The sequence below is a fragment of the Ovis aries genome, chromosome 13 (genome assembly GCF_016772045.2).
Source record: "Ovis aries strain OAR_USU_Benz2616 breed Rambouillet chromosome 13, ARS-UI_Ramb_v3.0, whole genome shotgun sequence".
In the NCBI taxonomy this organism is placed as follows: Eukaryota; Metazoa; Chordata; class Mammalia; order Artiodactyla; family Bovidae; genus Ovis; species Ovis aries.
In genome coordinates this window covers 13,246,433-13,318,521 of record NC_056066.1, presented here as the reverse complement: position 1 = coordinate 13,318,521, position 72,089 = coordinate 13,246,433, and the positions used below count along the sequence as shown (strand labels likewise).

The window sequence follows — 72,089 nt, the reverse complement described above, 5'->3', positions numbered from 1 at the left end:
ATCGGTGTTGACCATCTGGTGGTGTCCATGTGTAGAGTCTTTTCTTGTGTTGTTGGAAGAGGGTGTTTGCTATGACCAGTGCATTTTCTCGGCAAAACTCTATTAGTCTTTGCCCTGCTTCATTCCACATTCCAAGGCCAAATTTGCCTGTTACCTCAGGTGTTTCTTGACTTCCTACTTTTGCATTCCAGTCCCCTAAAATGAAAAGGACATCTTTTTTGGGTGTTAGTTCTAAAGGGTCTTGTGGGTCTTCATAGAACCATTCAACTTCAGCTTCTTCAGCGATACTGGTTGGGGCATAGACTTGGATTACTATGATATTGAATGGTTTGCCTTAGAAACGAACAGAGATCATTCTGTCGTTTTTGAGATTGCATCCAAGTACTGCATTTCAGACTCTTTTGTCGACCATGATGGCTACTCCATTTCTTCTGAGGGATTCCTGCCCATAGTAGTAGATATAATGGTCATCTGAGTTAAATTCACCCATTCCAGTCCATTTTAGTTCGCTGATTCCTAGAATGTCGACGTTCACCCTTGCCATCTCTTGTTTGACCACTTCCAATTTGCCTTGATTCATGGACCTGACATTCCAGATTCCTATGCGATATTGCTCTTTACAGCATCGGACCTTGCTTCTATCACCAGTCACATCCACAGCTGGGTATTGTTTTTGCTTTGGCTCCATCCCTTCATTCTTTCTGGAGTTATTTCTCCACTGATCTCCAGTAGTGTGTTGGGCACTTACTGACCTGGGGAGTTCCTCTTCCTGTATCTTATCATTTTGGCTTTTCATAGTATTCATGGGGTTCTGAAGGCAAGAATAGTGAAGTGGTTTGCCATTCCCTTCTCCAGTGCACCACATTCTGTCAGCTTGATATCAAGTTGTCCCAAATCCATGGGAAAATTAATACATTTACAATTAATAATGATAATACCTTGTGACAAGTGCTAAATTAGCATCAAAATTAAAGGACAAGAAAAAAAAATTAAAGGACAGAAATACCAAGAAAGTAGAAATTAGGCTGACTGGTGAAAGTTTAGGGAAGATGTGATTTGAAGGTTCTAGAATTTTCTGGACAATGCATAAAATTTAGGATCAAGAAGAAATCTACAGCCATAGCATTATAATAGTCATTAAGTTGGTATATTTAAACAAACATTTAGAAATAAATCAACCAGTTTCTCCATAAGGTATAGAAATTGAATTTAACATCCTGCATCCAGAATTTTTAGCACAGTTATTGTAGAGTCAAAACATTTATTCATTGAAATGAATCTAAGTTCCCCTATTAGCCTCTAATATTCCTTTACTCAGTCAAAAGTTCTATTCCTTGCAAGATATGTATGTGTGTGTGTGTGTGTGTGTATAAATGCAATGAAAGAACCATAGTTTTTTCTAACCTAATCTATATTTTGTTCCAATACCTACCATTCTCCATTAGCAAATAAATTACTTTCATTTTTATAGTGAATAGTCAGCATATTTATAGGTTATGAAACTCAATTGAAAAATCTTTGTATTAAAGTACTTGGATCCATTTCCACAGAAGGAATGCTAAGTTTCAGCGGCTTGCCAGGGTAGGAGGGGGTCCCAGTGGGTACAGTGGGTGGTTGCTAATGCTTTCAAACACTCAGATGATGGGCTCTGTTCTTGTCCATGGCTCCAGACATCCAAAACACTGTATTTTCTCTGTCAATCCTCTGTGCTAAGTCAGTGCACCAAGCCATTATTTATTTTTAAAAGTTGATGATGACCGGAGTCATGGGGAATGCTTTTCAATGACAAATACTCTTGAAAAATGCCATTTCCCTGGTTGACATTTTTGTCTTTTCAGTATTACATAATAGTAAGCATATTCTAAGGAAAGAAAATGGCTAGGTGTTTGTAATATGTGTCACTCAATGTTTCCATTCCCATCGTGGTGTGGCATGTTTAATTTCTAAACTCTAAGTGCTCGATGACTACTGGTTATTTTCTCTTCTCTGCAAACATTACCTGCACAGTTGCAGTTCATGGAATTCTGCCCATATAATCAACAGTAATATATGAACCCTCCTCAGGGGATTCTCCTTTCCTTGGTTGCACAAATAATTTCTAAATTACTTTTCCACTTAAAGATAGCTTTTTTTTGGATGCCAAGACTGCTAAATTGGGGGTTATAAAGCTTTTAAATTGCAGGTAGCATTCTATAATAATTTATTTTAGCAAAGTGTATCCTTACCCCAATACTCATCCCCACCCCCACCATCAAAATACTCTCAGAGTAACTAAATGGACTACTGTTTGAAAGAATACTACATAAATGGTGAAACAGTTATTCTCAGGAAAGAGAACATCTGAATAAGACTGGGAGAAAATTAAAAATAGTGGAATCAGGGAGGAATTTATGTCTAGATTTTAATGCTGTCTTTGACTGCCTTAATCTTTACATCTAGTTTTTAATGCTGTCTTTGAATGCCTTAGTCTCAGTAAGCTAAGCACACATATCTCATTTCATAACAACTATATGCTAAAGCATTGTAAGTAGCCATTTCAATATCAATAACTTTGAATGGAAAAAAAAAAAAAACCTCTTGATTTTAGAAATCCCAAGTTTGCTCCTTCAGTAGAGAATGCCTTTATGTTGATGATTTCTGTCAACATTGCTGTTATTTCAAAAAAAATTTTTTTTTACCTTCATGATACTTTCTGTTAATGAAAAATACTGAGTTGGTCAAAAAGTTCATTTGGGTGTTTCCATACCATATCATTTTATGGAAATTCCCTGACAAACTTTGTGGCCAGCTCAATATTTGTTCTATATCAAGTTGTTAAAAAATGTATAGATATTTATTTTTGTTGTTAAGTATAATATTAAACTGTTAAAAGTGAACTCTTTCTTCTTTCTGGGTGTGACTGGTTTAGAAGATGATATTTAGGTCACATCCTATTTTACTATAGTAAAACAGAAAGATAGTTCAAAGTCTAATGTTGAGAAAGCACCATTTCCAGAAAAGCAAACTAATAACACATAAGTTGAAATGCATTTATTTTTCTAAAGTGGCTCACAAAAGTCCCCCTCCCCACCACCAGACATCTCTTTTATTACAGATGTGACAAATAAAATTGGTAAGTGAATCAGGATATGAAAATGACTGTATGTGAGATTTGAACTGAGATGCACAGAGAAATACATGTTATCTAGAATAATTATAATCAGTTGAAGTTTTATCCTAGAACTAGCTTGTGGTTTAATTAAGATGGAGTTTTGTTATAGGAAAGAAAACTCTCCTTTAGTTGGGATAAAAACACATCTACTCCTTCAAGGAAAATAACTTTCATAAAAGTAGCCCTTCTTTGGTTAGATCAGAGTTTCTGCCCTCAGTCAAAGGTGCATCCTTCTGTACTCTTCACCTAGAGACAGCCACTGGCAAAAGCTAAAGTCTAAACAGAGATAATACTTTAAAGTAGATTTAATAAAACTAAGAGTGTACTCTTATAAAGGAGCTATTTAATAAACAGAGCACAACAGATGCTCACCACAGGATGTAGCTGGAAGGGCTTTTTTAGCTCGTTATCTGATATTGAGTCTAGAAGGATTAATGCAGTCCTTTTTGGTATGTCATGTACATTTTTGATTGCAATGATTAGAACCATGATTAAATGACCCCACACAAAGCAAAAGAAAGAAAAATAGAGCTTGCCCTCTGACTTACATATCATCTGTTGAGATTTCTATGCTTTAAACATGGCATGGCTATCTTTTAAGTATGCTTCAGTTGTCTGATCCATTTACACCAAAGTTGCATTAATATATTGCTAGTATTTTGATGATTTTAATTTAATATACTCAACGGTGTAATTCTCTTGGCATATAAGATTTTACATTAAAAAATGGTGTGGCAAAATGCATAGGACTTGAGATTTTTGAAAGGAGACAGAGTGTTTGGCATTGTATTCGCTAAGGTTATTCTGAGATAAGATATGGAAAGGATACTTACTGAAATGAAAAAAGATTGGATATAATTTTTGTAGAAACATTCACTTTAGTATATTATAGTGTATTATATGAAGCTCTATGACAAATATCAATGATGTCCAATATTGTTTTTATTATGTAGTTTAATTTCCACCAACTAGATTTCTAAAGACATATGTACACATTAATTAATCTACCTTTTAATATGATGGGCTGCATTTCATGGCACCTTTTCTTTAGGATTTAGGGAGATAATGGAAACAGTGTCAGACTTTATTTTGGGGGGCTCCAAAATCACTTCAGATGGTGATTGCAGCCATGAAATTAAAAGAGGCTTACACCTTGGAAGGAAAGTTATGACCAACCTAGATAGCATATTAAAAAGCAGAGATATTACTTTGCCAACAAAGGTCCATCTAGTAAAGGCTATGGTTTTTGCAGTGGTCATGTATGGATGTGAGAGTTGGACTGTGAAGAAAGCTGAGCGCTGAAGAATTGATGCTTTTGAACTGTGGTGTTGGAGAAGACTCTTGAGAGTCCCTTGGACTGCAAGGAGATCCAACCATCTCCAATCATCCTAAAGGAGATCCAACCATCCTAAAGGAGATCCAACCATCCTAAGGGAGATCCAACCATCCTAAAGGAGACCAGTCCTGAGTGTTCATTGGATGGACTGATGCTGAGGCTGAAACACCAATACTTTGACCACCTCATGTTTAGAGTTGACTCATTGGTAAAGACCCTGATGCTGGGAGGGATTGGGGGCAGGAGGAAAAGGGGACGACAGAGGATGAGATGGCTAGATCACATCACTGACTCAATGGATGTGAGTTTGAGTGAATTCCGGGAGTTGCTGATGGACAGGGAGACCTGGCGTGCTGCGATTCATGGGGTCACAAAGAGTCACACACGACTGAGCCACTAACTGAACTGAACACAGAAATGCTGTTTTAATCAAGTTTCACAATATTTATTGCTATTCAGAGACAAATATTTAAGTTATGCATCAGCAGTATTTGGTGTAATTGGGATTAAGGTAGTTCAGTTCAGTTCAGTCGCTCAGTCCTGTCCGACTCTTTGCGACCCCATGAATCACAGCACGCCAGGCCTCCCTGTCCATCATCAACTCCCAGAGTTCACTCAGACTCACGTCCATCGAGTCAGTGATGCCATCCAGCCATCTCAGACTCTGTCGTCCCCTTCTCCTCCTGCCCCTAATCCCTCCCAGCATCAGAGTCTTTTCCATTGAGTCAGCTCTTCGCATGAGGTGTCCAAAGTACTGGAGCTTCAGCTTCAGCATCATTCCTTCCAAAGAAATCCCAAGGCTGATCTCCTTCAGAGTGGACCGGTTGGATCTCCTTGCAGTCCAAGGGACTCTCAAGAGTCTTCTCCAACACCACAGTTCAAAAGCATCAATTCTTCGGCACTCAGCCATCTTCACAGTCAGTTGACAAATTAGGACACTTCATAATTTTTCTAAATTCTAGAATAATTTTATTTATTACTTCAGACTTGTTAGTTTGTGTTACGTGTTAGTCGCTCAGTCATGCCTGACTCTTTGCAGCCCTGTAGTCTGCCAGGTTCCTCTGTCCATGGAATTCTCCAGGCAGTAATACTGGCATGAGTTGCCATGCCCATCTCCACGGGATCTTCCCAACCCAGCGATCAGACTGGGGTCTCCTGCATTGACAGGAGAATTCTTTACTAACTGAGCCACCAGGGAAGCCACCATAAAAAGTACCATGTGTGAATCAGGAAATGATAACGCTGCTCTTTGGACAGTGGAGTACAATGAGCAAGCGCCGAAGCATAAGTGTTAGAAACCCATTCAAACAAGCCCATAACCTCTCAGTGTCTCAGTCTTTGACTAGGAGAAGGTTTGGACAGACTTTGGTAATATCAATAGAACTTTCTAATAGATTGAAAACAGAGAAATCAAGGGCTTCTATTTCCACTTGGATACCCAAGTTGATGCCAGTGCCTTTTGTCTGAGAAAGGAAAAATTGTCAAAAGAGAAAGTTTTCAGTCAAAGGATAGAGAAAGGCAAGAATTTCATTTTGGAAATGGCAAGTTTGGCTCAGATGGTAAAAGCTTCTGTCTGCAATGCAGGGGATCTGGGTTCGATCCCTGGGTTTGTTCCCTGGGTTGGGAAGATCCCCTGGAGAAGGAAATGGCAGCCCACTCCAGTATTCTTGCCTGGAAAATCTCATGGACAGAGGAGCCTGGTAGGCTACAGTCCATGGGGTCACAAAGAGTTGGACATGACTGAGCGACTTCACTTTCACTTTCAACTTAGATTTAGTTCTCTGGAGGCAGAGGCTGAGAAGGAGAATCTTTTTAAAATGTCTTATTGTGGACACAACTGAAGCAACTTAGCAGCAGCAGCAGCAGCATTGAGAAGGAGATTTCTGGAGAAATATTGAAGGAAGTTAGAGGGGAAGGATAGGAAACAGGAAACAGGTGAGTAAGGATGTGGTTTTGCTGAAATTGAGTCTCAGTGGGATCCATGAGGAGTTTTGAGGCATGATTTATGCCCAGAGTAGGTCCTGTCTTGAGGACATTGCCTCCTCAGTGGGTCATTGAGGACATTGCCTCCTTAGTGGGGAATTGAGGTGCATTGCCTGTATTAGTGGATCATTGACCTCAAGTATCTTTTGGGAGAGGCTTCTCTGGTGGCTCAGGCTAAAGAATCTGTTTAATCTGCAGAACTTGATGGCTACCAATAGCTGAGATCACTTCCCTAGAGAAGAATGAAGTTTTTCTATTGACAGCCAACACTCACAGCCTCTAAGATACAGATAACCAGGCTTGGTAAAGGCTTGGTAGAGAACAGGACATCAATTGTAGCCTACTACAACATCCAAATAGAGTTCAAGAGATAAAACTAGAGATAAATGTTTGCTACCTGCACGTTAAAAGAATGGCAAAGTGGCCTCATAATTTCTAGTTTAAACTGACATCTGACTTTTCAAGACTATTAGATATAATCCTTCCATGATTTTTACAAAAAGCCTGTTCAGTCATTCATAGAATCCCCAAAACTTCCAGTTCCCTTGGCTCTTGGACTCTCATTCTTATGCTATATCATGGGTTGCAAGTGGGGGAAGTGTTCTCCTACAATATTTTTTTTCAATCTTTCCCCTAAGATGCTCTATCTTATGTCATCTGATTTTGTGTCTCAACCTTCATCACTGCTGCTTTACCAACCAGCCAGCCAGTTGTAAGCATTTACTGATATGTTGAATTTTAGAGGTCATGATCTTGTTTTTCATTTCAATCTCCATTACCATTCTGGTTATTTCAATCTATATGTAGATAACCCATCAAAACATAGGCCCCTCAATGTTAACAATCATTTTCTATCCAACTCCCATAATTCTGTACTTGGCTTTGTAAGCATGACTTTTAAAATCTTGATTAAAAATGTCCTCAAGTCTAACTGACACCTCCTATTCTTCCATCACTTATTCTATGTACCCTTGATATTTTTCCACTACTTTTACTTCGCTGAGACTCTAAATTAATGGACCCTAAATCTTTTCATCTAGACATAATTATCCTCTTCATAACATATACTTTACCTATTCTTAAAAATCCCTTCCTAGCCCAAATTTCTTTCTAGCTAAATTCCCATTTATCTCCTGTATTCATGGTAAAGCTTCTTGAATAAGTTTTCTATAGTAATTGTCCCTATCTATCCTTACCATTCTCTTTTTAGACATCTACAGACATATCCTCACCAACATGCTCAAATGTTCTATAAAATGTGCACATGTGTAGCATATTTAAAAATTATCACAAAGAGAGGTATTCCTTTAATTCTAGTGTGTTTGATTTCTTGCTTCTAAAATAGACTCAAATTAACTATACTCTTCTATATTGGCATATGTGTTCCCTGTGAAATTGGTGAATTTTTTTAATCTGTAAAAATATCTTTTCCTCAGTAAAAAAGGGGATAGAGAGCCCAACCAGAATCTTAAATATGAGAAGTTATTGTCTAAAATAAAATTGATGTGTTTTAACAAAATTAAGATGTGCTCAAAAGAACAAATAATACATATCAGATTTCTGTTTCCAGCTGGAGTTGAGAAAGAGGGGTTGAATTCTATCTTAATTTAACAAACACACACCAAGAAATGAAACAAATGTGTCAGATAAAGAGGAGAACAAACTTTCAAATTAGGAAATCAAATGCTATGAGCCCACTACCTACATTGAGAGCATTTCCAGGCTGGAAAATCTAAGGAAAAGAATTCTTCCCTACAGACTCTGCCAAGGGACTCAGCCCAGCTGACACCTTGATTGTGAGACCTCTGTGTTAGACTTCTGCCAGACAGACTGTGAGATAAAAGATTTATATTGTAGTGAGCCACTGAATTTGTGATCATTTGTCACAGCAGCAATAGGGAACGAAAACACTTTTGTTTTATTGGGATTTGAAGAGGAAGCAAATGTAGACCCACACGTTGAATCTACCATCTTACCTGGAAACATTTCTCTTTTTTAATTAAAATTTTAATTATTTAGACACAGGTAATAGATGTACACGATTTAAAATTCAGGATGTTCTAAAGTGTACATGTAAAAGGCTTTTCTTAATGCTCTTATCTCCTCTCCCTGGAGATCACAAAGGTTGGAAGTTTCTTGTGATTATTTCAGAAACAGTCTGCCAACACAAATAAAGATATCCTATCCAATATGTTCATTGTTTCACACATTTATATGTATTCTTTTGTTCTTTGCTATTTTAACTTCTCAGTATATCTTAGAATATGTTCCATGCCAGAATATAGTTTCCTTATTCTTTTTCCCAGCTTTAGACCTGAGTATAATTTATTCAACCAGTGTTCCACTAATGGGCATGAATTCAGTTGCCAATCCCTTATGATCTTAATGATGAAACTAATATCCTTATAATAAATCAAATGATCTGTTTCAAAATTCACATTAGTCAAATCCTAAGAAATGATGGCTGGATTAAAAGGTGAGCACACATGTAATTTTGATAGATATAATCTTTAAACAAGTAGATGTCAAACTTTAGATAACATAATAATAATACAGTATGAAATGATGAAAGCTGAAAGGAAATATACTGAAGTTAAACCTAGAAAGGACAGAGATATCTCCTCCAATCCTGTTACTCTCAGACCAAGATATAATCATTAAGACATCAAAGACAACTGTAGATATAGGGCAAATAAGGCACACTACTTAACTAGTAAATTTATAGAATTTATTGTAGACTGCAAATATAAGTAAAATCAATAGTGGCATAGCTGTGGGACACACATAACAGCAAATGCTTATTAAATTCTCCAACAACATACAATAGCAGGGAGGAAGGCCTGAGCTTTCTCAGTTATGCTTCACTGAAGGAAGTGCAGTGTGGCAGGAATAAGGGTAAGAAAAATGGTGATGACAGTGGAGAGGCTAGGGTAGAAAGATTAACCGTTTTAAGGAAGTTGAACTTTATCTTAATAGTAAAGGGGAAGCCTCAGCAAGTCTTGTTTGCTTTTGTTTCCTTTTTTTTTCTTTTCAATAGCGGAGTGGTTTATTTTTTTATTAAGAGAAAATGTGGATTTGCACCTATGAACTAAATTCAAAAATTCAAATGACACTGATTCCTGATATTATTTATTTTTTTAATTTTTATTTTTACTTTATTTTACTTTACAATACTGTATTGGTTTTGCCATACATTGACATGAATCTGCCACGGGTGTACATGAGTTCCCAATCATGAACCCCCCCCCCCACCTTCCACCCCATATCATCTCTCTGGATCATCCCTGTGCACCTGATATTAAAGTGAAATAAACTATATAATCAAAAAAGAACCCTTTTCACTTAAATAAACCAAGATGCATTGATATCTGTAAAAATTTCCATGAGGAGAATATAAGAGATTTGGGAAAAGTTGGATAAAAGAAAGGACTGGGGAAAATACATGGAATGAAGTTAGCAAGCACAATCACCGTCAATGTTGAAGGACTGGTATCTTACTGAGGAAATGAGTGTGACCATCCTGTGGACAAATAAGATGTGGGTCTGATCTAAGATTTCAGTTCTTTCTATAAATGGTAGATATCACTTTGAACCCATATTACCTTTAGCTAGTGTGCACTCATATTCATAATCAAAAATAATTTCAGCATTCACTAGATGGTCACAAACTTCTGGGAAAGCAAAGCAGTAGTAATTGTTTATCACTCTTACATATATAAATTTATATAAAAATTTTAAAAAATTAGTATACATAAAATTCACTAATTACACAGTTTTCCTCTAGAATTTGAACCTATCTGTCTAGATGCTTTTCTATGCCTCTCTTTAAATTTGCCAAAAAAAGACGCATATATTTCCCTGCACTGAAAGCAGCAAGCTCCCACACACAAAAACCCATTTCCACAGAACCCAAATAAAAACATAAAGAAGATGTCGGTAGACTAAATACATTTTAAACCTTCACCAGGCTTCTATTTAAACATACATTCTGATTTTCACTTAGTTGACTCTCCTCTATTAAGCCCTGGTCATGTGGACCAGGATGTACTTTTGTGGCTTTGCAATAGCAATGATGACATTTAAGGCTAAACAGGCTCCCATTAGATCTAGCAGTGCCAGGAAAAGCACATTAGACAGATATTTTATTGGAATACCAACAAATGGATACTAATAGAATCTTGCTCAGTACCAGCCCCTGGATGTAGGGTGCACTTAAAGTTGCTTGGTGCATTATGACCGAATGATCCCTGAATATTTATATATTCCATGGTTTAAACCTAAGGAGACACAGTAGACTAGATAACAAAAGCAAGACTGAATTTTGTTTTAGAGTTTAGTGCATCCTGGTTTTCAAGCCTTTATTTGTGTAGCTTCTGCCTGCTCTTGGTTTTGACTGACAAAAAAGGAAATTACTGAGCAAAAACGATGCTGCATTGACTCATGTATCAATTTTTAAATTATATTTTTAATAGTTCATTAAGACATCAAACTGCATTCGCTTTTGTATATTCTTCTCTTGGGGCTTCCTAGGTGATGCTAGTGGTAAATAATCTGCCTGCCAATGCAGGAGAAATTAGAGATGCCGGTTGAATCCCTGAGGAAGGGCATGGCAACCCACTCCAGCGTTCTTGCCTGTAGAATCTCATGGACAGAGGAGCTTGGTGGGCTACAGTCCATGGAGTCCCAAAGAGTCTGACACAACTGAAGATACTTAGTACGTATGCATCTATTCTTCTTTCTTGTCTTTTTTTTTTTTTTTTTGATAATGGACTTTGCCTGTGAGATAATTTAAGATCCGAGATGAAATATAACCTTTAAGGTGAAGAAGCATATGTATGAATGTTGAGTGCACATGGGATAATGTCACATCGAAAGAATTCCTGAAGTGAGATGTTTGAGAAAATGTTCATTTTTTCCTCAATTCTACAGCCATAAAATGTGGTTTAATTTAGAGGTTGTTAACTGGCTTTTGAAATGAGGGATGGTCTAATTATCTTGATGAAATAAAAATCACATGACAGTTGCCATCAAATAGTCTACAGTCATATGAGGAGCATTGACATTCAAGATGTGATTGGTAATGCTATTTATGTGATAAAATAGAGATGAATGAATTCCAGAAGTGGGAGAACTTTCTGAGGTCCTTATATTGTGTGTAGTTCATGGCAAAGTTATGGATGTTGTTGAAGAAGTCTCTAATGTTCAAAGAAGCAAATGATGCATAAATACTAGCAAAAAAAACTAGGAAATCTGCAGTTGTGATTACAAAGCCTGGTTCATTGCAAGGCCCAGAATAATACCTACACTTGCAGAAATCTTTGAGAGATCTGAATACAAGGCTATCCCTGGAACTTATCCAAGGAAACCTGGCATTCACCATCTTTTGATGCCACCCCCCCTCCAAAACTCCAATTTAGGTAAAACAACAACAACTATTAATATGTGTCAGTGGAAGGAGGTATCAAATTAAATTTCTAATTTAGAAATTATTAAATATAGTTTAACCTTGATTAATTTAGTGAAAACATATATTTTAAGTTTGACTTTCCATCTAAACTACCCGCATTCAAGACTTTTATTCAACCCAAAAATATAGTTGTAGCTTTAAGAATGTTTGACTCTATGCTAATGTGTCTTTGAACTCCCACCCATTTGTACCAAAATTCTAGCAGTCCATTGACAATGGTGTAAGTAGACCTTTGGCTCAGTATTTCTGCAAAATTTAACTGAAAATTCTCCAAATGTTACCCATATACAATCCTGAGCTTTAACCATGATTTTCATTCAGTCTTGAATATAAATTTAATGTTATGACCTTTCTACCAGGTACTGGCCTGGACACTGGGGGTAGGAATTTATGTTCTGGAGGATATAGATAGTGAATACAATGCAGAAGTATATTAAGCATTACATAAGGGCATACAAATGTAATGAAACCTGGGGTAGGGAGAAAAAGCAGGGAGAGGATAGGGAGTAGCAGTAATTTACTCAGTGTTAAATGGGATAAGTCAGAGATTACTGAAAAGAATATTTGACCAAAGACTTGAAATGGGTGAAAGACAGACATCCAGATACATGGGAGAAAACCACACTATGCTGAGGAATATCTAAAGATAAATGTTCCTTGTGTGTTTGTAGAGAAACAAGGTCCTATTCTATCCACCCCCATTACCTCTTAGCTTCATTTTCTACTAATCTCTGTGATCTTTGTACTTTAGGTAATGGGAACCAATAGAGCAGAGCCTCATTATGTCCGGTCAAGACTTCTGCCTTTATTTGCATGAAGTGGGGAGCAGTAGAGAGTTTTGAGTTGAGCAGCAATATGTCTTTAAGTAAACTTTTGTAAAAAGGATCATTTTTAGATACTTCATTAAGATGGGACTTTAAAGGGACAAAGGTAGAAGAAGGGAGATGGTTGCTTGGACCGAAAAAACAGCCCTGGAGGTTGTGACAAGAAGGAGGTTGTGCAGCTTTGTATGACAAGTATAATCCAGGGTCTCTGTGTGGACTTCATCTCCCAACACCACTGATTTCAGAAAGATTACCCTCTGTGTGACCATACAGCTTTTGAGTATCCCATTTCAGAAAATCTACCATGAGAAAAATGGAATTCCTATTTTCATTAAGAATGTCATGGAAAAAAGTAATTGGCAGAGAATGCCTCATATGGTCCTCTTCTAATAGGGCTCCTAAGTATAATAGAATGTAAATCCCTAAATTCCTGAATTCTCACCTGTCAGCAGACCTTATAAAGACATCACTGGTAAAACTCATTTATTTTGGTAGGCACCTTTCAAAAATCACTTGGACCACTTTTCACTCTGTCACCATGTAAGAGCCCATAAATTTTTCAGCTTACAGGCCTTGGAGGGACCAATTAAATAGATATTTCCAAATGTAATTTTATAAAGAAATTGGCCAAGGAGTAGCAGAGCTCTCTATTTCATCCTGCTCCTCTTCTGCTTATGAAAGAAAAGCTATTTCCTATGATAGAGGGAGAATATCAAAGACTAGACCAAAACTGTGACTGAAAATAAGTTGTATAGTTCATTCATATGCTAATCTGCACTCCAGTGGTTGAGATGTAAAAATCTAAACTCAGTTACTATTCCATAGTCTATCTATGTCTTGTTCACTAAGTTATTACCAACACCAAGCCCTGTTCCTGGCACATAAGAGCAAAGCAATAAATCCTTATTGAATGGATAAGTGAATCTTACCACACTGGAAAATGATGAATTTTCAATTTGCTCCTTTGTAAGCCATTCTCTGGCAAAGCATTCCAGGGAATAGAGATGAAGGGGGAAAAATGTATTGCCTACTTGTTTAAAGTATGCCTTAGCAGTGAAAAGATGATTTCAAATTACAATTCATTTTTTGTTGTTCAGTTGTCCAGTCATGTTTGATTCTTTGCGACACTATGGACTGGAGCATGCCAGACCTCCAAGTTCCACATCATCTCCTGAAGTGTGCCCAAGATCATGTCCATTGCATTGGTGTTGCTATCTAGCCATCCCATCCTCTGCTGACCAATTCTCTTTCTGCCCTCAATCTTTCTCAACATCAGGGACTTTTCCAATGAGTCAGCTGTTTGCATCAGGTGTCCAAAATCCTGGAGCTTCAGCTACAGCATCAGTCCTCCCAGTGAATATTCAGGACTTATTTCTTTTAGAATGGACTGGTTGGATCTCCTTACAGTCCGAGGGACTCTCAAGAGTCTTCTCCAACACCACAGTTCAAAAGCATCTATTCTTTGGCTCTCAGCTTTCTTTAGAGTCCAACTCTCACATCCATACATGACCACAGGAAAACCATAGGCTTGACTAGACAGACCTTTGTTGGCAAAGTAATGTCTCTGCTTTTTGTATGCTATCTAGGTTGGTCATAACTTTCCTACTAAAGAGTAAGCGTCTTTTAATTTCATGGCTGCAATCACCATCTGCAGTGATTTGGGAGCCCCAAAAAACAAAGTCTAACACTGTTTCCCCATCTATTTCCCATGAAGTGATGGGACCAGATCCCATGATCTTCGTTTTTGGAATGTAGAGCTTTAAGCCAACTTTTTCACTCTCCTCTTTCACTTTCATCAAGAGGCTTTTAGTTCTTCTTCACTTTCTGCCATAAGGGTGGTGTCATCTGCATATCTGAGGTTATTATTTCTCCCAGCAATCTTGATTCCAGCTTGTGCTTCTTCCAGTCCAGCGTTTCTCATGATGTACTCTATATAACTTAAATAAGCAGGGTGATAACACACAGCCTTAACATACTCCTTTGCCTATTTGGAACCAGACTGTTGTTCCATGTCCAGTTCTAACTGGTGCTTCCTGACCTGCATATTGGTTTCTCAAGAGGCAGGTCGGGGGTCTGGTATTCCCATCTCTTGAAGAATTTTCCACAGTTTCTTGTGATCCACACAGTCAAAGGCTTTGGCAGTGTCAATAAAGCAGAAATAGACGTATTTCTGGACCCTCTTGCTTTTTCGATGATCCAGTGGATGTTGGCAATTTGATCTCTGGTTCCTCTGCCTTTTCTAAAATCAGCTTGAATATCTGGAAATTCACGTTTCACGTATTGCTGAAGCCTGGCTTGGAGAATTTTGAGCATTACTTTACTAGCATGTGAGATGAGTGCAATTGTGCAGTAGTTTGAGCATTCTTTGGCATTGCCTTTCTTTGGGATTGGAATGAAAACTGGCCTTTTCCAGTCCTGTGGCCACTGCTGAGTTTTCCAAATTTGCTGGCATATTGAGTATAGCACTTTCACAGCATCATCTTTCAGGATTTGAAATAGCTCCACTGGAATTCCATCACCTCCACTAGCTTTGTTCATAGTGATGCTTTTTCTAAGGCCTGCTTGACTTCACATTCCAGGATGTCTGGCTCTAGGTGAGTGATCATACCATCGTGATTATCTTGGTCATGAAGATCTTTTTTGTACAGTTCTTCTGTGTACTCTTGCCACCTCTTCTTAATATCTTCTCTCTGTTAGATCCAGACCATTTCTGTCCTTTATCGAGCCCATCTTTCCATGAAATGTTCCCTTGATATGTCTAATTTTCTTGAAGAGATCTCTAGTCTTTCCCATTCTGTTGTTCTCCTCTATTTCTTTGCACTGACCACTGAAGAAATCTTTCTTATATCTCCTTGCTATTCTTTGGAGCTCTGCATTCACATACTTATATCTTTCCTTTTCTCCTTTGCTTTTTGCTTCTCTTCTTTTCACATCTATTTGTAAGGCCTCCCAGACAGCCATTTTGCTTTTTTTGCATTTCTTTTCCTTGGGGATGGTCTTGATCCTGTCTCCTGTATAATGTCACGAACCTCCGTCCATAGTTCATCAGGCACTCTATCTATCAGTCTAGTCCCTTAAATCTATTTCTCACTTCCACTGTATAATCATAAGGGATTTGATTTAGGTCATACCTGAATGGTCTAGTGGTTTTCTCTACTTTCTTCAATTTAAGTCTGAATTTGGTAATAAGGAGCTCATGATCTGAGCCACAGTCAGCTCCTGGTCTTGTTTTTGCTGACTGTATAGAGCTTCTCCATCTTTGGCTGCAAAGAAAATAATCAATCTGATTTCGGTGTTGTCTATCTGGTGATGTCCATGTGTAGAGTCTTCTCTTGTGTTGTTGGAAGATGGTGTTTGCTATGACCAGTGCATTCTCTTGGAAAACTCTATTAGCCTTTGCCCTGCTTCATTCCGCATTCCAAGGCCAAATTTGTCTGTTACTCCAGGTGTTTCTTGACTTCCTACTTTTGCATTCCGGTCCCCTAAAATGAAAAGGACATCTTTTTGGGTGTTAGTTCTAAAAAGGCTTGTAGATCTTCATAGAACTGTTCATCTTCAGCTTCTTCAGCATTACTGGTTGGGGCATAGACTTGGATTACTGTGATATTGAATGGTTTGCCTTGGAAAAGAACAGAGATATGCTGTCTAGGTGGGTCATAACTGTCCTTCCAAGGGGCAAGTGTCTTTTAATTTCATGGCTTCAGTCACCATCTTGTTATTTTGGAGCCCAGAAAAATAAACTCTGTCACTGTTTAAATTGCTTCCCCACCTATTTGCCATGAAGTGATGGGACCAGATGCCATGATCTTCATTTTGTGAATGCTGAGTTTTAACCCAGCTTGTTCACTCTCCTCTTCTACTTTCATCAAGAGGCTCTTTATTTCTTCACTTTCTGCCACACAGGTGGTATCATTTGCATATCTGAGGTTATTGATATTTCTCCCAGCAATGTTGATTCCAGCTTGTGCTTCATCCAGTCCAGCATTTCTCATGATGTACTCTGAATATAAGTTAAAGAAGCAGGATGACAATATACAGCCTTGATGTACTGCTTTTCCTCTTTGGAACCAGTCTGTTCCATGTCCACTTCTAACTGTTGCTTCCTGACCCTTGTACAGATTTCTCAGCAGGCAGATCAACTCCTCTGGTATTCCCATCTCTAAAAGAATTTTCCAGTTTGTTGTGATCCACATAGTCAAAGGCTTTGGCATAGTCAATAAAGCAGAAATAGATGTTTTTCTGGAACTCTCTTGCTTTTTCGATGATCCAGTGGATGTTGGCAATTTGACTCTGTTCCTCTGCCTTTTCTCTGGATTTCCAGCTTGAACATCTAGTATTTCATTGTTCACATATTGCTGAAGCCTGGCTTGGAGAATTTTGAGCATTACTTTACTAGCGTGTGTATGGGTGCAATTGTGTGGTAGTTTGAGCATTCTTTGGCATTGCCTTTCTTTGGGATTGGAATGAAAACTGGCCTTTTCCAGTCCTGTGGCCACTGCTGAGTTTTCCCAAATTTGCTGGCATATTGAGTATAGCACTTTCATAGCATCATCTTTCAGGATTTGAAATAGCTCCACTGGAATTCCATCACCTCCACTGGCTATGTTTGTAGTGATGCTTCTTAAGGCCCACTTGATTCACATTCCAGGATGTCTGGCTCTAGCTGAGTGATCACACCATCATGGTTATTTAGGTCATGAAGAATTTTTTGTACAGTTCTTCTGTGTACTCTTGCCACCTCTTCTTAATATCTTCTGCTTCTGCTAGGTCCATACCATTTCTGTCCTTTATTGTGACCATCTTTGCATGAAATGGTCCCTTGGTATTGCTAATTTTCTTGACGAGATCTCTATTCTTTCCCATTCTATTGTTTTCCCTTATTTCTTTGCACTGATCACTGAGGAAAGCATTCTTATATCTCCTTGCTATTCTTTGGAACTCTGCTTTCAGATGGGTATATCTTTCCTTTTTTTCATTGCCTTTCACTTCTCTTCTTTTCACTGCTATTTGTAAGGCTTCCTCAGACAATCATTTTGCCTTTTTGCTTTTCTTTTTCTTGAGGATGATCTTGATCACTGCCTCCCGTACAATGTCACAAACCTCCATCCATAGTACTTCAGGTTCTCTGTGTATCAGATCTAATTCATTGAATCTATTTGTCACTTCCACTGTATAATTGTAAGCGATTTTATTAAAGCCATACCTGAATGTTCTAGCGGTTTCCTTACTTTCTTTAAGTCTGAATTTGGCAATAAGGAGTTCCATAGGCTTGACTATATGGACCTTTGTCGCCAGAGTAATGTCTCTGCTTTTCAACAACTCTTTCTAGGTTTGCCAGAGCTTTCCTGCCAAGAAGTAATCATATTCTGATTTCACAACTGCAGTTACCATCTGCTGTGATCTTAGAGCCCAAATAGAGGATATCTGTTATTACTTCCCTTTCTATTTTCCATGAAGTAATGGGGCCACAGAAGAACTGTACAAAAAAGATCTTCATGACCAAGATAATCATGATGGTGTGATCAGTCACCTAGAGCCAGACATCCTGGAATGTGAAGTCAAGTGGGCCTTAGAAAGCATCACTATGAACAAAGCTAGTGGAGGTGATGGAATTCCAGTGGCACTATTTCAAATCCTGAAAGATGATGCTGTGAAAGTGCTGCACTCAATATGCCAGCAAATTTGGAAAACTCAGCAGTGGCCACAGGACTGGAAAAGGTCAGTGTTCATTCCAGTCCTAAAGAAAGGCAACGCCAAAGAATGCTCAAACTACTGCACAATTGCACTCATCTCACATGCTAGTAAAATAATGCTCAAAATTCTCCAAGCCAGGCTTCAGCAATAAGTGAACCATGAACTTCCTGATGTTCAAGCTGGTTTTACAAAAGGCAGAGGAACCAGAGACCAAATTGCCAACATCTGCTGGATGATTGAAAAAGCAAGAGAGTTCCAGAAAAACATATATTTCTGCTTTATTGACTATGCCAAAGCCTTTGACTGTGTGGATCACAATAAACTATGGAAAATTCTAAGACAGATGGGAATACCAGACCACCTGACCTGCCTCTTGAGAAATCTGTATGCAGGTCAGGAAGCAGCAGTTAGAACTGGACATGGAACAACAGACTGGTTCCAAATAGGAAGAGGAGTACATCAAGGCTGTATACTGTCACCCTGCTTATTTAACTTATATGCAGAGTACTTCATGAGAAACGCTTGACTGGAAGAAACACAAGCTGGAATCAAGATTGCCAGGAGAAATATCAATAACCTCAGATATGCAGATGACACCACCCTTATGGCAGAAAGTGAAGAGGAACTAAAAAGCCTCTTGATGAAAGTGAAAGAGGAGAGTGAAAGAGTTGGCTTAAAGCTCAACGTTCAGAATACGAAGATCATGGCATCCGGCCCCATCACTTCATGGAAAATAGACAGGGAAACAGTGGAAACAGTGTCAGACTTTATTTTGGGGGGCTCAAAAATCACTGCAGATGGTGACTGCAGTCATGAAATTAAAAGACGCTTACTCCTTGGAAGAGAAATTATGACCAACCTAGATAGCATATTCAAAAGCAGAGACATTACTTTGCTGACTAAGGTCCGTCTAGTCAAGGCTATGGTTTTTCCAGTAGTCGTGTATGCATGTGAGAGTTGGACTGTGGAGAAAGCTGAGGGCCACAGAATTGATGCTTTTGAACTGTGGTGTTGGAGAAGACTCTTGAGAGTCCTTTGGACTGCAAGGAGATCCAACTAATCCATTCTGAATGAGATGAGCCCTGGGATTTCTTTGAAAGGAATGATGAAACTCCAGTACTTGGCTACCTCATGCGAAGAGTTGACTCGTTGGAAAAGACTCTGATGCTGGGAGGGATTGGGGGCAGGAGCAGAAGGGGACGACAGAGGATGAGATGGCTGGATGGCATCACTGACTTGATGGATGTGAGTCTGAGTGAACTCTGGGAGATGGTTGTGGACAGGGAGGCCTGGCATGCTGCGATTCATGGGGTCGCAAAGAGTTGGACACGACTGAGCGACTGAACTGAACTGAACTGAATGGGGCCAGAGGTCATAATCATGTTTTTTTCTAGTATTTAGTTTTATGCTAGCTCTTTCACTCTCGTCTTTTGCATACTCCTTTCAGTCTCACTCATTTTTTAGGCAAAGTAAAATTGTTTGATTCAAAAAAAAAAGCTTCTTTTAACCCCATAGACAAGAATGGAAAAATAATTTTCTAGGTCTTATTCCTTTTAGATATCATTTTATGTCAATTAGTTTTCAGCATAGATTCTTCCTCAAGGAGTTTGCAAGCCAGTTTTGGCGACAAGAAACAAATATATGTAAAATAAAATTATATATAAGTGATATAATATTGCCTAACAAGAAAGATTATAGATAGAACATGATATTCTGTGAATGCATTTCTACTGTTGGGAAAATGGAGCATGGATATCCATACCATCAGGACCATAAAATACATGTTATAAGCTGACTTATGTCTCGTCCAATTCACATATTGAATTCCTAATCCCCAATACCTTAGAATGTGACTGTATTTGAAGATAAGATCTTAGGGAAGTAATTATGATAAAAGGAGGTAATTAAGATGGGTTCTAGTCCGGTACTACCAATGTCTTTATAAGAAGAGTAAGTTTAGACATAGATACTCATTGAGGAAGAATGCCGTGTGAACATGAAGACAGCCATCTGCAAGTCAAGGAGAGAGTCTGGGAGAAACCAACTCTGCTGACACTTTGATCTCAGATTTCCAGCCTCCTGATTTGTGAAAAAAAACTGAATTTCTGTTGTTTAAGCAATCTGGTCTGTGGTACACTGGTACGGCAGTTCTAACACAACAATACAGAACAAATGCTAAATAGATTTTATCCAGGGGAAAATTTAGCAGCAGGGAAGTAGCAGGACATAAAGCATCTTGTGAACTTTCATTTACCCACAGAGAAATGGTGAATTAAGAAAGCCATAGATGAGTAAATTCAATGTAGAAAGATCTTCAGCAAAGAAACGCCCACTTTCATAATGCTAAATACAAGAACAGAGAAGGAAGAAAAGGTCACATCTAGGCAACTCTTTAACAATGAATCCTTTTTGGTTCCCACTGTCCAGTGATCAATTTCAAACAGTTTTGTTGAACTTAGTTCTTCTAAACAAGCTCTCTGCTCTTTTTGCTTCTTACCAATGTATGAGACTCACAGCTTGGTCATCTGGCCACCAATAAAACACAGATTCTTTAGTTACATAAATGTTGCATAATTATCTAGTTTTCATATTACTAAATATAATGCATATCAATTGCTTAAGTGTGCTTGTCAAAAGAGTAGCTATTCTATTTTTTAAGATATAGAAAAAAGATATTTCCTTGTAAATCAAAATTTATAAATTAAAATGTGAATACATTTATAGCTCCATTATATATATATATATATTTCCTTTTATATATATATTATATATATGTATGTTTTCCTCAAGAGTTACCAATTTAACTGGTTAAACACACCTTGCATTTGTAAGTTATCTGCAACTTGTGTATATATTGCATAAATAAATACAAAAGAGAAATGTGAATGATACAGTTACTTTATTTCCACACTATAGACTCCAGGTCACCCAAGAAACCACCCAGTCTCGGGGGGATTAGGAGGTGGAGGCCACTTGAGAATTCAGTTCTATTTGAATTTACTTTAAAGGGAGCTTGGTAGGCATAATTTTGCACTTGTACCTTACTGAATAAGTAGGTCAGCATCTAGCCTGGCTCAGCATTTGGCAATCCACTGGCCAGATGCTGTCACACAGCTTAGCTTCTTCCTGCCAACAGCTGGGTTAGGCTTCACAATCACCTGAGTCAGCCCTATAGGTTCTGCAGCTCTGGATAGCTGTGACAAAGCTGCTTCAACCTGTGGGGTTTTTCCACTTGAGTCTTCTGAACCTGGCATAGTAAGTGGAATTCACTTTTCTTATGTGGCAATGTGACCTAAAAAGACTCAGTGGCAGATAGTTTAGGTATATTTGCCTAAGGACTTTAGACAAACATATTACATAACATTAAAATAATGTTCATCTGATTTCCAGTTAGTTTTGGGAACAGAGCAAGATGTTTATGTTACATAAGCAGCTGAATACTTAATTTTAAAAGGATCAGTGCTTATTCAGTCAATTGCTACTCATTTCATGTTTAGCTTACCCTGAAAATAGGGATATACTTAGAGAGCTATATCATTTTGGAAAGAAAATGACCAATACAAAGACTTCTATTAGTATTATAAATTATATTGATGGACATTTAACCTTGTATCATGGTAGGTTACCTTCTATATACTTTGCTGATTCAACTTGCTACTATTTTGTTAGATATCTTTGCATCTACACTCATGAATGCTATTGATCTGTGTTTATTGTCTGGTAATGACAATGTAAGGTCTGGAATCAAGCTTATTCAGGCTTCACAGAATGAACTGGGAAGTAATCCTCTATTTTCTGAAAGTTTGTGTAGAACTGGTAATATTTCTTGGCTCAATAATTGATTGAATTCACCAAGTAACACACTTGGGCCTGTGGATATCATTAAGATAAAAGATTTTTATCTATGAATTCAATTTCTTGGATAAATATATAACTTTTTAGATTTTATAATTCTTGTCTTTCTTTTGGTATGATGTGCTCATCAGTGAATTTGTTCATTTGTATTGCTAAAACTGTTGACATTAATGTCTTCATAATATCTGTATGTTCTGTAATGATGTCCCCACTTGGCATTCCTGTTATTGTATCCCCTCTCCCCTTCTTGATTACTCTAGCTAAGGACTTGGTAATTTTGTTTTTCTTCTCAAAAGAATCCATTTTTTATTTACATATTTTGATTGTCTAGTTTCCATTTCATTTACGGCTTTTAGCGCTACTATTTTCTTCCTTTTATTTACTTCCAGTTTCATTGCTTTTTCTTATTTAGTTTCTTTAAGTGGAAGCTTTATCACTGATTTAAACTTTTCTTCTTTTCTAAAGAAGCATTTAAACATAAAATTTCCCTCTAAAGATCTGCATCCTACCACTTGGGGGTATATTTTTTGTCATGATAATTCAGTTCAAAATATTTTCTGACTTACTTTATAATGTTTTGACTGGTAAGTTATTTAGAAGTTATGTTCTTTTCTTACATTTAATTTGTGTTCGGAGAAGGCAATGGCAACCCACTCCAGTATTCTTGCCTGGAAAATCCCATGGATGGAGGAGCCTGGTGGGCTGCAGTCCATAGGGTCGCTATGAGTCAGGCATGACTGAGCAACTTCACTTTCACTTTTCACTTCCCTGCATTGGAGAAGGAAATGGCAACCCACTCCAGTGTTCTTGCCTGGAGAATCCCAGGGACAGGGGAGCCTGGTGTGCTTCCATCTATGGGGTTGCACAGATTCCAACATGACTGAAGCGACTTAGCAGCAGCAGCAACAAGTTCAATTTGTGTTAATCTACCCAATGAACTTTTAAATATTATGTATATTGTCTTTTATAATTCTTGGGTTTCCATTTTACAGTTTTCAAATCTCTTCTGAAATTCTCCATCACATCACTCATTAAAACAATATACCTTACTTTACACTTGTTAACAAATTCATCATAGTTACTTAAAAGTTCTTGTCTACTAACTTCTACATCAGGCTCTTTGTTAGGGACCTTGTGTCATATTCTGTTTTTTTTTTTTTCCTCATGTCTTGTCGTTTTTGGTTGCATACTGGACTTTATGGATGATGTACTGCAAATATCCTGTGTGTTCTGTTATCTTTCTCTGAAGAATATTGAGTTTCACTCTAGCAAGGTCACATTGAATATTGAAATTGCAGTTCTAGATTTTGCTTACTTTGGATTGTAGATTCAAAAAGCTTTTCAAGAGTGTGATAGTCTAAATATTTCCCCTCCGAAGTTCATAGGTTGAAATCTTAACTCCCAAGGTGATGGCATTAGGAAGTGAGGCCTCTGGGAGGTCAGAGGTCATAAGAGTCATGCCCTCATGATGAGATTAGTGTCCTTTTAAAAGAAATCCCAGAGAGCTCCCTCCCCTCACCATGTGAGGACACAGTGAGAAACACTGACTATGAACCAGTGTTCATAACCAGTGGCTATGAATCAGAGAGGGCCCTCACTACAACACAACCCCACGACTGTGCTGGCATCATTGCTGCCATGATGCTGGACTACCAGAAGTGTGAGAAATAAATTTCCCCTTTTTATTGGCTATCCAGTCTATGTTACCCAGTTATGCTACCCAGTTATAGTATCCCAAAAGGACTAACACAAAAGAGAACAAACAAAAACACACAGGCTCTATCCATTGTACATCTCTCTGTAGTAAAAGTATATTTAAACAGTAGACTAATGACAATAGTATCAGCTGACCATTGTATCTACTACTGCAGGCAGGAATCCCTCAGAAGAAATGGAGTAGCCATCATGGTCGACAAACGAGTCTGAAATGCAGTAATTGGATGCAATCTCAAAAACGACAGAATGATCTCTGTTCATTTCCAAGGCAAACCACTCAATATCACAGTAATCCAAGTCTATGCCCCAACCAGTAACACTGAAGAAGCTGAAGTTGAACGGTTCTATGAAGACTTACAAGACTTTTTAGAACTAACACCCAAAAGATGTCCTATTCATTATAGGGGACTGGAATGCAAAAGTAGGAAGTCAAGAAACACCTGGAGTAACAGGTAAATTTGGCCTTGGAATACGGAATGAACAGGGCAAAGACTAATAGAGTTTTACCAAGAAAATGCACTGATCATAGCAAACACCCTCTTCCAACAGCACAAGAGAAGACTCTACACGTGGACATCACCAGATGGTCAACACCAAAATCAGACTGATTATTTTTCTTTGCAGCCAAAGATGGAGAAGCTCTATACAGTCAACAAAAACAAGACCAGGAGCTGACTGTGGCTCAAATCGTGAACTCCCTATTGCCAAATTCAGACTTAAATTGAAGAAAGTAGAGAAAACCACTAGACCATTCAGGTATGACCTAAATCAAATCCCTTATGATTATACAGTGGAACTGAGAAATAGATTTAAGGGACTAGACTGATAGATAGAGTGCCTGATGAACTATGGACTGAGGTTCGTGACATTATACAGGAGACAGGGATTAAGACCATCCCCAAGGAAAAGAAATGAAAAAAAGCAAAATGGCTGTCTGGGAAGGCCTTACAAATAGTTGTGAAAAGAAGAGAAGCAAAAAGCAAAGGGGAAAAGGAAAGATATAAGTATGTGAATGCAGAGCTCCAAAGAATAGCAAGGAGAGATAAGAAAGATTTCTTCAGTGGTCAGTGCAAAGAAATAGAGGAGAACAACAGAATGGGAAAGACTAGAGATCTCTTCAAGATAATTAGAGATACCAAGGGAACATTTCATGGAAAGATGGGCTCGATAAAGGACAGAAATGGTCTGGACCTAACAGAAGCAGAAGGTATTAAGAACAGGTGGCAAGAAAACACAGAAGAACTGTCCAAAAAAGATCTTCATAACCAAGATAATCACAATGGTGTGATCACTCACCTAGAGCCAGACATCCTGGAATGTGAAGTCAAGTGGGCCTTAGGAAGCATCACTATGAACAAAGCTAGTGGAGGTGATGGAATTCCAGTGGAGCTATTTCAAATCCTGAAAGATGATGCTGTGAAAGTGCTATACTCAATATGCCAGCAAATTTGGAAAACTCAGCAGTGGCCACAGGACTGGAAAAGGTCAGTGTTCATTCCAATCCTAAAGAAAGGCAATGCCAAAGAATGCTCAAACTACCACACAATTGCACTCATCTCACATGCTAGTAAAGTAATGCTTAAAATTCTCCAAGCCAGGCTTCAGCAATACATGAACTGTGAATTTCCAGATGTTCAAGCTGGTTTTAGAAAAGGCAGAGGAACCAGAGACCAAATTGCCAACTTCAGCTGGATCATGGAAAAAGCAAGAGAGTTCCAGAAAAACATCTATTTCTGCTTTATTGACTATGCCAAAGCCTTTGACTGTGTGGATCACAAGAAACTGTGGAAAATTCTTCAAGAGATGGGAATACAGACCACCTGACCTGCCTCTTGAGAAATCTGTATGCAGGTCAGGAAGCAACAGTTAGAACTGGACATGGAACAACAGACTGGTTCCAAATAGGAAAAGGAGTACATCAAGGCTGTATATTGTCATCCTGCTTATTTAACTTATATGCAGAGTACATCATGAGAAACGCTGGGCTGGAAGAAGAACAAGCTGGAATCAAGATTGCCAGGAGAAATATCAATAACTTCTGATATGCAGATGACATCACCCTTATGGCAGAAAGTGAAGAGGAACTAAAAACCTCTTCATGAAAGTGAAAGTGGAGAGTGAAAAAGTTGGCTTAAAGCTCAACATTCAGAAAACGAAGATCATGGCATCTGGTCCCACCACTTCATGAAAAATAGATTGGGAAACAGTGGAAACAGTGTCAGACTTTATTTTGGGGGGCTCTAAAATCACTGCAGATGGTAACTGCAGCCATGAAATTAAAAGACGGTTACTCCTTGGAAGAAAAATTATGACCAACCTAGATAGCATGTTCAAAAGCAGAGACCTTACTTTGCCAACAAAGGTCCGTCTAGTCAAGGCTATGGTTTTTCCTATGGTCATGTATGGATGTGAGAGTTGGACTGTGAAGAAAGGTGAGCACCAAAGAACTGATGCTTTTGAACTGTGGTGTTGGAGAAGACTCTTGAGAGTCCCTTGGACTTTCAGGAGATCCAACCAGTCCATTCTGAAGATCAGCCCTGGGATTTCTTGGGAAGTAATGATGTTAAAGCTGAAACTCTAGTACTTTGGCCACCTCATGTGAAGAGTTGACTCCTTGGAATAGACTCTGATGCTGGGAGGGATTGGGGGCAGGAGGAGAAGGGGATGACAGAGGTTGAGATGGCTGGATTGCATTACTGACTCCATGGACGTGAGTCTGAGTGAACTCCAGGAGATGGTGATGGACAGGGAGGCCTGGGTTGCTGCGATTCATGGGGTCACAAAGAGTCGGACACTAGTGAGTGACTGAACTGAACTGAACTGAATGACAATAATTTATTTTCACAGTGGTAACAATTTAAGCAAGTATAAGAATGGGTTGCTCAATGGGAAGTAGATGATTTTGAGTTTCTTCAAATTCCTAAGCTCTTCTATTGTAACAAAATTCTAACTGTTTTTGTTCTTATAATAGAATCTGACCTAGGAATTATACAGCCTAAACATAAAATAGCTTTCAGTACATTGTAATTAAAATAAAATGGCTTCAGAGTAGCTCAGATTGAATCGGAGGATTCCAAGTTTATCTCCCCATGGACTATCTTACATTCTCAAGGAAAGTTTTCAAATAAGTACTGAGGAATACTATTTTCTTAAAATAACAGGACTGCACATCTATTGAGAATTTGTTATGTTCCAGATATTATCCTATTTGTAATATTAACTTACCTCACCTTCAAAACAATCTTATGAAGCATTTAACCTTGCATACTTTGTCTGTAACTTCGCATACTTAATAGAACTTTACAAATAAGGAATGTAAGCCACAGAACAGTCAAATAATTATTCCATTAAGGAACTAGCAAGTGGCAGAACAAAGCATTGAACCTGTGTCATCTGACTGCAGAACCTAACTACTTGAACCACTATAAATACAGCCTTTTTCATCTCTCCTCTCCGGAAAATCTAGAAAACATTTGGTTTAATAAATGTACTACTTTTTTGTAACTGTACTATTTCTCAGAACGTTGTTTAATCTTTTCAGACATGTGTTAATATGTTTATGGGTCCAGCAGGTGCATTGGTTAAAAACAAACAAAAAGCTGTCTCACTTGTAATGCTTGCTGAGTAGTACAGAAAGACTGAGTTCAAGCTAATGAAGGTTTAATGACTGGCTCACAGGATTTCTCAATATTTACCATGTGGCTTCCTGGGATGCTGGTGGCTCAGATGGTAAAGTGTCTGCCTGCAATGTGGGAGACCTGGGTTCAATCCCTGGGTTGGGACGATCCCCTGGAGAAGGAAATGGCAACCCACTCCAGTACTCTTGAGCCTAGTAGGCTATGGGGTCACAAAGTGTCAGACAAGAATGAGTAATTTCACTTCATGTCTTCTTGGGATGAGCCATTACACCACTTATGACTTTCCAAGAAGAAGATACTGATAGGATAAGTATGTCTATCTCTCTCTGTCTACTCTCCTCCCTCCATCCCTGCTCACCCATCCTCTCTCAAAATTTCTCTTGACTAATGCAGAATACTTTGTTTTTCAAGGCCTTTTATTTTGGCCATACCACATGGCATGTGTGATCTTAGATCCCCAACCAGGGATGGAACCCATTGGCCCCTGCATTGAAAACACAGAGTCTTAACCGCCGGACCACCAGGGAAATTGCCAGAATACTTTGGAAAAATCTTTTCTGAAGATTCTGACTTTCTAAATATAACACTAGTCAATAATGAAATATTTAGATGTTTAGACCTAAAAATCTACTTTAAGAAACTTATGAAAAACAACAACAAAAAGTCAGATCTGATGAAACAAGAGTCCATATAGTTTAATCAGTTGAAGATCAAAAAGCATCATTTTGAAATCAATTATGGCAAAAGGAATTAATTAAAATATTTTACTTAGTAACAAAAAAAAAGGCTATAATTGCCACAGATATTGAATAGAGATGCAGTGGATGAATTCCTCTGGTTTCCTTGACAGTAATCTCCAGGAGATAATCAATTACTTCTTGCTTTTGTAAATTATGTGGTAAACCTCCAAGGAGATATTCACATATTGTTGTTTTACCCAGTGTGACTAATAGAATCATTCCTCAGCTAGATTCCAGGGATAAAATAAATTGATAAAAATTTCTCATTGTTTAGACTATTTTATTTAAAGAGATAAGAGAAATCTTATTCCCCCTATTAAGGTACTAAGACTTATTTTTATTGTTTAGCTTAGTGTTATTTTAAAACACAGAATCAAAATCATAACTCAAATTAAATAAGACTCTGTGGTATGAGCTCTCTTCCCAGAGCCAAGGATCTCCTGTGTCAGCATGACCAGTTATTTATTTAAATTTTTTTCAGTATTTCCTTCTTCATTGGCCCCTATATTTATTTATTTCAGAGAACATGTGTGTGCACGGGCAGTCACAGTTGTGTCTGACTCTTTGCAACCCGATGGACTATAGCCTGCCTGTCCATGGAATTCTCCAGGCAAGAATAATGGGTTTTCCAGATGACACAGTGGTAAAGAATCCACCTACCAGTGCAAGAGGTGCAGGTTCTATGCCTGGATCAGGAAGATGGAAATGGCTATCCACTCCAGTATTCTTGCCTGAAGTTCCGTGGACGGAGGAGCCTGGTGGGCTACAGTCCATAGTGTTGCAGAGAGTCAGGCATGACTGAGCATGCACATGCATTCAGAGAACATACACTTTAAACATTTTTAAGTATTGTAATCTCATTAAATAAACACAGGTGTGGTGTTTAAATGTTACGCATTTGGAAAGCTATATCAGATTCGGATGAAAGATCCTTTCTGCAAGAGGATTATATTTACTCCAAAAGCAGCCAGACAATGATATAGTGCGTTTTTTAATGAGCATTATCCAATCTGTTCATGTTACATTCTATTAAATCTGCTTGTAGCAATAAGAACTCCTCAAATTCTTCTCTATTAAAGTGCACTGTAGAGTGATGAAAAATCATTCCCTTATAATACTATTTCCATAGTGCATTCCTAATGGTGAGAAATACTAACAGATGTTTTAAAGGCAAAAAACCCAAAACTTAAATAACAAATGGTATCATTGTCATTTCCCAAATTGTATCCACTTTTGGAAGGAAAACTCGGTAACAGCTTGATGAAATCTTTCACAAAACGTAGTTTGGAAACTTTAGGGCTTTAATTTCTTTTTAGATTTTCTGTATGAATTAAAGAAAAACATTTATTCAAAAATATATTTTAGATGTTCAATTTAATAAAAGCTATAAAGCACTGGAATGTGAAGTCAGGTGGGCCTTAGGAAGCATCAGTATGAACAAAGCTAATGGAGGTGATGGAATTCCAGTGGAGCTATTTCAAATCCTGAAAGATGATGCTGTGAAAGTGCTATACTCAATATGCCAGCAAATTTGGAAAATTCAGCAGTGGCCACAGGACTGGAAAAAGTCAGTTTTCATTCTAATCCCAAAGAAAGGCAATGCCAAAGAATGCTCAAGCTACTGCACAATTGCACTCATCTCACACGCTAGTAGAGTAATGCTCAAAATTCTCCAAGCCAGGCTTCAGCAATACATGAACTGTGAACTTTCAGATGTTCAAGCTAGAAATCCAGAGAAAAGGCAGAGGAACCAGAGACCAAATTGCCAACCTCAGCTGGATCATCGAAAAAGCGAGAGAGTTCCAGAAAAACATCTATTTCTGCTTTATTGACTATGCCAAAGCCTTTGACTGTGTGGATCACAAGAAACTGTGGAAAATTTTGAAAGAGATGGGAATACCAGACCACCTGACCTGCCTCTTGAGAAATCTGTATGCAGGTCAGGAAGCAGCAGTTAGGACTGGACATGGAACAACAGACTGGTTCCAAATAGGAAAAGGAGTACATCAAGGCTGTATATTGTCACCCTGCTTATTTAACTTATATGCAGAGTACATCATGAGAAACGCTGGGCTGGAGGAAGCACAAGCTGGAATCAAGATTGCAGGGAGAAATATCAATAACTGCAGATATGCAGATGACATTACCCTTATGGCAGAAAGTGAAGAGGAACTAAAAAGCCTCTTGATGAAAGTGAAAGAGGAGAGTGAAATAGTTGGCTTAAAGTTCAACATTCAGGAAACTAAGCTCATGGCATCTGGTCCCATCACTTCATGGCAAATATATGGGGAAACATGGAAACAGTGGCTGACTTTTTTTTGGGGGGAGGGGGCTCCAAAGTCACTGCAGATGGTGACTGCAGCCAAGAAATTAGAAGATGCTTACTCCTTGGAAGGAAAGTTATGACCAACCTAGACAGCATATTAAAAAGCAGACATTACCTTGTCAACAAAGGTCCGTCTAGTCAAGGCTATAGTTTTCCAGTAGTCATGTATGGATGTGAGAGTTGAACTATAAAGAGAGCTGAGCACCAAAGAATTGATGCTTTTGAACTGTGGTGTTGGAGAAGACTCTTGAGAGTCCCTTAGACTACAAGGAGATCCAACCAGTCCATCCTAAAAGATATCAGTCCTGGGTGTTCACTGGAAGGACTGATGTTGAAGCTGAAACTCAATATTTTGGTCACCTGATGTGAAGAGCTGACTCATTTGAAAAGATTTGATGCTGGGAAAGATTGAGGGCAGGAGGAGAAGGGGATGACAGAGGATGAGGTGGTTGGATGGCATCACCGACTCAATGGAGATGGGTTTGGGTGGACTCCAGGAGTTAGTGATAGACAGGGAAGCCTGGTGTGCTGCAGTTCATGGGGTGACAAAGAGTCGGACACGACTGAGCGACTGAACTGAACTACTGAAGCACTAACAGTGAATACAAAAGTGCATTTGTTTAATAAAGTGTTTATAAAATAATTTATACTGTTCCAGTGACTCTAATACTGCCCTCTATTTATTATCTATTGCAATTATTAATGAGATTTTAATAAAAGAGATCAACATTAGTGTTTGGAAAAGTATATTAAAGCACATATGACATGAGAATTATTCCCCACAATCAGTTTAGACACCTCATTGGATTATTTGAGATATACTAGGTGAGAAGAAAGGGACATTTATTCAGTACCTGCTATATGCCCAGCATTATTATAGGTACTTAGTGGTGCTTAGACATTGTTGTGTCCAACTCTATGTGACTCCATGGACTGTATCCCACCAGGCTCCTCTGTCCATGGGACTTCTCAGGCAAGAATGCTGGAGTGGGTTGCCATTTCACACTCCAGGGAATCCTCTAACACAAGTATTAAACCCACATCTCCTAAGTTTTCTGCATTGGCAGGCAGTTTCTTTACCACTGTGCCACATGGGAAGCCCCACAGGTACTTAACATTATTCTTATTAAGATCAAGAAGTCCAGTCACTTGTTGGGTTCAGTCATTGTTCAGTTATTGTTCAGTTACATCCTTCGAACCTCAAAGCAGGTGATGACATGGCCATTATGTGCTCTTCCCCCAAAATGTTTATCATGTCAGAGGGGACATATTGTAATGCACACACATCAAAAATAAGAAGTGCCATGAAAAGCTCGAAGTGTTAAATAAACTAAGAGGATGAATAAATTATTTAAGATCAGCATGTATTATGGGTGATAGATTTAAGATAAAAAATAAGATGATGGAAAAGGTCAACGTTGAGTGGGACATTGAAAGACAAATTCAATTTGGACAACAAAATCTGAAGAATATAAATTTCCAGAGCAATGAATTAATGGTGGCTAATGGGCTTCCCTTGTGGCTTAGCTGGTAAAGAATCCACCTGCAATGTGGGAGACCGGGGTTTGATCCTTGGGTTTGGAAGATCCCCTGAAGAAAGAAAAGGCTACCCACTCCAGAATGCTGGCCTGGAGAATTCAGTGGACTGTATAGTCCATGGAGTCGCAAAGAGTCGGACATGACTGAGAGATATTCACTAATAATAACAACAACAAAAAAGTAACCACAAAGACAAAATATGCTTAACAATTATCATATTGACAAGTTTTAAAACAGCATACAATTAAAAATAGTATTAGCATATGATCCAGCAATTCCACTACTGAGTATATACATAAAACATATGAAAGCAGGCTCTCCAAGAGATCTGTACATATGTCCATGGTAACACTATTCATAACAGGGGAAACAATGGATTCAACCCAAGTGTCTATTAACAGATGAATGGATAAGCTAACTATGGTATATACACACAATGGGGTATTATTTAGCCTTAAAAAGGAAGGAGATATGCTACAAGATGGATGAAACAAGGACAGAAATACAAAAAAATATAAGAATGTTATGAACATTATATACCAACAAATCAGACATTCTAGGAGAAGCAGATAAGTTCCTAGAAACACACAACATATCAATATTGAATGATGATGGAATAGAAAATCTGAGCAGACTGATTACTAACAAGGAGGCTGAATCACTAATCAAAAGCCTCACAACAAAGTCCAGGACCAGACAGCTTCATTGGTGAATTCTCACAAACATTCAAAGAATTACAACCAATCTGTTTCTAACTTTGGAGAAGGGAAACCTCTTTGAGTGAGTGAGAACTCATTCAAACACATTTGACAAAACTAGCATTACCCTAATATCAAAAGCAGACAAAAAATCACACACACATATATACAAGTCAATATCCTTGAACACAGATGCACACACATCATCAACAAGATATTCAGTTTCAGTTCAGTCTCTCAGTCGCGTCCGACTCTTTGTGACCCCATGAATCGCAACACGCCAGGCCTCCCTGTCCATCACCAACTCCTGGAGTTCACTCAGACTCACGTCATCGAGTCAGTGATGCCACCCAGCCATCTCAGACTCTGTCGTCCCCTTCTCCTCCTGCCCCCAATCCCTCCCAGCATCAGAGTCTTTTCCAATGAGTCAACTCTTCGCATGAGGTGGCCAAAGTACTGGAGTTTCAGCTTTAGCATCATTCCTTCCAAAGAAATCCCAGGGCTGATCTCCTTCAGAATGGACTGGTTGGATCTCCTTGCAGTCCAAGGGACTCTCAAGAGTCTTCTCCAACACCACAATTCAGAAGCATCAATTCTTCGGCGCTCAGCTTTCTTCACAGTCCAACTCTCCCATCCATACATGACCACTGGAAAAACCATAGCCTTGACTAGACGGACCTTTGTTGGCAAAGTAACATCTCTGCTTTTCAATATGCTATCTAGGTTGGTCATAACTTTCCTTCCAAGGAGTAAGCCTTTTAATTTCATGGCTATAGTCACCATCTGCAGTGATTTTGGGGCCCCCAAAAATAAAGTCTGACACGGTTTCCAGTTTCCCCATATATTTCCCATGAAGTGATGGGACCAGATGCCATGATCTTTGTTTTCTGAATGTTGAGCTTTAAGCCAACTTTTTCACTCTCCACTTTCACCTTCATCAAGAGGCTTTCTAGTTCCTTTTCACTTTCTGCCATAAGGGTGGTGTCATCTGCATATCTGAGTTTATTGATATTTCTCCCAGCAATCTTGATTCCAGTTTGTGATTCTTCCAGCCCAGCATTTCTCATGATGTACTCTGCATATAAGTTAAATAAGCAGGGTGACAATATACAGCCTTGACGTACTCAAGATATTAGCAAGCTGAATTCAACAGTACATTAAAAGGCTCATACACCATGATCAGGGGCTTCCCCCATGGCTCAACAATAAAGAATTTGCCTGCCAGGGCAGGAGACGTGGGTTTGATCCCTGGGTGGGGGAGATCCTTTGGAGATGGGCATAGCAGCCCACTCCAGTATTCTTGCCTGGAAAATCCCATGGACAGAGGAGCCTGGCAGGCTATGGTCCATAGGGTCACAAAGAGTCAAACGTGACTCTGAAGTTACCACACATACGAAAAGATGGTTTAACATCTGCAGATCACTCAATGAGATACACCACATTACAATAAAAGGAAAAAAGAAAAAAGTTTTCTACAATGGGTCATCACAGAAAACCAATTGGTAAATATTTAGAAATTCTGTGATCCAATTGTTAAATCATTAGTAGATTGAAAACAGTCTTATTGTACTACTTGGGGAGTACTTCAGATCAGGGCTTTTTTGCTTGTTTGATGAGTCAGTTTATCAGCACTTTATGCGCTTATCCATCAACAGGAGAATGAATAAATAGATTGTCATATTTTAATACAAGAAAACAACACAGAGCAATTTAAATGAAGAGATATCTCATAAATATTTGTAAAGAATGATGTGTGTGTGCGTGCTAAGTTCCTTCAGTTGTGTCCAACTCTTTGTGAGCCTATGGACTGTAACCCGTCAGGCTCCTCTGTCCATGGGATTCTCCAGGCAAGCATACTGGAGTGGGTTGCCAGGACCATCTCCAGAAGATCTTCCCCACCCAGGGATCAAACCCACGTGTCTTATATCTCCTGCATTTGACAGCGGGTCCTTTAACACTAGTACCACCTGGGAAACCTAAAGAATGTTGATATCAGTTCAGTTCAGTTCAGTTCAGTCGTGTCTGACTCTTTGCAACCCCATGAACCGCAGCACGCCAGGCCTCCCTGTCCATCACCAACTCCCAGAGTCCACCCAAATCCATATCCACTGAGTCAGTGATGCCATCCAACCATTTCATCCTCTGTCGTCCCCTTCTCCTCCTGTCCTCAATCTTTCCCAGCATCAGAGTCTTTTCAAATGAGTCAGCTCTTCACATCAGGTGGCCAAAGTATTGGAGTTTCAGCTTCAACATCAGTCCTTCCACTGAACACCAGGACTGATCTCCTTTAGGATGGACTGGTTGGCTCTCCTTGCTGTCCAAGGGACTCTCAAGCGTCTTCTCCAACACCACAGTTCAAAAGCATCAATTCTTCGGCGCTCAGCTCTCTTTATAGTTCAACTCTCACATCCATACATGACCACTGGAAAAACCATAGCCTTGACTAGATGGACCTTTGTTGGCAAAGTAATGTCTCTGCTTTTTAATATGCTGTCTAGGTTGGTCATAACTTTTCTTCCAAGGAGTAAGTGTCTTTTAAATTCATGTTCATATATCAACAAAGAATTTTGATATAATACTATTTATATAACTTGCTTTTATCTTGTTATTTTATTGAGATATCAGTGATACACCTAAAACTAATAAAATGTTATGTGTAAATTATAAAAAATTTAATATAAAAACTATTACATAATTCTGTGTAACATATGGATTATAGTAATGTAAAAATGTATTGGCAATAGCAATATATATTACCCAAAAAAACCCTCTGATTAGACCTCCCTGATGTTAGTTAAGAGTAAAATCTTTTTCTATAATACATATATATGTATACATTATTCTGAAAAAATATGACAGTTATTAAGCATTTTAAAGATGGATGGTAGAGTTACAGATCTTTTAAAAGATTATTTTCTCATAATGTTTTGTTCAAAATATTGCATAGTAAAAGCATGTGTTAGTCGCTCAGTCCTGTCCGGCTCTTTGTGATCCCATGAACTGTAGCCCTCCAGCATCCTCTCATGGAATTCCCCAGGCAAGAATACTGGACTGGGTAGTCATTCCTTTCTCTAGGCATTCTTCCAGACACAGGGATTGAACCTAGGTCTTTACTGCAGGCAGATTCTTTATCATCTGAGCCTCAAGGGAAGCCCAAGTATAAAAATAATATAATTTTAAGATAAAGTAATTTCCATTGCTCAAGGAATTAATGATATAATTATATTCATAAAATTTAATATTTATAATTATGTTTTCATAATTATAGATTAAATTATAGAATTTTAGAGATGGAAGGAGACTCATAGGTTATTTAGCCTAGTTTGAAATTTTTAATTGGAACTAAATCCCAGAAAGTTTAATGGACATACCCAAAGTCCAGTGGTCTATCTAAAAAGGCACATACTTTTTAATTTGCACATCTTATTGTTTTGAGAAAAGACACAAAATCTTTTGATGATATTACTGATGGTTTCTCTGCTCAGTGATTCTATCTTGGGAGGTCCTAAACAGGTAAGAGAGTTTGGCTTTGATTCCACCTCACCAGTGACTAATATTTAATAAAATCATTTCATAACCCATCATCATTTAATTCTGGTTTTTATTTCTTGCTCTTACTCTCCCTCAATCAATAAAAAATAATAATGCATGAAATTAAACTTCACCTTCCACTAATATTGTGAAGGTAAATATAATTGGTCATATGTATGTAGCAATTATTTCAGGAAGGCAAGTTTGATTTTTGTGGAAAATGAACTAGGAGAAAAGGAGACTTTCTTTTGATTCTTAAAGTTTTAATAAACTATTTGTGGTATTCGGTCACATCTGTTCTTTCTATAAATTTTCAATAACGTTTCTTCTTTTGTCATGAAATGTGTCAGAAATGTACTTTGAATAACACTTTGGGGGAACTTTTAAATCTTTTTCCAAAGCAAAAAAATACAAAAATTATTTGTAGCAGGGATAGAATTAGAACCTGGAATTTTTAAGCTTTATTTCATTTTAGCACCAAATGTCACCCTAATGCAGTAATTGATATTATGTTTATTTCTCTCATTTTATAATTATAGTCTTACAGTAATGTAGTAAGCACTGTTGAAATAAGGACATTAAGTGATGAACTGGAAAATAAAAGATTCAGACATTCAATATTACTATGACTTTCAATTGTACAGTTCCTTGTAAATGAGTCAGTTATAGTCATTTACTAAGAGCTGTTGATACTTTAGTATCTTTGAAAAACTGAACTAAAAGAAGACGTTGGCACTTATTAAGAAGTTGCCGTTCAACTTTTCTCAGCCACATTTCTTGAGATTTTCTTGTGTATATCATATAGCACGGAGATAAACACTTCAAAATGAGGGTGTGAGAATCTGGACCAACATGGACTGGGGACAGGATTTTGTCTGAGACGTTCACAACCTAAGAGGAAAAAATATATCCATGGATTGTTAGGTAAGTCCTAAACTATAATTATTTCTAAGAATTATAAGAAGCTAATTCTTACCTGAAGAAATGTTGATCAAATCTGCTTCCCATGAACTTAAGCAAAAAAAAAAAAAAAAAAATCTGTTCATAAGATAGCAAAACAAGCAAACAAGCTATATGTGAGGGAAGAAAAGCAATAGATAAACATATGCAAAGCTTATTCACTGCTAAGCACTTAACACACTTTGGTTTAATTCTCGGAACAATCTGGTAAGGTTAGTAAATATTATCCCCATTTTACAGATGAAGAACTTCGGCTCAGAGAGTTTCATCGTATTTGTAAAGTTCAGGATCTTATCTAAAGGTAAGAGTACATAAGGGACAGAACCCCAAATTAATACTGAGATATATAACTAAATCTTAAGTACTTCTTTCCTCATGTCACATTTCCTTCTTGCAGAGTAACGTGGCTTTGTTATGTATACTCTATAATTGTGGTCAGGTATTGAAAGTGTTAACTCATGTGGAGTTAAAAATTTTTTAGGAGATAAAATTTCTTTTTGCGTGTATATAGTTTGCATTTGTGATACTTCTAAAATTTCCCCTAGATTTAGAACGTGCAGCTCTCTGATATGGTAAGCCACAATGGAAAATTGGTAAATAAAGTTTTTATTCGGCTTCTGTCAAGTTCCCTGGCGGGAAAAAATATCCTCTGTGATACTACTACTTTACCCCATTATCAGACAATTCTGTCTTCTCACTGGGCATTTTTGGACAGATTTTATAGTAGTCATTCGTTCAGCTATCGAGATTCAAAAAACAGGTTTTAATCCAAGTATTTCAGGCAAATGAGTTTCATAATAAGTTCTGTAATAAAAAAAAAGCTTATTTTTATAACTATTATGAAATAAATTAGCTATTTTCAGAAATTAAGCTCAATTTCAAAACTGAAACATCCATTTACTTAAAAGTTAGTATGTTTAAATATGCTACAAAAACAAATTTGATGCAAACAATACATTTTTTAAAATGTTTGAATCTCAGTGAACTTGAAACTCCTAACATATTTTTTCTTGACTAAATTTTATTATTTTGACAATTATCTGTATTTCTATTTTATATCTGGTCCTTCCTGCCTTGACTATGGCATAAGGTTCAGTAAATCTTCATGAATATCTACTTATTTTATTCATATGCTGGAGAAGCCATGGCTACATTTAAAATACACCAGAACAGGAAAAAGAAGATCTCTTTGCAACTTCACTAAACTGGGGAAATACATTGGAAACTAACTAAACTTTTTTAAAGCAAGGGCTTTGTCTCATCCCATAGCATCTAAAATAGTCCTTGGTACAAAGTAAGGGGTTAATAGCTGGTTCAGATTATGCAGTTCTGAAAAGTCTGTAAATTATACATCATGGAGATCTATATGCTCCTAGTTTAATAGATTCTACTGTATCTAATCTTGTAGAAGTAATGTTTTTCTTTGGGACATTCTCTGGTTGATGGATTTCAACAGTTTTCAACCCCAACTCTAATAAAAATAAGTTATACATGAATAACATTATTAAACTATTTTTTTTTAGTTTCCATTACCTGGGAGCATTCAAAACAATATGTGAAAACATAAAAAGAAAAAACAGTGTCTAAGTTAATAACATTTTAAGCCATGTAGCATTTTTAAGACAAAAATTTTTAAAAATCTAGATATATATTTATAGACATTCATATATTATATATGTATTATATATATGTATATGTGCATGTATTTAATAATGCATCCAGTTAACTTATGATTTTTTATTTTTTGCATTTTTATTTTTAATGCATTATTTTTCAGAGAAAAACCCAAAATTTAATAATGAAAAAAATTTAAGCAAAATTACAAAATATATTAGGTTTCAGGCTGTTTTCTATATCTTAACCATTTGCAGGAGATTATCAACTGAGTCGGTAATATACAATTAGCAGACTTCCTATAATATTTGCATTTTTATCTGTTTCCAGCATCTCTGTTTTTCTTAACACTCTCTCTCTTTTCACATGTGTAAATAACGTAAATAGGTATATAATTATCACATCACCTACAGACATGTTCATTCACTTCTCTGAGTAAATAAGAAAAGCAGTTATATTTGTTGTACATGTATTTCATATATACTTAAACTGCATAAAATTGTACTTTTTCTAAGTTAAAATGGTCAAATATTAACTAGTTCACGGAGCTCAACTAATATAACACACATTTCTTTCCACTGTATTTTATGATATTAAAATATTTCTCTTTTTATGGTTAATGAAACTATATTCAGTACATGCAGAACTGTTCAGAATTCTAAGCTGATTAGTGTTCTATTTTCTGATTTGGTTAACTCAGTTAAGACACTATACTACTGAGCCATTTAATTTCTCAAAAATATATCTGCAAAAGTAGATTATTAATACAAAGATGTGTGAATAAACAGTTACGGGTTTTTCCTTGTTCATCTAAGGTTTATTTCTCTTATAACAACCTCTTCCTCTATCACTTTCCTTGGTATCCCAAAATGTACACACTCACCTCTCTCTATTTAAAGCAAAATCTCAGTTCTCTACCCATTCTTTTTTTAAAATTAATTTATTTATTGGTTGCTCTCGGTCTTCATCGCTGCACAGGCGTTCTCTAGGTGCAGAAATTAGGGTCTATGTTGCGGTGTGCGGGCTTCTCATCGGGGTAGTTCTCTTGTTTCCGAGCACAGGCTCTAGGTGCGCAGGTTTCCCTAGTTGCAGCACAGAGGCTCCAGGGCCTGCGGGCTTGAGTAGTTGTGTCTCACTGGGTCTAGGGCGCAGGCTCAGTAGTGGCCTAGGGGCTTAGCTGCTCCTAGGCACGTGGGATCTTTCTGGACAGGAATGAATGGAACCCATGTCGACGGCATTGGCAGGTGGATTTTTATCCACTGTGTCACCAGGGGAGTCCTCCACCTTCTTTTTATTGATTATTAGCTAAGTGATGGTTCAGAAAAAAATTTAATGGTCCTTAAAGTTGCACATCTTTTTTTAAGAGATTTTTTTTTTTTCAAAACCACGGTTAAAAATTGGAAGAAATTATCTTTATCAGGATAAATGAAATTCTTAAGACATTTTCATTGTAGCATTCATCTGTCTTTCATCTCTCAAAATATTTTCTACAAATTATATACCTGATTATGTTTATGCAAATATCCCTAAATTTTATGCCAGTCAGTCCCTTGTGATTCATATGCCCATAATTCTCTTTTGCTCTAACAGTCACATTTGTAAATACTTAACTTGTAAAATTATTTTGAATTATATACTGAAAGTATTTATTCATTAATGTACTTATTAATTATGTATTACAATAGATATAGAAACTGTCACAGTGCCAGACACATAATAGATGCTTACACTTTCTGACTAAATGTCTGAATGATTGAAGTAGTCCAGCATAAATAAAAATACAAAAGTCACATGATTTTAAAATTAGATCATGAGAATGTAAACTTTCTTGAGCAGGTAAAATTCAGAAAAAAAAATACACAAATGGTTAAAAATCCTATGAGAAAAGGTTAAACCTAACTAATGATTAAAGAATTACAAATTAAAGCAACAAAATGTCATTTTTACTTATCAGATTGACAAAGTTTAAACTGGTTGATAATGTTTACTGCTGCTAAGGATGTGGTGAAATGTTTATACTTATTTACCTTTGTGCAACATAGATGAGTGTAACTTTTAAGAGAAATTTGCCTTTTCTTTAAATATTTAAAGTTTCTATTCAGTGACTCAGCAATCACATGTCTAGATATTTAACCTATAAACCTATTCATACAAGTGAGAGCTTTATTCATGCATGTCACAGTTTATATATTGTAGCATTTCACAAATTTAAGGGAAAAAGCTAGAAACAATAAAAATTTTACCGTTTTTCTATGTTTTAAGACAAACGCACCTAGCAATTCACCTAAATTCACCTAAATTCACCTAAATGGAAACTGATTTCTCTTACGCTTATTGAAGTGAGAGGACTTTGGGATGAGAGGGGCATTCATTCTTAAACATCCTGCCTATTTAACTCTATGTTAAATGGGCTATAGCTTTTTATTACTGTAGGTAATTTTATTCTTCCTTTTTGGACTTTTTTCAGATCATAAGATTTATTCTTTTTCCAGAAATTATATACAATAGGAAAGCTGTAAGAAGTTTTCCATTCAATTGAAAATATTTTGTGGCAGGTATCAGTCTCTATTTTCAATGTAAACTTCATAGTTATGATTAATAATCCTAGAAGGAGATGTGGAACTCAATACAACCCCCTCTCTCACTCAGGTAAAAGTTTAAGGAAAACACAAATGAATCATACATTTCTGTATAATCTGTGCTTTTGTCAAAAGGTTGCCATGACTCATTTATGACTTTCCATAGCTTTAAAACCAGTGTTTTTAACCATAGAAGATCGACTTCATGGTCCTATTATGACAACAGTTGAGTCAATAATTGACTCTTTAGTTCATGCATGAATGTTTTTGTAGAAATAAACCAAGTACAACTGTCCTTTGCTACAACTCCACAATGCAGAATCTGAAACGGAGGAAGAGAGAGACTAAAAAACCAAGTGCTCTTATATGTACTGTGATCAACTCATTTGATATTTTAAAACCTTTTTATTTTTGTATTGGAGTGTAGCCAATTAACAATGTTGTGAACAGCAAAGAGACTCGGCCATAAATATACATGAATCCATTCTCCCCCAGATTCCCCTCCCACCCAGGCTGCCCCATAACATCCAGTCCCTTGTGCCATACAGTAGATCCTTGTTGGTTATCCATTTTAAATATGGCAGTGTGTACTTAACTTCATTCGATTTTCACAGCTCCCTATGGGATCAACTATAGCTCAAGGGTCAAATAGCTGCCAACAATACAAAGAACTAGAATTTGAACCCAAATCCATATGATTTAAAATATTGCTTACATGATCAAACTATCATGTAATTCTCACTTAATTCGCTTCAGTATCTACTTGTTTTTTAGCCAGTCCCGCAGTTTTCAGAATCACATCTTTGGGACAGTATTTTGTAAAATAAATGCTTTGCTACTCAGTTTTAAGCAGTAAGCTCTGGTATCAGAAAAACAGTATCTATGGATGATTCTAACGTACTATTTTAACCAATGGTCTTATCATTGTCCTACTTAAGGTAGAAGAAAACAGAGGTAAAGTCAGTCCTCTGGATTTTCAGCACCCTTTGGGTATTCTTTTAAAACCATTCTTCTTTAGAAGGGCTGCTTTAAATGAATTGACTTTTACTTGACCATGAAGAAAGGTAAACTGACTTCAACAGTTCAAAATATATCAGGAGTTTAATTCCCTCAGAAAAAAATTATTTGTCTCATCTCTTCTTTGAGGTCCCTTTTGGGCTAGATACTTTAGCTCCCAAGAATGAACACACACATAGAAAAAAAAATAATAACATTTAAAACAAAGGAACATTACAGAAATTAAGAGATAGTACAACTGTTTCCACTAATGTATGTCTTTATATCTCTTTAAAAGCAACAATAGGCTCATAAACATGGCTAATATTGAGGATAAAATCCCATCTCTTAATCTATATCACATTTCTTGTATCAGAGTGCTTATTTAAAAAATCATGTTATTGTTTTCTTAAAATTATTTAACCCAGAAGCTTTGACTCAAGAAAAACATGTCCCTAACATAAATAATGATATATTGTGACTATACAGGGGTAAAGCTTAAACTCTTGTGCATGCCAGGAATTACTGCTCTGTCATCTTAAAGTTTTTTAGGTCCCCTGTTTTGTTGTCTGTATTTCAGACAGACTGTATTTGAGAAAGAGAGGAAGTAGGGTGTGGTTATGTTCACAGCTCCTATGGTTAATAAACTAAAGAGGGTTCTTGATATCTTTGTTACTCCAAACATCTTGATTCTAGAGCTCTTGGTTGGAAAGAAAAAAGCACATAATTTTAGTATAAAAAATTAAAATTAATTGCAGCTGTATGGTTTGAGCACCTTGAGTTCTTAAAAGACATGCTCACATTGAGATGCTTAATTAAATCCAACTTTTGGACCTCAAATTCTGAGAACTGTAATTTGAAGGCTTTTATTCATTGCTTTTGATGCCACTTAGGGTCCAAAATGATCCTACTGAGATTTCTCTCACTGATTCACCTTCAATGATGAGCGAATAAGTAAATTATTATCCAATAAATTATTATTAGATCATCCAGACATTTCTATTTACCAATCACTTCTTGTCACATCTTTACTAAAAGTTGTCCACAGATGTAAATTTTCACAAATAAAAAGGCAATGTAGTAAAGGCAGGTGTCACATACCACAGTCTTAAGCTCTTTCTGACAGGCATTTTGTTGAATTACTAAATTGGTAAACTTAAAAATTATGTTCTCTCACAAGGCTCCAGGAAGGAGCTAGTAAATCACATGGAGCCTCCCCTAAAACAGCCATCATTAAGTAGAATTTCCTAAAGTTAGGAAAATATAAAGTGCTCATATCAAAGATCCTTAAGAAAGCCCATTCAAATTATGATCAATTTTAATCAAATAGAAGTGCTTGAAATTCAAGTTTGCATTTTTTTCCCCTCAAATAGAGCAAATGATTTTAATTAAAGAAGAAAGAGAAAAAGCTAGCCTCTCATACTTACCAGTTCCTTCGTTCATTTACGGATGCTTCCTCCTACCTCTTAAATTCAGGTATTTCTCAGGAAAGGTCTGAGTATGCACTCCCTTGAAGGCTCCATCTTCTGTGTTCCTACCCAGCTAGTATCTCTGAATACAGCCTTCCAGTTCATAATTGTTGCTCTTAGGATCCACATACTAAACGTTTGCTGGATATGGATCAATCTGAGCTCATGAACTGCTCTACAAATTTCTGCCACTAATTTTACTTGTTAAAAATGCTTAACAATAAGTATTACTCACGAAGCAGCTATGTTGTAAGCCCTTTCCATGCATTTGCTTATTTGATTATCACTACAAACAGTAAAGGATACATTGTTATAATTCTTAATATACAGAAATGGAAACAGAAACTTAAGGAAGGTTAAGGTTAAGCTGCTGCAAACTGACCCAGCTAATGAGAGGCAGTGCTGGGACTTCAACCCGTGTGGTTCTTCCTCGAAAGCCTGTGGACCTGACCACTAGGCAGCTGGAAATCACCCTTCTCACCCTGATTTGAAACCTCAGGCATATTTTGATGTCTCCTTTTATCCATCTAATTATCTTGCTAGTCTAGAGGTAAACTAAAGATACAAATTTTGAGCCCCATAAGAATACTGCTATGTACATCATATACATGGTGTTTTACACACACACACACACACACACACACACACACACATATACATGTATATAAACATCCACATCAGGTCGTATAGTTTTGAGAATTAGGAGAAAATCAAATGTGTGTGTTGAGTAAACAAGGCTCATTTTAATTCTGTTTCAAAATTTATTTCCTACATAGTTCCTCTTTTGTACATTCTCTGTGTCTTTCATAGTTCAGTCAGAACTTTCAATCCCTTGACCTTGATTTTTCCCAGTCTTCAATATTCTGCTAGTTTCAAACACCCACAACCCCTAGCTCTCGTTGGTCACAATACAGTGCTCCTTGAGCAAACTTTCAAAATGCAAAGTTCTGAAGTCCTGCCAAAACCTCACTTCTTGTGGAATAAAAATCTTTAGCTTAGCATTTAGACCTCTAAGAATAACATCATTTCATTTCCTTTATGTCCCTGCCAAGTATGTTGTGCTCAGTTGTGTCAGACTCTTTGCAACCCCATGGACCGCGTAGCCCACCATTCTCCTCTCTCCATGGGATTTTCCAGGAAGAATACTGGAGCGGTCACCACTCCCGATTCTTTACCACTGCACCACCCACATGTCTCAGGCAAAATAGGGCATAATACTGTGGCTTCCACGCACAGGATCCATTCCTGTGCTTTGCCTCACTCCTGTGAATGAGAACATGCCTTCTCAGAACCATCTGAGCTCAGCTTTTCCAAAAGATAGCTGACTTACCCAATAGGAAGGAATGAGTGTACAGGAGCACCTCTCCCAAATGTGTATCCGGGCACCCTTAGTGATTTTAGTATGCTTTAAATTTTAAATATATATTAAATAATTTATATATATTTCAGTTCAGTCACTCAGTCGTGTCCGACTCTTTGTGACTCCGTGGACTGCAGCATGCCAGGCCTCCCTGTCCCTCACCAACTTCTGGAGTTTATTCAAACTCATGTCCATTGAGTTGGTGATGCCATCCAGTTCTTAATAGACTAAGCCCTTTGAAATCTTGATCAGTTTCTGTCTCATCTTCACACGTTCCATGAAGTTTTGATGATATTAGTTACAATAAGCATTGCTTGAATGAATAAATGAATGAATGAATGAATGCATGGTTGGGAGGAAGGAGGGATGGAATTGAATGGATGAATTTTCAGTAGAAGAGAGCATGGGGATGGACCTAAATGTCTATCACATTCTTGACCCCCAAGAGAAAAAACCACTTATAAAACAAAGTGTAGCAGCATTTATTATTCACTCAACAGACAGTTAATGGACCCTACTACATGATGGGAACTATGCCAAGGACTTTGTTATCATGCCTGTGCTCATTTGTAAATATATCTTACCTAGCAGAACATTCTTGCATATTTCAGGCACAAAAGAGTAATAAACTGTAGCCTAGGTAAGCTGCCACTTAACGGCTCTATCAAAACCAATATATTTAACTCCCAATGTTAAAAATGCAAGCAAACGTTTAACTTCCAAGATCAATTACACTTGTAGAAAGAGGCTTGCTGGGAACAGCATTCTGTCTTGTCAAGGACTCCTTATCATCAAAGAAGAATAAACACTCTAATTATTTTTTTTTACTTTTTTTTCTGTTTTCTAATTGGATCATTCATTACTCTCTTGAATTCAAATCAACATCAGATTTATAGTTGGAGGCTATTGAAATATTGATTTGGTTATAGAAATGTCAAGCTTGGCAGGTAAGCTGTCTTTCTGCCAGAGAAAGCTTTTGCTTTAGTAAACTTGTTTTAAAAGGCAGATGGAATGTAATCAGCAAGTAATTTGCATTTGTATCAGGTACGGAGAGAAGTTTTTAAAATTTAAAGAGTCTCCTTAGCATCCCTCTGATGCCAGATTCTTGGAATTAAGGTAACAAACCTGAACCACAGTATACAAATCCTGTTTATTGTAAGCTCTGATGTTGATCTTTTTCTGCAGACCCATGCTACACTTAAAGTGAGTTACAGGGGCCACTGAATCTTACAGGGTGTCATTATTAGGACAGTGTGTCACCCTAGTTAGATACAAATTCTACCTGGTTCTGTAATTTCTGGCCAGATAAACATAAAACATCAAATCAACTTTCCATAGATCTTAGTTTAATAGTCTCTAATATAAGAAGAGCATCTCTTTCCTGCTTGTCTCTCAGTATTGTAGTGAGAGAAATGAATATATTTTTTAACAAGAATCCTCCATCCTCTGCACGTCTTTCACTATTGTAGTGAGAGAAATGAATATATTTTTTAACAAGAATCCTCCATCCTCTGCACTGTTTAAAATAACATTTTTTTCTTGAGAAGATACTATGCAATTCTAGTATAGATGTGTTTCTCTATAGAAAAAAAAATAGTCATTTACTGTCTTTCTGATGAGCTAATCAGGGGAAAAAAATGAGAAAGAGGGACTTAAAAAGAAATGCGGAAAAGAAGGAACAGACAATGATATAAAAAGAAAAAAGGCTGCATACCTAGATGGAGCTTAACGTTGAAGAGTATTTTGGTGTGTTGGAAATTATTAGCTACTCTATCACTTTGGATAGATCTTATTATATGAAGACCTCTTTCTACCCCCTCAAGATACACACTGAGTACACTTCTAATTGACAAGTAATTCTCCCTCACCCCAGGTGAACAAAAATGAACTTCTACTTGTCCATAATGCATATGTGAGGAACAGACAGAAGACCCTAGGAAATTAATTGCCTCCCAACCCTTGTAGCTCAGCTGGTAAAGAATCTGCCTGCAACGTGGGAGACCTGGGTTTGATCCCTGGGTTGGAAAGGTCCCCTGGAGAAGGGAAAGGCTATCCTCTCCAGTATGCTGGCGTGGAGAATTCCGTGGACTGTAAAGTCCATGGGGTCACAAAGAGTCAGACACAGCTGAGTGGCTTTCACACTTAATACACTCAGCCCTTCCTTAGTTTTGCTTGTTTGTCACATGGTCAGGAGGGAAAGTGTTCTAAACCTCCTTGGGTTGGTGAGACTAAGTTCTCTGCTATTGTCAGAATGGAGAAGGTAATGAGTTCCAGAATGGGGTATTGCAAATTTTGTCCAGTTTCAGTGGAGAGAGTCATAAACCAATTGCTATTCTAGCTGTTGTTTTCCTCCTCTCCCATAACTAGGGTTTGCAAAGAAATGTTTTAAATTGAGATAGTATGTCAACATTTTTTTTTTTAATGCTCGGAGCTGAGCACCTTAGCAAACTCCTCCAAACAAGCCCTACAAACTCTTACCCTTATACAGCCCAATCTGATGATTCAAAAATGAAACCTTTTAATCTCAGCCCACTGATCAACTAAGATATTTTAATGTTTTAGCTGTGAGTAAAAATAATTGCTTTCTCAAAGAGAATACCTTCAGTCTCCTCTAGAATTAGGACTGGAAAAATCAGCCCTGGGCTTCTGTTTCTGCCCACAGTTTTCAAAATAAGAATGATGTCTTCACACTTAATGAAACAACCCTTCATGGCTGGTCAAGAGGACTCAGGAGGTCGACTCTCCAGGCCCCTGGCCGTGCAGTGTAAGTATCTTGCTCAGTCCTTTTAAATGCTAGCAGATATTTTCTCCATGGATGTTAGAGCTTTGGAAATTTTAATTTTTAATCTGTTATCCAATCCAAAATAGTATTTTCACAAAACTAAAATGGTAATTGAGCTGCCTTTTCCCCTTCTTTTGTGGGATTCTTCCAAAAATCTGGAAGATGTTCATTAGGAGAAATTATACGTTAGCAATCCACCCAATGTAAGCACACAGTTCATTCTGAGAATATGCATTCAGCAGTAGGGTCTTGGTACATACCTGTGATGTTGCTATTGTAGACATATTCATATAAGGAAAATGGGTTTGTGGTTTCGAGACCCTAATTGAGTTGTCTGAGAAACCAGGCATACCAATGAGGCATTTCCTGTATCCTACGCATCAACTTTGCAGATTAGATGAGCTGTAATTCTAAATGTACATTCTTAGCTCGTTTAATTCCTTATTCAAAGAAGTGGTGGAAAAGATGGGTATCGTTTGGATCTACTACTGCAGGTTATCGTAGAAGTTGATTTCTTCTTAAATTATAATATTTGGTTTTGTTTAGATTTTCAGAAACAGGAAAAATTGCTATGAGAATCTTATATACTGTGAAAGCATATAGATGAAGCTTTTTGTACTTTATACAATGTGATGAAAAAGCTAACTGATGTCCATAAATGGGCTGGGCTGGTTGTCGCTCCAATAAGGTTTTAGATTTGGTGAGTCTGCTCTTTAGGTGGATGGGTTCAGCGCTCTGTCCTCATCTCTAAGTGGCTGAGGCTGCAAGGCCGCCTTCCTCCTATACACAGTTCTAGGCTGGCTTCCCTCAGGTCACCATGCTTGCTGCCTCCATCGCTCTCCTGCTTGCTTGCATCTTTGGGATTCTGGCCATTTTCCATCTTAAAAGATCCAAATCTTCAGTTTAACAAATTCACCTGACCACGCTCTGTGACACCAAGCGACAGGTTTCCTAAAATAGACAATAACTGCCATGTCATGATGTCTCATTATTTTCAGTTTTTTTAATCTTTTGAAGCAGAAGTATTTGATGAGACAAACATGCTTTTTAAAAGACTTTAAAGGAATGGTGGGTTAGAATCAAACTCTTCAATATGCTCTCGCTTCAGAAATCCTTGATATAATTTATATATAAAGAGACTAGGTTCTGAGAAACAGCCATCATATTCTCTATAAACTATGCAACCTTGGACATCATGACCCTTTTCGGCTTCATATTCTCTGACTATAAAATAGGAGTTTGGAACAAGTGGTTTCCATGCGTCTTCCCAGTTCTGTCATTCTCACTGTACTTTACCAAAATCATTATAGTCAGTTCAGTTCAGTTCAGTCGCTCAGTCGTGTCCGACTCTCTGTGACCCCATGAATCGCAGCACGCCAGGCCTCCCTGTCCATTACCAACTCCCGGAGTTCACTCAAACTCATGTCCATCAAGTCGGTGATGCCATCCAGCCATCTCATCCTGGGTCGTCCCCTTCTCCTCCTGCCCCCAATCCCTCCCAGCATCAGAGTCTTTTCCAATGAGTCAACTCTTTGCGTTAAAGAGACTGTCAAATCAGACTCACGAGTGTAGAAGTCACGGATATATAGACTCTTTGTACCTACCCACAATGTAACTGTTCTTTCCATTTTGCCCTTAATTCTAACATTGTACTGTAGAAAGTATACGACAGAAGGACAATTTGGATGAATAATTAATTAATGACCCTACAACAAGCATCTCAAATTGGCTTGATTCTCATTGCTATATATTCTCATTGATCTCAGTAAGTATGGGTTTTTTGTACTTATTGGGTTAAAAGAAGCCCCCTTTATTATCACATTTTTACTGTACCTCAATTTGAATTTGTGCACTGGGGTGAATTTCTGCTGACCTCAGGTAGAAATTTACAGAAGAAGAAAAAAAGAAAAAAGTAGATTTATTAAAAAATGTAGTTGTGATCTATAGTACCTGCAGATGATATTTTAACTTCTAAAAACCATTTTTAAAAAGTGAAAGCCAGTTTGAGTCTCTTAAAATCACTTGCTTAAATGATGACAAACTTTCTTGAAAACTCTAAACCCCCAAAACAAAGTCTTTACTTTGCTCTGTGAATCAATTACACTGGCATAAGACCATTTAAGAATATCTCACTTACTACAAGAATGGTTAAGATGCATCTCAGAGGCTGTCTCCTAGTATCAAGTAAATTCAGTTAAATCAAGCACCATATATTTATATTCCTCTATAGCAGAGCATTTTCTATCATACCCCCATTTTCCTCTCTTCTCTGTTCTTGAGCAAAACAGAGTGCCCTCAGTTCTTATTACTAAACTGTTCAAATGTATCACATTTACCTAAATTCCTCTATGCCTACTCATTACTATATTTAACATATTTTTATCAAACAAACCCCCCACAAGTAACTATGTTGTCCAATATACATTCAAGCCTTTAAAATAGTCTGCACAATTCTAAGAGTAACAAGTTCAGTTTTTAGAAGCATCAGTTTAAACTGTTAGGGTCAGATAAGTTGCTATAGTTACAAAATGACTTAAAGATTTAAAAACTGCTTGATATTCTAAGAAAATATCAGCTCCATTTTATTTACACCACAGTACCCAGGAAAGGAAGGGCAGAGGCTTCCAAAGGAATTGAAATTATTTTCTCTAAGTGACTAAGGGACTTCAGGCAGTGTGATAATTGCATAGAATAAATTGATACTTCTGATAAAATTAATAAATGAACATTTTTTTAAATGAAAACATTTTTATGAAAACAACTGTCTGCTGTCCTAAGGATAATTTTTAAAAATTCAGACCTTGAATTATTCAGAAAAATATCCTTTGTATCTGTAAGGTAGTCAGTTGTATACAAATTTGAGCTCAATCTTTGCATGCCCCATGATTTTTCTTAATTAAAACCACAGCTGAGTGACTCATTTAGAGAAGTTAAAAGCAGAGCTTGAGGGTCAGCAGGATGACTTAGTGGAAACTGTCAACTGTTGTCCCCTAGTATGTTTAAAGTTTGGAGGAGACCATTTCCTGGTTGAGTTCTGCCCACAGATCTCCCATAGAAATTCAGAAGAACTAATGAATCCTATTAGTGTATCAACAAGAGCCTGTGTCCCCAGAGAGTGATTTAGTTTGAATTCTGACTTCTATATCTTCCTCTTCAAAATACTGACTTCTTGGCCAAACTTACATCACCTCATTTTTGTTCTGGGAACAAATCTCAAAAACAGATTCATCTTCAGCTGATAGCAGAAAAGAATGGAAAAACTGTTGTGGTAGAGAGGAAGCAGTTCAAATAAGTGCTAAGATAGTCTTTAAGTGTGTGACTAACAATAGTTTCACTTGCATAAAAGAACTAAGCCCAAATCTGTAACCTTAAGTAGGAAGAATAGTCTTTAAGTAATTAACAATTCAGTTTACAGATTAATATAAACTGAAGGTGAGGAAAAAAATTAAACTTTTCAAAGGTATTTGCTAAGCTTAAATTGTCTCTGGTTAAACAAAAATCTTGAATATTTAGTTAAAAAATTCTATACGTAAAACTATGCAGACTGAGCTGGGTGTGGGGGCAATATTGTTGATGTCATTGTTGTCGCTAGTCGTGTTCAGCTCTTTCCGATACATGGACGGTAGCCCACCAGCCTCCTCCATCCTTAGGATTTCCCAGGCAAGAATATTGGAGTGGGTTGCCATTCCCTTCTCCAGGGGATCTTCCCCATCCAGGGGTCAAACCTGTGTCTCCTGTACTGGCAGGTGGATTCTTTACCACTGAGCCACCAGGGAAACCAGAGGGGGTAATACACCATTTCCATAATTACCTAGTTCTGAAACGAGGTTATTTACATGAGGGAATCTCATCTGATGCCCTGTATGGCACGGTTGCATCTGTTAAATGAGAAGAGCTAAGGATGGCTGGGATGTCTTCAATTTTAAAAGAATATATCTTATCCTTCCAACACAATTAGCTGAACTTGCAATGTGCTACTTTTTTTAAAAAAGGTTACTTAAATACTTTGGCGAGTGGTCAAACATATAATGTGAGAAATCTATTTTACAAATGATAGCTCCACTTTTTGTGATTTAAAAAAAAGAAATACACAGGACAGATTCAGATATATGCAAGGTTGTGTTTTAACTGAGAGGCTAATGACTGTTTTAGAGGTTTGTATCATCAGATAGTAAATTAAAGTATTTGTGGTTAAAAGACAGCATGTTTAAGATCTCAAGATGACTTTCATTATCTTTTTGTGTTCTTGGTCACTGACAAGCTTCTGAAATTCCTGTGTGTATTTTGAGTCTACTCAGAGTTAAGCTCTGTGTAGATAATAGGAGGCAAATAAAGCCAGCTATTCTGAATTACACAAAAGATGAAGAATAAGGCACTTCTGGTGTTTTTTCCTCATTGGATATTATAAAAATAGCTAAAATTTTTTAAATGAATACTTGTTGACCTAAAGAAAGGAATATAAAGTTAAATCTCAGGGAGGAAATGAGTTTAAAATAATAATGTTATAATAGAAAATTAACATGAGTGCAAATACATAAAAGAAAATGCTTCAAGTGGAATGTTTGGTTTTTGTTTGTTTAGTTGCTAAATCATGTCCAACTCTTTTGCGACCCCATGGACTGGAGCCCACCAGGCTCCTCTGTCTATAGGATTTCCCAGGCAAGAATACCGGAGTGGGTTGCCATTTCCTCCTCCACGGGGTCATCCTGACTCAAGGATTAAACCAGCATCACCTGCATTGGCAGGCAGATTCTTCACCACTGAGTCAACAGGCAAGCCCTCAAATGGGATAGGATTTAGTAATTTTGATTGCAATATGACTGGAAAAGGTCAGTTTTCATTCCAATCCTAAAGAAAGGTAATGTAAAGAATGCTCAAACTACTGCACAATTGCACGCATCTCACACGTTAGTAAAGTAATGCTCAAAATTCTCCAAACCAAGCTTCAGCAATATGTGAACCGTGAACTTCCAGATGTTCAAGCTGGTTTTAGAAAAGACAGAGGAACCAGAGATCAAATTGCCAACATCCACTGGATCATTGAAAAAGCAAGAGAGTTCCAGAAAAACATCTATTTCTGCTTTATTGAAAGCCTTTGACTGTGTGGATCACAATACACTGTGGCAAGTTCTTCAAGAGATGGGAATACCAGACCACTTGACCTGCCTGTTGAGAAACCTGTATACAGGTCAGGAAGCAACAGTTGGAACTGGATATGGAAAAACAGACTGGTTCCAAATAGGAAAAGGAGTACATCAAGTCTGTATATTGTCACCCTGCTTATTTAACTTTTATGCAGAGTACATTATAAGAAATGCTGGACTGGAAGAAACACAAGCTGGAATCAAGATTGCTGGGAGAAATATCAGTAATCTCAGATATGCAGATGACACCACCCTTATGGCAGAAAGTGAAGAGGAACTACAAAGCTCTTGGTGAAAGTGAAAGAGGAGAGTGAAAAAGTTGGCTTAAAACTCAACATTCAGAAAACTAAGATCATGGCATTTGGTCCCATCACTTCATGGCAAATAGGTGGGGAAGCATTGGAAACAGTGGCTGACTTTATTTTTCTGGGCTCCAGCATCACTGTGGATGGTGATTGCAGCCATGAAATTAAAAGACACTTGCTCCTTGGAAGGAAAATTATGAGCAACCTAGACAGCATATCAAAAAGCAGAGACATTACTTTGTCAACAATGGTCCATCTAGTCAAGGCTATGGTTTTTCCAATAGTCATGTATGGATGTGAGAGTTGGACTATAAAGAGAGCTGAGCACTGAAGAACTGATGCTTTTGAACTGTGGTGTTGGAGAAGACTCTTGAGAGTCCCTTGGACAGCAAGGAGACCCAACCAGTCCATCCTAAAGGAGATCAGTCCTGGGTGTTCATTGGAAGGACTGATGTTGAAGCTGAAACTCCAATACTTTGGCCACCTGATGCGGAGAGCTGACTCATTTGAAAAGACCCTGATGCTGGGAAAGATTGAGGGCAGGAGGAGAAGGGGACGACAGAGGATGAGATGGTTGGATGGCATCACTGACACAATGGACATGGGTTTGTGTGGACTCTGGGAGTTGCTGATGGACAGGGAGGCCTGGCGTGCTGCGGTTCCTGGGGTCACAAAGAGTCAGATACAAATGAGCCACTGAACTGAACAGAGCTGAAACTGAACTAAATATGTGTTACAGTGTATTTTTTCTGGTAGACTGCGTCAACTTTAGAAAGTTTGTTATATCTCTCTTTTTAAGTAGAATGAGGTAAGATTTATCTACAGCATTTACTTGACCGTATTAGCCTGACTTGTTTGAGGCTAAAAACCATCATTCCAGGGCCAAACTTCAAGAGGTCTTGCGAAATCTTGTGAAAAGATTAATAGAGAAACACATAACTCAAAAAATCAACCAAGACGCATTAGAATATTAACAGTAGAAGTTTGAAGGAAGTGTAAGAACAGTGTAAATTAGGAAAGCAAATATAGAAAAGATATGGCGTTAAAACTCACTTCTCATAAGTTTAGTAAAAATCTCTAGTAAATTCTTAGAGTGTTCATATTTTAGAAAAGCAGTACCTGTTCCCATGTAGGCACCACTCTAAAGAATTCCAGAAAAGATAATGTTCTAGAAATTAAATAATGTATTGAAGCTGATATTCTTACCACAAAGGTTAGGATTATTTCTATGTGATTGCTAATTTGTTTGATTATTAAAAAATTCCAATAAGAATAATTATTAAGACCAAGAGTAAAAATGGTAAAGCTGATTATAATATTAGTTTATTGGGCCAGCCTAAGTTGTTGACTGGGAGAAATATCAATAACTTCAGATATGTGGATACCATGCTAATAGCAGAAATTGATGAGGATCTAAAGCGCCTTTGTTAAAGGTGAAAGAGGAGAGGGAAATAGCTGGCTTAAAACTCAAAATGGTCCCATCATGTTATGGCAAATAGATGGGGGAAAAAATGGAAACAGTGACAGACTTTATTTTCTTGGGTTCCCAAATCACTATGGACGGTGATGGCAGCCATGAAATTAAAAGACACTTGTTCCTTGGGGAAAAAATCTATGAAATCCTAGATAGTGTATTGAAAAGCAGAGACATAACTAGGCTGACAAAGTTCTGCATAATCGAAGCTATGTTTTTTTTCCAGTAGTCATGTACGGAAGTGAAAGTTGGACCATAAAGAAGACTAGAAGCCGAAGAATTGTTGCTTTCAAACAGTAGTACTAGAGAAGACTCAAGAGTCCCTTGGAGTGGAAAGAGATCAAACCAATCAGTCCTAAAGGTAATCAACCGTGAATATTCATTGGAAGGACTGATGCTAAAGTTGAAGCTCCGATACTTTGGCCACTTAATACAAAGAGCCAATTCATTGGAAAAGAGCCCAATTCTGGAAAAGACTGAAGGCAGGAGAAGGGGATGACAGGGGATGAGATGGTTGGATGGCATCACCGACTCAATTCACATCAGCTTGAGCAAACTCTGGGAGATAGTGAAGGACAGGGAAGCCTGTGTACAGTTCATGGGCACAAAGAGTCAGACATGACTGAGCTACTGAACATAAAAACGTTAAAGTTGTTGACTGCTAAATCCTTTTAAAATATTGACTGTGAAAAGTTTTAAATTTAGTGAGCCTTCTAAATTTCATTTGCAAATTGCCCAATTCGTGCATTTTTGGAAATGTGACATTGTCACTGAGATTTTAGGCTATTGTATGTATATGAGCATCAAACAATTTCTAGGTAAGTTAAGACTGGAACTCCTAGTGAGATAATTATGTTTGTTTTCATTTGCAGATTCTGAATTATGTAGAATTTTATACAATATCCTGTTGCCAAGAAAGTAAAATCCTTAATACACATGAGATATATTTCTTTTTTTTTTTTTTTAATTGGAGTATAGTTGATTTACAATGTTGTAAGTTTCAGGTGTGTAGCAAAGTGAATCAGTCACATATTATAGTCATTATTTATATATATATGTGTATATATATATATATATATATATCCTTTTTTTAGATTCTTTTTCCATATAGGTGTTACAGAATATTGACTAAAATCACCTGTACGATACAAAAGTCTTTATTAGTATTTGTCTTATATATAGTAGTGTGCATACATGGGTCCCAGTCTCCCAGTTTACCCCTTCCTTAGCCCCTGATAACCATGTTTGTCTTCTGCATCTGTAAATCTATTTCTGTTTTGAAGGTAAGTTCATTTGTACCCTTACTTTTTTTAGACTCCACATACAAGTGATAATATATATTTGTCTTTAATCTCTTGATCCATCCATGCTGCTGCAAATGGCATTACTTCATTCTTTTTTATTGTAGAGTAATATTCCATTATATATATATACCCTGACCTGTGTGCAGTGATACCTCATTGTAGTTTTGATTTGCGTTTCTCTGGTAATTAGTAATATTGAGCATCTTTTCATGTGCTTTTAAGCTATCTATCTGTGTGTCTTCTTTGGAGAAATGTTTATTTGGGTCTTCTACCCATTTTTGGATGAGATAAATTTCTCTGCTAAATATTTTGACATGCCCTTTATGGATCACCTAATATATGAATTTCCTGGCATTCTACTGATGATTCATAACTGTATAGTTTAGACCATGTTGTCTCTTAGGATCTTGTTATAAACTCCTCTAGTTCCAAAATCATTGGTTTAATAATTTAGCATTTACTTAATATAAAGCTATGCAGTATAAGACTTCTATGGTTTGAAGACATTATAGAGGCCACATGAAATTGCTATATTTAGAGATGAACAAACCAGCTCCTAAAAATATCTAGTAACTTTTTAAGCTAATATATATGAAGATAACTAAAATAGAAAATATGTGATGAACATTTAGAAAAAGATGCAGATGTACTACTTATTTCCTTTAGTCACACATTTCCTCCCTCCTTTCCTTCCTTGCACTCTTATCATCCTACCTTTCTATCTTCCTTCCTTTTCAAAGGATTATTATAATATTTCTGCATTGCTTCTAAATCCTGGAAGAATAAAATATAGTTTATGTTTCTTGGCAGCAGTTTAAAAACCTAATAGATGATCATATCAGCCTTGTGGACTGGCTTACACTGTTAAATATAATTTTTACCTTACATTGTTTGATTCTAAAACAGATGTGCTCTTTTAAAATAATTGACTTCTTTTTTAATCAAGGGGGTAGGTTACAGATGGATTTCAATTGCCAGAATCTACTTATCTCCTAAAAAAATAAGTATATGAAAATGAAATTATAGTTGTTAAAGAAGATTAAGTAATAGAGACTACTATTAACACTTGAAGGTAAATTTCTTCTAAATACAGATATAGTTATGAAAACTTTGACAAAATTAAATGGCATTTCAAGAAACATGATCAAAAATGCTATTTAACTAAATAATTTATGAAAAATAAAGGAGAAGTTTGAATAGATTATGGATAAAAAGTGAAGAATTTTGGCTGAAAGTTTGCTATCTGATCTGTCAAATATTGAAAAATATTTTAGAAAAATCCACCTTCAGTATCAGTTTTCACTGTTTTTCTCTTTCTTATACTAAATCATATTCAGGGGAAATATTTATTTGAAATTTTTGGTTACTTACAAAGTAAATGAACAGTAACATAATATATTATTTTATATCCCACAAATATATGTGGATATTTTATAGCCCACAAATATATGTATATATATAAAATAGTGCTCCAGGTACTTATTTGTGATAAATCAGTTATTTGAATTTAACCTTATTTTAATATGGTCAGTTTACCTGAAAAAATTTTGAAAACTATTTTAAAGTTATAATCTTGTAATTCATAAACATACTATAAACTGAGGAAATTTCAATTATGGTTCAAGGTTTCTCTCTCATTCAATACTTTAGAGCATTTGAGCTCACCTTTCCAGTGGTTATTTAACAATATATTCTGAATTAGAGTTATGTGTAGACTTATCAAATCCTTCTTCCCACAATATATCATACAACAAATGTTTATTTTTGAATACAATATGACTTATTATCTTTCAAGCTTTTAAATGACTTGCATTTACTATGTTCTTCAGAAATAATTTTTGTTTTAATTGACTAAACATACCAATATCTTTTATCTAAATCATATTTAAATTTCACCATAATACAAACAGTTCAAAGATCCATCAACTATCAGAGCTTCAATGAATGGTCTTGTGCTTGATTTTTGCTATAATAATTCAAATAATACAATGTTAAAATTTCTTGCAGATTTTATTTCCAGGAAATATAATCATAGAATGTTGTTGTGATTTTTTTTAAGCTATCTGACTAATTTATGGAAGTGTAACTGTTTAAAGATCTCATGTAAATATAAAGTTTTTCATATGGCATTGGGATTTGTATCTAGCCAAACAGACTTTCTAAATATCAGGATAGTCACCAGGGGTATTCTTATAATTATAGTTATCAAGAGGCATTTATGAATTTTCTACATTCCCTGATATATTCCCTTGCAAAAAAAATGTGGACCAAGACAGATTAATTCAAAGTGGTTAAGTAACCAGAGCCAGGAAGAGAGTAGATGTGTTTCAATATCAGGACAACACTGATTTAAAATAGGGAAAAAGAAAGTTATTGAGTAGCCAGCCTCTGGGTATCATTTAGAGCAAAATAAAGCTGAGAGCCAAGGCTGGTGTACTTAATCATACTGCTACGTGGCAGGAAGTGGAAACATGGTCGAGATTATAAAGCAAAAGCAACGCTATCTGTGCCTTTCACCTCTCACTTTGAGGGCTGCGTGGTGAAATGCCACAGCATTTTTTTTTAATTTAAACTTCCCTTTGAGGGCAATAGACTAAGCTGAGGAAAAAAAGCCTGGCAGATAGGTAAAGGTTCATCTGTATATCATTGCATAAAGCAGGGTTAAATTGAATAAAATTCCTGATCTTGTCAAAACAATACTTTTAAAGCCTTGAACAAAATGAATTACATTAATACTTCCATAAGCAATTCCAATACACACATACACACACCCTTTCAAAGTGCATCTCTTAAAATGAAGGATATGAGATTTTTTTCAGCTTCTAATTAGTAAAGATCTATATTCTTAATGTTTCTTTACAAAATTCAGATATAACATCAGAGAATAACAGTTTTTGAAATGAGAGTGCAACAAAGAATTCAGAGGCAAGTTGCTTTTCTGCTTACTTGACTTAAAAAAAAAGAAAAAAGATATGGCTACCACTTTGGGAAGTAGACTCAGAGAAAAGGATTCTCCAAAAAGAAAGATATCCTGGGACTTAATGTTTTTCTTGTTGATTTACTATTAATTTTATTCCTCTTCCACTCATTCAAGATCACACTCAACATACAGTGAACTGTGTAGAAGAATACAATCCCCTTTTCTAAGCAGCAGCAAATCTTAGAGCTTGAACTACATTCAAGATAACTACAGATAATCTCATAAAATTTGTTGGTTTCCAAACAGTCCACCATCAGTCTTCCTGCTATTTATCAAGGTGGAGTTTTCCTAAAATCTAGTTGTTGGGATCACTTTCCTTTCCTTTATGTCCTTATCCTAAGATGAGTTTTTGTGTTAGACTATTGCATAAATTCCTAGAGCTCCGAGACTGCTCCGAGACTGGTTACTCTGATTAGATTTTCTATTCTTGTAGCATGATATCTTGCTCAAAGGACTTGAGCATACTTTTAAAAATACAAAAAAATACAATGTTTCAGATATACAGTAAAGTGAGTCATATATTCAGATCTTTTCCATTATAAGTTATTACAAGATACTGAATATCATTCCTTGTCCTACACAGTGGGTCCTTATTGTTTATCTACTTTATAAGTGTGTATCTGTTAAGGCCAGACTCACAATTTATTCCTCCCCCTTCTTTTCACATTGGTAACCATAAGTTTGTTTTTTGTCCATGAATTTATTTCTGTTTTGTAAGTGAGTACATTTGTATCATTTTTTAGATTCTACATGTAAGCAACAGCACATGATATTTGTCATTCTCTGAGTTACTTAGTATGATAATTTCTGAGTCCATCCATGTGGTTGCAAATGGCATTATTCATTCTTTTTAATGGCTGCATAATATTCCATTGTGTATACATATCACATCTACTTTATCCATTCATCTGTTGATGGACATTTAGGTTGCTGCCAAATCTTGGCTATAGTAGTAGTACTGCTTTGAATATTGGGTGCATGTATCTTTTCAAATTAGAATTTTCTCTGGATATGCCCAGGAGTGGGATTGCTGGATCATATGGCAACTCTATTTTGTTTTTTTTTTAAGGAACCTCCACACTGTTCTCCAAAATTTGACCTTACTTTTTAAGCATCTTAATTTTTTTTCTCAATCATGAAAATTGGAGAAGAGACAAAAGATCTCCTGAGTGGTCTTTCTTGGGCATTGAAGAACCACACATTGAGACACCTAGCCTTTGGTTATCTTTACTACTACTACTATCTGATACTGCTGAAACATTAGTATTAACCCTAGACTTATTGACACTAATCACAGGTCCCTTCCTCTGCCCTGGGGTTAGAGAAAAATGGTGATGATAGCCACCGTTTTTACTGATCACTATGCTTGGGTAATTTGATTAGGTTGAATTTGGTATCTCTTTCCTTTAGCACTTCTCTGTATAGGTTCCGTTTAAAGCTAAGAGAAGAATAATTTTCTCTAGAGAAATAGTGTTAGATAAAATGTGCATGGGAATCTGCGTTTCCCTTCTGCTCTGACTTTCCACTGACTAAGAATACTCTAACATTTTGATAAGAATTTGGAGGTATTACTTTAAAGAACAATAGCACGTTGCTTTTTGCATTAACATAGAAAACATTTAATAAAGACTGAAGAGCTGATATGCTAAGTATGGGAAATCTTACAGGATCTCAGATTTGAATGGGTTTGACACTGGTCTACATTTTGGAAATCGTGCCCAGTGCCTTGTTGGTTCTAAGAACTCACTTACCACCCTGAAAAAGGATATAGTTGATTGTCTAGATATATACCTCTTATTATTTTATGGGGCATGTGCTGAGGCAGTAACCCATTTTTTCTGTGTCTTTTAACTAGGGTGCCAAAAATGCCTGAAATGCTTTTCTGAGTAGTTGTATGCAGAGCAATGTCATAGCAAAATGTATATACAGCAAGGAGTCTATATATCTTATCATAACACCTTCATGGTTGATCACATGTGGGAATTGCAGGTGGCTCCAGCTTGTGTGGGGAGTAATTCACAAATAGAGTGCTTGGATAATACAGACTGGGTAGACATATATACAGAGGAGTATTTGATGTCCCGGACCTGACACAGCACTGAGCAAAACAAGAAGAGGGGAGGGGAAGGGTTGCTCTAGACCGGAAAGGGGTTAGGCAAAGTTAAAAGACAAAGATGGAGACAAACACGTCTATTTGTTTTGTTGTGGTCCCTTGCATAGACTGCATAATAGTTCATGTAAGAGCTTTCATTTATGTAGCATTTAACATTTGCCAGGCATTGTTGTAAAGGCTTTAACAAATGGTATCTTCAGTAATGCACACAGTAGGAAGCAAGTGCTAATGTTACCCCCATTTCACAAATAGAGAAATAGAGAGTCTAAGTAAATTCAGTCTAGATTTCTGAAACACAAGCCTGAGTCTCTAGGTTCCTCAGGCTCACAGAGAAAGCCAGAGGCAGAAACAGAAATCAAACCCAGAAAGTCGTGCTCCCAAATCTGTCCTTACCACAGCGACTTACTGCCTTTCACACAGGCAGGCATACCCCGCAGCCACCTGTGAGTCCAGGAAAGTTCTCTTTTTATTTTAACCACATTCTACTCTCTTTTCAGTGAAACACAGGAAAGGTCCATTTTCCTCTTGATTTCTACCTCTTTGAATTGCCCTTTTTTACCAATCAGCATGTGTAGTTGTTCACATTACTAGTCATTTTGCAAAGTGAAAGGATGTTTTTAAAAACTGTTTTATGATTGAAAACTATGCTCACTGAGAAAAATTTGGAAAGTGTAAAATTATAATTGAGTGGGAGTGGAAACTATATTTCTTTCCCCTTAAGTAACTGATTATTAATATTTTGAAATATTCCCCACAAAGCATTTACTATTAATTTATAATTGCAGAAACATGATGTTGGGCAAACTCTGGGAGATGGTGAGGGACAGGGAGGCCTGACATGCTGCAGTCCATTGGGTCACAAAGAGTCAGAAGTGACTTGGCGACTGAACAATGGCATAGTAAATATGTAATATTCAACTGCTTTTTAAAATTTTAACATTAAATTATTTTTAAAAGTTACCTTGATTTCAAAGCCTCCTCCTTTGTCTGGCCTATGTAATGAGTCCATCACATTAATTCATTCAGTAGCAATTTGGTGTTTTGTTAGTCACTCTTCTCTAAAACAGAGATTTTTCAGAGAACAAGACATATTTTCTGTCCTCAGGGAGTCGAAATTTCAGTGAGCTTGCTGTTTAGTCGCTCAGTCATGTCTGACTCTTTGTGACCCCATGGGCTATAGCCCGCCAGGCTCTTCTGTCCATGGGATTCTCCAGGTAAGAATACTGGTGTGGGTGGCCATTTCCTTCTCCAACAGTGAGCTTGACTGATTATAAATTTTTCATTAAATATAGTCTAATTATTTCCTGAGCAAATATCTCAGTTTTGATTAATGATAGTAGGGTTTAACTTTTAAGAAATGTATTCTTTCTAAATAAAGGGAGTAGAATACAATTATTCAGTTTATTTATTCTAGAGCTGGGTAATAATGTTGAAGAGTAGTCTATTTTTTGTTCTCAACTTTTTTCACTGGTAAGGGGTGCTTTCCAGTTTTAAATAAACTGTGGCATTGACAACAAATTTAAAGATTATTCCCAAATTTTTACTGATTGCCTGGGGCTTTTACAGTATAAGTATTTATGTTCAAAACTAGTCGAGATTAAAAGGAAACTCATTTTATATGACATTTATGCATCATTTAATCCAGTCATATTTTTCACTTTTAATTCTCCATGTTGCTAAAATATTTTGGTTCTACAATGTATCCTTTTATGATGGATCACATAAGTACTGCTAAACTCTAAGCACTGTGTCCTAAACATATTAAATGTTTTTTATTGAAATGGATTGGGCTGAATTGCATTGTGGGAATTCATGTTGAACAGGAGTCTATTTCTCTATACACAGCACAAATTATGTTCCATGCTCTCAAAGTCAGAAGTACATTGTAAGCTGATGAAAAGAATTTTTGCAAATAATATGTGGTTGAGTGTTCATTACTTCTGAATCATTCCATGGAAACTAATGCTCATTGTCATTCAGGCTTGATCAGCTTCTTAGCCTATTAAGGTATAGTTGGATAGCATTGCATTCTGGTGGCAGCATTTGATAAATTTTCCGTTTGCTAATGGTTTCATGGGATTTCTTGTGGCAGGTGAGCAGTTCGAGTGCTTTAGGAAAATCATGAAGGAGTGAAACCATCTAGACAGATGTGTCTCAGCTTTCCTCTCCTTCCTGCCCACTCTGCCTGCCAATGATTTCTTCTCCCAGTCCACTCTGCCCACTTTTCCAGGACCATCCTGTCCTGAAGAACTCTTTCAAGTTGACATTAGAAGCCAAGGAATTAAATAACATTCAGCCAGGTCTTTAGAGTTCCTAAGAGCTTCCATCTCTGGAGCGTTAAAAGTCTCTAGTATTAGTATCCCTATTTGACAGACCAGGAAGCTGAAATTTGGACAGAAGAGACTGAACTAAGAGGGAACAGGGAGAGTTGACCTCATGACTGACTCTAAATGCTTTACTCTTTCTGATTGAACCTGTGCTCTCTCAGGAAAGAGCCTGGCAGGCTACAATCTACAGGGTTGCAAAGGGTTGGACACAACTGAAGTGACTAGGGGAGCAGAGAGCTCTCAGGAAAAGCCCCCAGCTATCAAGGGCCATTTACATCTCTATGTGAATTGCAATTACCCCTTGCTTCCTCTTGGATGGCATCACCGATTTAATGAACATGAGTTTGGGTAGGCTCTGGGAGTTGGTGATGGACAGGGAGGCCTGGCGTGCTGCTGTCCATGGGGTCGCAAAGAGTCGGACATGACTGAGCAACTGAACTGAACTGAATTTGCTTTCTTTGTGCCATTTTGTATTTTCCACCCTTAATTTTCATTGTAAATGTAAAGGTTTGGGAAGAATATCTCACTTCTACCAAGTAGAAGTCGGAGCTCAGAGCAAGAGGCTTTCCCCAGGTCTTTGTCATCTCCATCCATTCACTCCCTGACCCTATCCCCAGTGTGCTGGCCACAGCCAGAGACCAACTTCCATCACTGTGGGCAAGAGGAGGTAGGCACCAAACAGAGTGGGAGGTATAAGGACGTAGTCTCAGGGAATGTGCTTGCATGCACTCCCGTGAGATGGGAGTTTTCAAGTGTTATCCAGGTTATGATAACTTTCTTGGTCAACTTGACCTTTTAAAACCAAGAAATGGCAAGGACTGGTGTACTTGTCATGTAATAAAATCTGTTTTCTATTTGAAAGCTGAAAGGCAGAAGACTTGTGTTCTATATAATCTCTGAAAATTCTGATAGACTGAACTAACCAATATAAAGGAAATTTGTAGACATAGATTTAATTTAATAATAACAAGCGCATGGCACTGTGCTGCAAAAAATTTCATGTTCTCTTTATGTTTTATGTTCTTCGTGCATTTTCAGTAGGTGCATGAGCATCAGAAGTTATGAGGATTCTGTTGAAAGTGCACAGGTATCATTAAATCACCAGCTGAGTGACAGAGTTGTGAGAAATCATGAAGGAAATTTCTAATACAGCTCTGTGGGAGTAAAAGCTTTCCGCCTATGGAGCAACTGATACACTATTATCCTGCCAAATGTATGATTTTGGTAAATGACTGTGACCTTCATCTATAGTATAGCCTTCATGACACACATTTACTTGTAATAACTTCCTTTCTGGAAAAATGTATTTCTACCATCCTGTCTATTTTTCAACAGTATTATTGCAGTATCAGTTTAATTCTGTTTTCTCAATATACATCAAATGAGTTTGAAGAGTGAAATAGATAAATACATATGTAAGTAGATATAAAATGCTAAGTAGAAAAATGAAGAGCAAAGCACATATCCATATATGTAAATGAAGGATCAAATTAGCTAACAATGTAGCCACATATAAAGATGTTTCTTTGGGAAACAAATTAATGTTTTCATAAAATTACATTATCAAAAGTGTGTTATTCACTCAGTCCTGTCTGGTTTTAACAAAATTAGTAGAAAACAAAATGTAATATTTTCAGTTAGATTATTTGATTGCTTGTTCAATGAAAATAAATGGGTCTGTGGGGACCTAGAACATTCCATTTCAACTTGTGGCAAATTTTATACAGTAGAGCGATAGTTAAGTTGCTGCTTCAAACAAGTTTATGGCATTGCTAGTAGCTTCTGCATATCTTCATTTTTAAGTAAAAAGAAATGCTGCTGGAATGCATTCATATTCATTAGAATTATGTGTTCAATAATTCTAATGCTATAATTATTCATGATATAAGCAACATATAGCCTCTTATTTTTCACACTAAAGTCTCCTACATATTTTTGTAAATTATTTGGCGACAAAATTACAGATTTTGTTTGAGCACAACGATGTGCAAAATGAAGAAGATGCAGAATTCAGGACCATATAAATCTTGTATCTGTTATATAAAACCTAGAACTAAGGTGTCCCTCTCACACATTAGATATATTCAGTAACTCAGATATAGACAAATACATGTCAAAGCAACAAGACCCACATGGCTGTCTAGTGAGAAAAGACTTCAAATGGCAAACGTTTCGTCAAGGGAAAGGTGTTGTGGGAACTGAACACGTTGCAGTGTGATTTGTGTAGCAGTTGACTTGTGAGTAGCTTCTCACTTCCTGGTTTGCTGGAGGCCTTTCCCCTCCTCGCTTTCCACTGGCCAAGGTTTCCCTTTGTGTTACAGCTATCCTTTCTTTGGGTTCCTTTGAAATGCTTAGGTGGTTGAAAATGACATGCACTGCGCTATATTCAGAATATAACATAAAATCAGTGATTTTTATATCTCTGGAGGAGAAGGAATGTGTATATACTATAACTGTCTCTCTTCTTTACCCCATTCTTAGATCATTATTCCAATATGAATAGTGCTTCTTGGATGTCTTCCTGGAAGGTGTGTTGTATCCAGTCTTTCCCCAAACACCCATTTGATTACTAATTTGAAATATGAATCAATTCTTCATTCAAACAAAAAGGTTACAATTGGAATTTAAAGAGATATATATTTGTGATTGATCAGGTAGGAAACAACTTTCCTCAGACATACACACACTTTCTAACATAATCAGACACTTTTTTTAGGTTTTCACAACACAGTCTAATGGGATAACTGACATTAGAGTCATTACATAATTGTCAGGGATCTTACTGTAGAAAACTACACCTATAATTTTTTTCTATGCAACTCTAGGATTTAGTTGGAGAAGGAAATGGCAACCCACTCCAGTATTCTTGCCTAGAGAATCCCGTGGACAGGGAAGCCTGCTGGGCTGCTGTCCATAGGGTCGCACATAGTTGGACACGACTGAAGCGACTTAGCATGCATGCATGCATTGAAGAAGGAAATGGCAACCCACTCCAGTGTTCTTGCCTGGAGAATCCCAGGGACAGAGGAGCCTGGTGGGCTGCCATCTATGGGGTCACACAGAGTCAGACACGACTGAAGCAACTTAGCAGCAGCAGCAGAATTCAGTATTTTTCCTAGGGTATTTAAATGCATGTGTGCAGTGCTTATTTAGTCTTTACATTTATTTACTCACTGATTTCTTAAATAATATTAGGACCACTAATCTGTACTAAGAATTATACAAAGTTTTGTAAGTACCAAATTGAATTTCTCCCTAGCAGTCCAGTGGTTCACTGTCATGGCCCAGGTTCAATCCCTGGTTAGGAAACTAAGATCCTGCAAATTGTACAGCCAGTGTTCTTATTTGCTTTCTCTTTGGTATGCTTTGAAGCAAATTATTAGAAATAAAGGAATTAATAAATGTTCAAGGAGCACAGAGTACACCATCTTTATTACAGAGTGACAAACAGAACATAAATGCAGTCCCCAGCTGGCACATAGTGTAGTCTGTTTGGCTTCTATCTAGATCAGTTTTTCTATCTATAAAATGGAGATCACAATTCCTATCCCGCAGTGTTATGATACACATCAAATAGAAAGTTTTTAGTACATAGAATAGGCACTCAGTACATAAGAAAGCTGAGCACTGAAGAATTATGCTTTTGAACTGTGGTGTTGAAGTAGACTCTTGAGAGTCCCCTGGAGGAAATCAACCCTGAATATTCATTGGAAGGACTGATACTGAAGCTGAAGCTCTAATACTTTGGTCACCTGATGCGAAGAGCTGACTCATTGAAAAGACCCTGATACTGGGAAAGATTGAGGGCAAGAGGAGAAGGGGACAACAGAGGACAAGATGATTGGATGGCATCACCAACTCAATGGACATGAATTGAGCAAACTCCTGGAGACAGTGGAGGACAAAGGAGCCTGGTGTGTTCATGGGGCAGCAAAAAGTTGGACATGAACAACAACAGAGCACTCAGTAAATGTTCATTTTCCTCTGTCACTTCCTCACTCTTACCTTGAAATTTATGATGTATGATCCAACTACAGGTTAATTGACTTGTTTCCAGAACTTGAGCAGGGGATGGAATTATATCTGGAAAAAATTTGTGCCAAACACACCAGATCCTTAGACACAGCAAAAGATTTCCAACAAAATGACAGATGGTTTCAGGTTTACCATGGTATATATTGAGATTACTGTTTATATCAAATAATATATTAGCCACTCATTTTTTTCACAAATACTATAAACTCAAAGTGCCATTGAGAAATTGGGGTGCAAACTATGCATAAAGTTCTTCAAAGGGATATAAGGAATTCTTGAATCTAGGAGCCTTGTGGCTCAGATTTGATAAAGAACTCTCCCTGCAATGTAGGAGACCCAAGTTTAATCCTTGAGTTGGGAAAACCCCTGGAGAAGGGGATGAAAACCCACTCCAGTATTCTTGCCTAGAGACTGTCTGAGCATAGGAACCAAGTGACTGAGAGCCTCTACTGATGAGATCTGGGAGCCACCTGAGTAAAAGTCTATTGGGTGTTCAATGCGTGTCTCACTATTCAAGTCAAACATATTTTGTGGCCCAGCAGTGGAACTGCAGAAATAAGGGAGAGATTTTTTAAAAATAATGAAAGAATGCAAGTTGTCTTTCACATATATCATCCTGAGGTGCATTCAGTCATGTCTTGCCAGTTTTTCAGACAACAGTCCCAAATCTATTGCAAAATTTGAATAAAGTAGGTAGTGAGAAAAGAACTTGTTCATTTAAGGCAGCTGAAGCTTCCCTGGGAAGTCACATAAGGCAGAACACTCTCTGCTATTGTACAGGTGATAATCAACCAAATTTACAACTCAGAATATTTCCTTGAAGACCTCTGATCAGAGGAAATGACTATTACTAAAATAGTAAGCAATTGTTGTTCAGTCATTCAGTCATGTCCAACTCCTTGAGACCTCACAAACTGCAGCATGCCAGGCTTCCTTGTCCTTCAGCAACTCCCAGAGTTTGCTCAAACTCATGTCCATTGGGTCGGTGATGCCATCCAGCCATCTCATCCTCTGCTACCCCTTTCTCCTCCTGCACTCAATATTTCCCAGTATCAGGGTCTTTTCCAATGACTGTGCTCTTCACATCAGATGGCCAAGTATCGGAGCTTCAGCTTCAATCCTTCCAATGAATATTCAAGGCTGATATCCTTTAGGATGGACTGGTTTGATCTCCAAGGGACTCTCAAGAGTCTTCTCCAGCAGCACAATTCAAAAGCATCAATAAGCTACAGTAAGCAATGCTGTTCTTCCAATTTTGATAACTCTAATCAGCGGAAAGCTCTTTGTCATTAATCAAAATCTTGACCCTTCTTGGACTGTTCCCCTCCAGATATTTTTCAGGTAGTTCTCATGTCCCCCTTGAGATGACTGTTTTCTTGAACTTCCTTAATCTTTCCTACATGAGGAATTGCTTGGAGTCTACTCATGATTGACAAAGTCATAAAGTGTGACACGAACATAGTGCTGAAGTGTGATTCGATGGGCATGTAGTAGAATCCACCCATTTTAATGCATTGTTTAGTCTGAGATAGCTTTTACATGGCAGCCTATTGTAGGCTTGTACTGAGCTCATCATCAACACACATCCTTACATGGTATTTCATGGGCTGCATTTGCTGTTAATTTGTCTATCTTTTAGAAATCCTGAGCCTAACATTTATTCAACCAATTAAATGTAGTCCATGTTTACAACTCTTCTAGCTTGTTTTATACTCATATTCTGTCAAACAAATCCAATTCTTCCCAAATGTGTGTTTTTATTTTAATACTTTATTTGTAAGCAAACCCACTTCACTTGAATTTTCAAGGAATATGCTGTTTTTTCCCAGCAATTGTCATTGAAGTGAAAGTGTTAGTTGCTCAGTCGTGTCTGGCTCTTATGACCTCATGGACTGTATAGCCTGCCAGGCTCCTCTGTCCATAGGATTCTTGAGGCAAGAATACTTGAGTAGACTGTGATTCCCTTCTCCAGGGTATCTCCCCTACCCAAGGATAGAACCTGTGTCTCCTGCATTGCAGGCAGATTCTTCACTGTCTTAGTCCTCAGGCAAGCAACTGTATTTTATACCTCTTAATTAAAGGGTTAATGTTTTTCTGAAGGAAAATGGTCAATGTGATCTATAAAAATTTCAGGCCTTACAGACTTGGAAAAAATTGGCATTATAATGTTTCAGTGTTTCTGGGTGTTTGGGGCTCAGTAGAAAGCCTCAGTCATATTTTGCCCAAAGCAAGTCTTAAATTTTTAATTATGTGTAATAAGTCCAAGCATATTTAATCCACATATTTCATGATTCATTTACACTTTAATCACTATGTTGTTGTTTTTGAAGAACCATTTGATGTCTATAAGTCCTTTGAGCCTTTAAAATATCCTTATAAAACCCAATCCTTCCCCACACACATACACATTATTTGAAAATAGATCATTATGTTTTGCCCAGGGTTAAAAAAAAAATCAAATGTCTATACTTGGGTGTGGCTTTAATCTTTATATTATACTTAACCACATATTATACTCAGCTAAAACCAATTCCTATGGGAATTCTTTGCTTAAAATATATGTTAAAGTTTGAATTCTTTAAGTGACTATTTCAGAGACTCATATGACTAACCAAACAGCTAAAAAAAAAAAATCCTAGCTAAAGGTCTAGAAGAGATTTTTATAAGCCATGTATTTCCTTTCACATATCAACAGAAACATTTTAGAGACAATCCCCAGTTATATCTAAATATTCTTGATATTTAGAGCAAAATATGAATAATTTCCAATAGACCAAACTGCAACACAGGCTGAGCAGACCTAAGGAACTGTTTGGTGGTCGCCTTTCAGGATGTGTTCAAGTGCATTGTCCTTTGGGGTGTTATTGTTGTCATAGCTGCCCTCTTTAAAAGATGTAGAAGCCACCACAACGTTAAGACTGCAAGGCTTTATGTTTCAGCTCCAGTTTGGTGCTCGGATTCAGCATGTCCACATTAAGGAAACTTTGACTCCCATCACCACTGCTACTCACACTGCTGCCACCATCATCATCACCCTCCTATAACATTCTTTCCTCTTTCTCGGTTTCTAACAGCGTAAAAGCTATTATATTAACCATACACCCAGCTGCCCAGTTGTAAACCTGGCAGAACTATAGGTTGAGGGGGAAGAATTCTTACATCTTATTCTGAACATCACCTCCTTTATGAAATCTTAGCATTTCCATCTTCAAAAGACCTGTAATCCACCCAATTTCCTTCACTCACTGCCATAACTTGAGTTCAATGGAAACATTCATGCCTGAATTACTTTCAGAGAATTCAACACACTCAATCTAATTGAAGAGCACCAATAAATTCCCAACCCTTAGAGCATCATCAAATGTACAAACACAAAGTTAGAGAGTGCATTAGATAGCTTCTAGATGGACAACATTATTTTTAGAACAAAGGTATAAAGAGCTGTTATAAATTTCCTCTCCCCTCATCCTCCTCTTTCCTCACATGAGAAAATGCTGTTACTGCATTAACTTTGTCGGAAAGATTGAGGGTTATGAGAATTTTAACCAAATTGTGCTCTAGCACCTTGCTCCAATATGACTTAGACATTAGAAATATGAATAGTTTCCAACAGATCAAACTACAAGGTTGATCAGGCTTTGCACGCCAAGCAGATCTAAGGCACTCTTTGGTGCCTTACATCTTTAAAAGATGTAGAATCCACCCCAAATGACAGCATATAAGACTGTAAGGCTTTATGATTCAATTCTTATATGCTCCCACTCCTAACAATAGTGTGGCACTAAGAAGAGGAGATTTGACAAAGGAGCAAAGAGCAAGTGTTTGGGAAAAAGCACTGAGCTATAGAGATAGAAGAGGTACACTTCCTTAAAAAAGAGCCAAATTGAATCCTGTTTAGTACTTCCCTGGTGGCCCAGAGGTTAAAGCGTCTGCCTGCAATGTGGGAGACCTGGGTTTGATCCCTGGGTCGGGAAGATCCCCTGGAGAAGGAAATGGCAACCCACTCCAGTATTCTTGCCTGGAAAATCCCATGGATGGAGGAGCCTGGTGGGCTACAGTCCACGGGGTCGCAAAGAGTTGGACATGACTGAGCAACTTCAGTTTCACTTTCACTTTCCTTAGTATTTAGTGTGTCTGGTCAAGTGATCT

The 72,089-nt window shown here is 37.2% G+C and overlaps 2 long non-coding RNA genes across 2 annotated transcripts; both read left to right on the top strand.

Annotated features, from left to right (window-relative positions):
- Positions 1–21,843: 21,843 nt before the first annotated feature.
- On the top strand, positions 21,844–27,535 carry LOC132657549 (uncharacterized). Its single transcript, XR_009595902.1, has 2 exons — positions 21,844–22,072; positions 24,182–27,535. It is a non-coding gene; the product is annotated as an uncharacterized LOC132657549 (long non-coding RNA).
- Positions 27,536–37,310: 9,775 nt separating this feature from the next.
- Positions 37,311–48,240, top strand: LOC132657548 (uncharacterized). The gene is made up of 3 exons (XR_009595901.1): positions 37,311–37,422; positions 37,699–37,759; positions 48,139–48,240. It is a non-coding gene; the product is annotated as an uncharacterized LOC132657548 (long non-coding RNA).
- Positions 48,241–72,089: the final 23,849 nt, after the last annotated feature.